Source organism: Magnolia sinica, chromosome 16, assembly GCF_029962835.1.
Source record: "Magnolia sinica isolate HGM2019 chromosome 16, MsV1, whole genome shotgun sequence".
In the NCBI taxonomy this organism is placed as follows: domain Eukaryota; kingdom Viridiplantae; phylum Streptophyta; class Magnoliopsida; order Magnoliales; family Magnoliaceae; genus Magnolia; species Magnolia sinica.
This window is the reverse complement of record NC_080588.1, coordinates 16,234,550-16,306,638: the sequence shown is the minus strand read 5'-3', so window position 1 is coordinate 16,306,638 and position 72,089 is coordinate 16,234,550. Positions and strand designations below refer to the sequence as shown.

Here is a 72,089-nt window from a genome sequence, read left to right as displayed (position 1 = left end):
GCACACATGATCAGAGGTTATCTACAAGGGAAAAATAAAGATCTGACTACAAGAGAAGGGTCTCCACCACTATAAGCCCTTCAAAATCAATCACAACCATACATCATGCATATATCACAAGTACATCTTAGATCTTAAACATGCATGGGTCTAGAATCAAAATCTAAGGTGGAGATGCCACCCCCACCAGGGATCTAGGGTCTAGATGACTCATTCATGCCATTATATTAAGAAAACTACCATAATAGGCCCCATAGAGAATGGCCCCATGCATGGATCATGCATGCACATGGTGGGCCGTTGGCCACACCCATGGGATTATGTAGGATCCCCACCATTGATTGGTGGGTCCTACACCTCCCTCATGATAGAAAGAAGAAGATCTTAGCAAGAAAATCAAAATTTCTATTCTAGGAGAGCACCCACCTCTTGGATCTTCAAGCATTTACCATCACCATGTACCTCAATCTTCAAGGGTCATGAATCTATGCCTAAGATGGGATTATAATGGTGAGATGGAGGGGAAATAAAGAAGAGAAGGGACTGGAATGGAGGGAAGATGGGCTAGACATCCAAGGCTAGCAAGGAAAGAAAGAAGAGAAAATGAAAGAGAAGGGAGAGAGAAAAGTAGTTGTAGAGGAGTCATGATTGCCATGTAAGAAGTTGGGAAGAAAAAATGATAGATTTTCTTATTTAGAGAAGCAATGATGGGTTTTGGGGAAGAAAACTCATCATGAGTTGCTAAGCTCTAGGTAAGCTAGGTGTAGGTGGTATAAGCTAGGGTAGCTTGTAGGGTGTAGGTAGTGGGAAAACATGCAATAGAGTGGGCCACCTTGGGAAACATGCACACCACCCTAGGTGGGCCCCACAATTATACTAGATGGTCCATCATGGTGCATGGCCCATATCTCATAATCTAGAACTCGGATGAATGCATGAGACATGGCGTTGGAACCGTTGCGACGGTGCGGTCGCATGGCATAGGTCTCCCGTCGAAACGGGTCGGGTCTATATGACCGAACTCAAAGGGCATCGCAAATGAAATCCACAGGTCACGGGTCACTGGAATTTGACCGGTAGGACCGCAGGACCTAAGGGAATAGAATGGATACCAGGATGAGGGTCTAACAGCTCTCCCCACCAACAAAGAAATTTCATCCTCGAAATTTACCAAATCTAGGACAAAATGAAAATGCAAAAATACCATCATCATATATAACAATTATCAATAGAGAAGGTAATACATACAATCATATAGTCAATCAAGCATCAAAAAAATGGGGATAACGCTCCCTGATCTCAGCCTCGCATTCCTAAGACGCCTTAGCCTCTAAATGATGACCCCACTACACCTTCAATAGGGGAATGGCCTTGGTCCTGAGAACCTCCTCCTTCCGATCAAGGATACGAATTGACTGCTCGATATAGGAAGATCCTCGCGGACCTCAAGGGGCTGCCAATCAATCACTGGAATGATGTTTGACCCACACTTCCTCAACATAGATACATGGAACACATCGTGGATCCTGGACAACTCTAAAGGTAAGGCAAGCCTGTAGGCCACAATGCCCACGTGATTGGTATTCTCAAAAGGTCCAATGAATCTCGGGGCAGGCTTGCCCTTCGCTCGAAATCGAACCACGCCCTTCATAGGCGAGACCTTAAGATATACCATCTCCTCAACTGTAAACTCAAGGGGTCGACACCGACAGTCAGCAAAACTCTTCTACCGGCTCTGATCTATGCGCATCCTCTACCTGATAATATCCACAATCTCTGATGTTTGTTGCACAAGCTCGGGACCTAAGAGACGATGCACTCCAACCTCGGTCCAACAACTAGGAGATCTGTATGGTCTACCATAGAGTGCCTCAAAAAGAGTCATGCCTATAGTCGCCTGATAACTGTTATTGTATGCAAACTCGACAAGGCGTAAATGCTCATCTCAACTGCCCACGAAATCAATCACATGGACTTTGAGCATATCCTTAAGGATCTGGTTTGAGAATGTTATCTTACCTAGCTCATAGATTTGTCAAATTATGTAGTGTCGAAACCTCTTGGAATATGTATCTTATGTAGCTCAACTTTATATCATCCTTACCAACATTCAACTACAAGAACAAGAGTCTTTCCATCAAGAACTTTAAGTACAAGAATAAGAGATTCAAGTACTGCAAGTGATAGATCAAGTTTTCAAGTTTCAACTATATCAAGACAATGTGCAAGTAATCTTCTCAAGTTGAAACTCAAAAGTCACAAGGTCACTACTTCAAGCTCATCTTTGAGTATACAATGAAAAGCTTCAAGTACTTCAAGAGAAACTATCAACTAAAGGGAACGATGTTTCAATGTTCAAGTTTCACCTATAAGATATGAATGACCCTAGATTGACCTTAGGTTAGGTCATATTGATTACATTCTTATTTTGGGTCATGATATAATTTTATAGACTTTTTCTCCACTAGTCCTAGCTTATGTTCAACTAGTCCAAGTACTGGCTCGACCAGTCTAAGAATTTTCTCGACCAGTCCAAGGTTTGTTATGGATTTTCAGATTTTTTGTTGGACCTTCAACTAGTCCTAGAGACTGCTTGACCAGTCGAGTGAACAATTCTCGACCAGTCAAGCAGGCTCGACTCAAAGTTCAACAACCTTTCAAGGTTCCACTCGACCAGTCGAGTGCATGGCTCGACCGGTCGTGCAGGCCACTCGACCAGTCAAGCCAACCACTTGATAGCCGTAGATCTATCTTATTTTATCGTGCCCGAAATTTTGAATTCTTGTTGGTCCTTCGACCAGTCGAGCTGACCTCTAGGCCATTCGAGTGAACAATTTTTTCACCTATAAATAGAGCACGATTTACAAAGTTTGATAAGTCATTTAAGCAAAATCAAGATACCACTTTGAGAGATAAGTTTATGATATTCTTGAGCTATTTAGTGCTCATTTAATATTCTCTTGAATTAGCTTTTTGTATTTGATTTTGAGTTCTCTATTCTAATCTTATTTGAAGAAGGGATTGAAGTTTTTCCCCTTTCTTGGAATCAAAATCAATCAAGCTAGCCCAAAGTGATTTAATCTAAAAATAATTTAGAACCCTTTCATAAGTGAGTGTGAACATTGAACATCTACTTCGAATTGGTTCTACCGGGCTTCATCAAAGGAGAATATCCAGATAAGTATATTTACATTTTTGTAAATCTCTTTTTAGTTTTTGAGGTTGTGTCAGGAAAATCTCTGTTTGGTTAGTCTGAGGTGATCTAGAAAATCTCAGAGTGTGGGGTTTTTGAATTGTTTAAGCCCACTTAAAGACACAATTGTGAAGTTTTTAGGTGAACCTTGAAAAACCTATTTCATAGTGAAAGCCAATATCCCGAGGGAGAGGATATTGGGAGTGGAGTAGTTGTGTGGCTGTTTTTCTAAATAGTTGGTGTACACACAAGCAAACCACTATAATATCTGGTGTAGTGGTGGTTGGTTGATTGTGGCTTTGTGTGAATGTTGTAAATTCTTTTTAAGCCTTTGTGGAGAATGTTGTAATCTATTTTATGCAAGTGTGGGAATGCTGTAATAGCTTAGTTTACTTTCTTTACTATTTTTATTCTCCTTTGTATTGGTTTGGGATTTTGATACACAGACCGTTCTAAAAATCAGGTTGTCCTACCATAAGCCATTGGTTTTTGATGTAAGGTTGTCCTTATAACAACATTTGATCAACCTCTCAATACTTGTGCATTTGAGGTTGCTATTTATTTCTGCTTTGTGGGATCGATAAGTGCTATCTTTTTTTTTTCTAATTCTGCATTAAAAATTTTAATTTGGCATAGTCCTAGTCACACCCCCTCTAAGACTCTTTGCTCGCCCTTTTCATGGTTTACCCTTTCGGTCTGCCCATCCATCTGTGGATGATAAGCGATGCTGAGATGCAAAGTGGTCCCCATCGCCTGTTGGAAATTCCTCCAAAACTGAGACGTAAATCTTGGGTCTTGGTCAGATGCGATCAAAACCAGTATGTTGTGCAGTCTTACTATCTCCTCGATGAATACCTTTGCAAGTTGGTCTATAGTCCAAGAAGCACGCATCAGAATGAAATGAGCCAACTTCGTCAGACGATCAACAATAACCCAAATGGTATCGTGACCGCACTGAGTCCTCGGTAAACGTGTGATGAAATCTGTCGACACATGCTCCCACTTCCAAAGTAGGACGCTCAATGGTTACAAGGGACCAAGGGGTCTATGGTGATCGGCCTTGACATGATGGCAAGTGTCACACTCGGCCACGAAGCTAGTAATCTGGCGTTTCATCCCCAACAAAAAATACTGCCTCCTCATATTCTATACATCTTTGTGGAGCCTAGGTGGATGGTAAGTCTCGATTGGTGTGCCTCGGTCATCAGATCACGACGTAACTCTGTCATGTCCATGACACACAATCGGCCTCTGAAGCATAATCCAAGGTCGAAACCAATCTGTCAGTCTGACTACTCCATGAATACTGCCTCTACTCGGTACTCCTGAAGTGACTTGTCCATCTGCTAAGCCTCGATCACCCTAGCAACCAAAGAGGGCTGAATCGACAAGCTCGAAAGCTAAACTATGGAAGACTATAGACCGAACTCAAAGTCAAACTCTAAAACATCCTCGAGCATCTGCTACTCTCGAACCATCATCTGTGCCACCAAGCCTCGTGGCTGACGGTTGAGCGTGTCCGCCACCACGTTCGCCTTACCCGGGTGGTATTGAAGGTTGAAGTCATAATCTTTCAACAATTTCATCCATCGCCTCTGTCACATGTTCAACTCGGACTGCGAAAACAAATACTTCAAGCTCTTATGGTCTGAGAAGAGCTTGAACCTAACCCCATAAAGATATGCCTCCACACCTTCAGTGTGAAGATAATTGCTGCTAGCTCCAAATTCAGGGTGGGGAAGTTTAACTCGTGAACCTTGAGCTGGCGTGAGGCATACACCACAGGCTTCCTGTGCTACATCAAAACAACACCCAAGCTAACTCTGGCAACATTAGTAAACACAACAAAACCATCACTCCCATCAGGAAGAGTGATGACTGGAGCAGATGTAAAGCGGTCCTTCAACTCTATAAATCCCTCCTCGCATGCGTCACTCCAGACAAACTCAGCACCCTTCCGCGTCAACCGGGTTAGCGGTGCTGCAATACAGGAGAAACCCTCGATGAATCATCTATAGTATGTTGCCAGACCAAGGAAGCTACAAATCTCAGACGCATTCATGGGCTAGCCCCATTGACGTACTGCTTCAACCTTCAAGGGGTCCACAGCGACACCCTCCCTCGTTACCACGTGACCGAGGAACTTCACCTCCTCCTACCAGAACTCGCATTTCTCCAGCTTCACATATAACTGGTGGGCACGGAGGGTCTCAAGCACAATCTGTAAATGCATCACATGGTCCTCTCGGGTTCTCGAATACACCAGAATATCATCAATAAACACAACCATGAACTGATCGAGAAAGGACCGGAAGACCTCGTTCATCAGCTGCATGAACACGGTGGGTGCATTGGTCAGTCCAAACGACATGACTAAAAACTCAAAGTGACTGTAGCGCGTCCAAAATGCTGTCTTCGGAATGTCCTCCGCTCAGACCCGAATTTGATGGTTATCGGAGTGTAAGTCTATCTTGGAAAAGAACTGGGCACCCTGCAGCTAGTCGAATAAATCATCAATACGGGGAAGCGGGTATCGATTCTTGATAGTGACCTTGTTGAGCTCGCGGTAATCCACACAGAGCCTCAACGAGCCATCCTTCTTCTTCATGAACAATACCAGCGTTCCCCATGGTGAACTACTGGGATAAATAAAACTCAACTCCCAGAGCTCATCTAACTATTCCTACAGTTCCCGCAACTCCATCGGTGCCATCCGGTAGGAGGCTTTTGAGATAAGCGCGGTACCGGGCACCAAATCAATCTGGAACTCAATCTATCGACGCGGTGACAAACCCAGGATCTGCTGGAACACATCCGAGTAATCACAAACTATTGGTGGCTGCTCAATACACCCTACCACAGACTCCTCAACAATATAGGCCAATAAACTGGACAATGACTCTCCTCTGGGCTCGGCAACAAACTGGAACAGTGGCAAGCCGGGATATATGAAACGTGACTGTCCTCACTGCACAGTCCAAGATAGCATGGTACTCAGCAAGCCATTCCATATCCAGGATGACATCGAACTCCGCCATCGGAAACATAAACAAATTGGTGGGCAAGAACATATGGCCAACTAAAACTGGGAAAGAAAGTCAACGACGGCTCAAAACAATGGACTTCCCTAAGGGAGTCGAAACGGCATAAGCCTCAAACACGGACCCCAAAGGAATACTAGTCGATCGGCAGAACTCCTCGGCCACGAAGGAATGAGAAGTGCTAAAATCAAATAAAACATGAGCAACACAAGGAAAAATAAGGAGAATACCCTCGACAACTCCACCGGTAGAAGACTGCTGGTCCTGGCCCTATGCCTGCTGCGCGAAGTAAAATCTGCCTTAAGCTGGTAAAAGTAGAATGCCTGAAGTCTATGGATCCTGATTCTGCGCCTGGTGTGCAATAATATATACTCGACCCAAGGACTATGAGGGAGGTACCGGTACCCTTTGTTGCTATCTCTGTGGCTGTTGTGGAGGCCTACCTGGCTGCCTCTGCTACTGAGGAGGAGGCTTAGGAGCAGGAGCTTGATGATGCTCTTACTGCTAATACTGCTACTGCTGAGGAGGATGGGGAGGAGGCAACTGCGGTGGCCTCTGTTGCTGCAAGGGATAAGGACACTCATGCCTACGATGCCCTATCTGCCCACATCTATAACAAACACTGAAAAATGGCCTAGAGGAAGGAGTGGCTAGTTATGCTAATGATGATGCTGCTGACTACGTTGCGGACTGCCTGAACCCAGAACGACCTTTATGCCACTGATACTGGTGCTGACGGGAACTACCGAAAGGTGCCTTCCTCTTCTGGTCTCTACTAGAACTCTGATCTCTAGTCCTCTACGACAAGGCCCAGTCCTCCTCAAAAACCAATGCTCTGTGAACGACTTGATCAAACGTCGTCAAACAATGTCCCACCACACGGCTATGAAGAGTGGGACACAAGCCGCTCATAAAACAGCGAGCCCTCTGCTTCTTGTCGTCGACAAGGTAGGGGGCGAATCAAGAAAGCTCTACAAAATGGGCCTCATACTAAGACACCGTCATATCACCCTAAACTAGGGTCTCAAACTCAATCGCCCTCTGCTCCTGAACATGCTCGGTAAAGAACTTCTGGTAAAAGTGGACCACGAAATCTTACCAAGTCTAAACAAACTGAGGCCCAGCCATCCACGACACTGATGACCACCATTGACGGGCCTCACCCTATAGAAGGAAAGTAGCTAATGAGACTCTCTGATCAGCCGGACACTGCATAGTGTCGAATATCCTCTCGATCTCGGTACGCCACAAATCGACAGCAAAATGATCAGGGTCACCCCCGAACCTCGGGGGATCATGCTGCTGGAACTCACAAAATATCCCACTCGCACGCGGCAAGTCAGACTACATAGGAACCTCAGCGGTAGGCTGACGGGTCTGAAGGACAGCAGTGACGGCCTGCATCATCTACTGAAAATGCTCAACCCCAACCAAAACTGTAGGATTAGCGGGGTGGTACTAGCCTCAGGCGGAGGCACGGCTGCAGCAGAAAGAGATGGATCCTCAGAAACAGGAATAGCAGTCTCGGGTGGGGGAATAGGCGCCACAAAGGGTGGAATCACAACCTCAGGTATAGGATCGGGACTAAAGTCCACGATGGGTGGAGTAGGATGTGCTAGGGTTGACCGAGTATCATGGGTGCCTCTACCTCTCGTACCTTGACCAAGGGCACCACGTCTAGGCGGCATTGTCTACATAACAACAAGGATGATAGACACATAGGGATCCAAATCTTATAGGGTCAATGGAACAAAAGGAATGCCCTCGGGACACTACTTCTCCTAAGCTTGCAACAGATATACAATGTTATCCCAAGTCATTCTGAGATTACTTGTTATGCTCTAAAACTAACTCCCATTATGCCCCAGACTCAGTGACCGGACTCACAAGGAACCTGATAGCCAGTTCTGGCCACAACAACCTCTGTAGTACCCCATTCTTGGCTTCTATGATAGGTTCCGATCTTGGGATCCTACAAGGAGGATTTCTATATAAATCCAATTCAATCAAGCATACCCAAGATCATAACAAGTAAATCTTAGAATGTAACCATAGGAATGCATTGCAAAATCCACTAAAAATTTAAACTTTACAGGTACAAGGCTCAAAGGAAATACATAATATAGAAAGAAAGGAAGGAAAGGTCTACAACTAGGGTCCCCAGCTCTAGCTAATCCAATCCATAACTCCTCCACTACTGCGCTGAGCTAGGATCTCCTGCACGCATCAATCATGCATATATCACAAGTACATCTTAGATCTTAAACATGTATGGGTCTAGAATCAAAATCTAAGGTGGGGATGCCACCCCCACCAGGGATCTAGGGTCTAAATGACCTAATCATGCCAATATATTAAGAAAACTACCATGATGGGGCCCATAGAGAATGGCCTCATCATGGATCATGCATGCACATGGTGGGCCGTTGGCCACACCCATGGGATTAAGTAGCATCCCCACCATTGATTGGTGGGTCCTACACCTCCCTTATGATAGAAAGAAGAAGATCTAAGCAAGGAAATCAAAATTTCTATTCTAGGAGAGCATCCACCTTTTGGATCTTCAAGCATCTACCATCACCATGTACCTCAAGCTTCAAGGGTCATGAATCTATGGCCAAGATGGGATTGTAATGGTGAGATGGAGGGGAAATAAGGAAGAGAAGGGGCTGAAATGGAGGGAAGATGAGCTGGATGTGAGACTCGTATCTTAGTTCGTACCATTTCTTAGATTCCCGTGATCCTCCCTGTCGAATTTTGGTGACCCAAGACATGTATTCGGTATTTGCGCACGACCCTGAGTTGCACCCTGTCAACTTGAGTCAACTCAACCTGAGACTTATACCCTAACACCATATCGTCACTACCATTCTAACGCCGTGACTTGCCCGCCGATCCAATACCCAGGCCAAGAGATGTGGGCCCGCATTCAGTTCGAGGAAAAATGCCACGCATTTGTAAACCCAAGAGAGATTTCAAATCATGTCCCATAAATCCCATAAAATGTCAAGTACACATCACCTTATATGTTAAGTACAACCCCATCCCCAAGTAACCCTTAAAGTCAACTCTCTCTCTCTCTCTTTCTCCACCCATCATGTACACCCATCACTCACTCACCCATCACTCCCCATCACTCCATCACCCATCCCCCTCTCTCCTTACAACCCTCTCTCTCTCTCTCTCATTTCTCAAACCCATCTCCCAAGCAACCATGAGAATCGTCCAAGCTCCATGAGAGAGTTAGGTGTGGCCCACCTTCCTACCGCTTAATCTCACCAACCTAAGTCCACCTCAACTGTTAAAATCTACCCCTTGGAGCTCTAGATCGTGTTGGTGGAAGAAGGAGAGGAGATCTACGATAGGTGATCTTGGATCTACATTTTTTATTATTTTTATTTATTTATTTATGTATTTTTTATGATTTAAGGGCCCACATATGGTGGGACCCACCTTGATGTATGTTTTGTATCCAAGAGGGGCCCATAGTGGCAGGGCCCCTTCGTCATCGCCGATCTCTCTCTCTCTCTCTCTCTCTCTCTCTCTCTCTCTCCATGAATGATGGCTCAGCTATGATGTGTGTATTTTATCCATGTCATCCAACAAGTGGGCCACCTTAATCCCGATTTGGGGCCTGCATGACTAGACAGTCACACAGGCTCGGATGAAAGGGAAAATTAAATATTAACTTGATTCAAATCTGGTGACCCACTACATGGGACCACCGTGATGTATATACGCCATCCAGCACCATCTAACTTGCTGGACGGTGGGCTGGATGCTGAAAAAAATAAAAATATATATATATAGTATGTATATATTATAATATTATATTATATTATAATAATATAATATGATATAATATTATAATATATATATATATATACGGTATGTATATATACATATGTTTATGTATCTGTACGTGTGGGCCCCATATGGGACCCACCTATTTGGGATTTGATTGGCTAGTGTACGCTGGTCAGTAACCAGCCACATAGCTGCTGTATGCAGCAATTTCGGTGGGCCACCACCTTGATGATGCATTGCATCCACCATCTAGCCCTTGGACAGTGGGTCCCAACCATGATGCATGTGTATTATCAATGTCGCCCACCCATTTTCATCTGGACCATCCATCTGTTGGGTGGCCAGTAACTGGACGCTACCTCAAAGACCTCAGCAAGTTTTGTGGGTCCCGCGTGATGTATATGTTACATCCAAGCCATCCAGATGGTGGGACCCACCACTGGACTGACGTCAGTAAGTTTTGTGGGTCCCACATGTGGTATGTGTTGGATCCAAATCATCCATCCACCATAGGGCCCACGTGATGTGTTTGTTTCCTCCACACTGTCCAGACATTGCTGAACGACACTAAACAATGTTTGGATAGTGATGATTTACATGGGAAATGTTTGGATGGTGCTTATTTACATAGACAATGTTTGGATGGTGCTGATTTACATGGAAAATGTTTGGACAGTGCTGATCATCATTAGTGGGCCATGTGCTCATGGAATGATATTGTACAGTGATACACATGTTACACCCACAACTATTAAAATGATTTTTGGTGTGGTCCAAGCCCACTTAAGGCCCATCATGATGTATATTTGAGGATCATGTGATAGGGCCCACCTACCTTGTATTTGAGTTCCATGTGATAGGGCCCACCTGCCTTGTATTTAAGGCCCATATGATGGGGCCCACCTGCTTGAATCTGAGGCCCATGGGTAAGGACCATTGTGATATAATCAAGGCCTATGGGAAAGGCCCACTGTGATGTATTCGAGGCCCATGGGTGAGGCCCAATATGGTGTACATGAGGCCCGTTACATTTCATGAGGCCATGGGCCCACTATATGCTAAGCTCTATGTGGGCCACTCCTTGGGAATGTTGGTTAAATGACTACATTGATGGGCAATGATGGTTAAATAATTTCATTGTGACCTTCCCTTAGGCCTTATTAGGCCCATTCCCATCATTCTCTAAGTGGGTTGACGCTAGTCATTGGGCCCCATTTATATGATCCATCTATTCTCATTGGGCTATCTCAAGATGTTGAGCCCCCATTGGTTGTTAGTAGGATTACTTCTTTTATTTTGGAGTCCATTTAAGACTTATTTAGGGCCCCCTAGGGCATCTAGAGGATTACTTCTTTTATTTTGGAGTCCATCTAGGACTCATTTGAGCCGCCTAGGGCATCTAGCGGGCCATGCAATAGTATGGTGAAGAAACCCTTTTCGGATCCTTAAGATTGTGGGTAGGCCGCTTAGGCCCAACCTTGATATAAGGGAGAGTACATCATCATCATCATTATATAATATGCTTAATATAGCTCCATGATCCATGCCCATACGCATCATATATATGCTTGATGTGAGGAGTGATTGATCATAGCACATGCCATTAGACAAATCATTATGGGACTCCCTGATGGGGGGAGTTTCTCACATGAGCGCGCGGTATGCACAGGATTGCTGCATGAATGGATAGTGTGATTCATGCATCTCGCATTGTGTGACATGACTACTGTATGCCTTAGCGACATCAGGGCCTTAGCCTTCACAGAAATATCATGGATGGCAGGATTGGATACTAAAAATCTTATTCTATATAGGGTGTTATAAACGTTCCTGGGTGAAATTCCCTAAACCTTTATGGTACCAGGAGGTTGATTCAATGTCTAGACCAAGTGGATGCATGAACGCCAAGTGCCGATTACCAGAAGACCGCGCTTTCAACTGTATCGTGGTCGGTTGGAAGAGGGTGCGGCCTTACCTGCTCGAGAGGAGGGGGCAAAGCTAGGCTGAGTTTGACCAGCTCAAGGAATGGGTCCGCTATCGACAAGCTGAGCCCGATATTGGCAGGCGGATAGTGAGGTCTCTTCCACTAACCTTGTTGCACACGATGGGGCGACAATCTTGTTTGGAGTGTACATGACCACGGTGATATTTCAGAGTTAAGCTGTATTGATATGTGGACTCATATGAGGATTGGTATGCTTGAGTTGCATCTCGCATCGCATGGCCTTGTTATGGCTGACATCATTCATGCCTTGCATTGCATGCCCTTGGTATGGCCGACATCATTCATGCCTTGCATCGCATAGCCTTGGTATGGTCAATAGTATTCATGGATTCATTAGCATATTCCGCATTACTTTGATATTATATAATTGTATCACTACATTGCACACATGCTTTCACCACCCTCTAAGCTTTCCATAAGCTTATGCATGACCGTTATGTACAGGTGACATTGGACCGCAGCAGCGCTGAGGTAGAAGCGCATAGCAGATCATCTTGGAGCTTTTATCTATCATCATTGTATTTTCCTTTATGCACATTGTACTTACAAGTTTTTGATCATAGTGAAAATGTGATGGAGTTTTTTATTGTTGTTTGTGGGTTATGCCTTTAGTTATGCTTATTGCGAATCAAACTGATGTTAAAAATCCTCCTTGTAGGATCTCAGGATCGGAACCTGGTAAATGGGTATCAGGAGCCAAGAAGGGATTGTAATGGTGCGATGGAGGGGAAATAAGGAAGAGAATGGGTTGGAATGGAGGGAAGATGGGCTGGACGTCCAAGGCTAGCAAGGAAATAAAGAAGAGAAAATGAAAGAGAAGGGAGAGAGAAAAGTAGTTGTAGAGGAGTCATGATTGCCATGTAAGATGTTGGGAAGAAAAAAAATGATAGATTTTCTTGTTTAGAGAAGCAATGATGGATTTTGGGGAACAAAACTCATCATGAGTTACTAGGCTCCAGGTAGGCTAAGTGTAGGTGGTGTAGGCTAGGGTAGCTTATAGGGTGTAGGTAGTGGGAAAACATTCAATAGAGTGGGCCACCTTGGGGAACATGCACACCACCCTAGGTGGGCCCCACAATCATACTAGATGGTCTATCATGGTGCATGCCTCATATCTCATGATCTAGAACTCGGATGAATGCACAGACACGGTGTTGGAGCCGCAGCAACGGTGCAATCACAATGGCATAGGTCTCAAGTCAAAACGGGTCGGGTCTATATGACCGAACTCAAGGGGCAAGCAAATGAAATTCATAGGTCGCAGGTCTCCAGAATTCGACTGGTAGGACTGCAAGACCTCTTGGTGCACTCGAGGTTGTAGGGTGCAAGTTCATCGATATTGATGGTATCCTTAAAGTTTCAAAAGGTGCACTCATGGTTATAAGAGCGTAAAGGTACAGAAACCTTTACAGGTTGATCGGGAGCACTTCAACAGGTGTAGCGGCAGTGGTTGTAACGGATTTCACCTCTGCACATGTGTGGCATAATGAGCATGGCCACATGAGCGGGCAGGGCAAGAAGGTTGAGACACGTGAACAAAGATACGGGGCAGATGGAGTAGCCGCCTGTGAGAAGAATCATACTACATAGTCATAGGTTGTAGGTGAGGTACATAGATGACTCCAATATCGCATATGCTCTTCTTACAAATTAGGGAGATCTGTCAACTATTCAGATGGCTCTTGGTAAGACTGGTGCTGAGAAGTGGAAGGTGATTATAAATGATGTGATGGACTCATTGTACCAGATCGACACATGTGAGTTGGTGGAGCTTCTAGTGGGCCGGAAAGTGATTGGATGCAAGTGGATCTTTAAAAGGATACATCATAGAAATAGAGTGAGGCTGGTAGTGAAGGGTCATACTCAGAGAGAAGGGATCGACTTCTCAAAGATATTCACGCTAGCAATATAGCAATTGTCTATTAGATTCATATTGGCATTGGTTGCCCAATGCGATCTCGAGCTGGAACGGATGAAAGTGAAGACTACACTTCTGCATGGGAAATTGGAAGGGTTGTTCTTCATGAAGCAACCAAAGTGATTCAAAGTTTAAAAGGGTAGAGAACAAGGTTTGCAAGAGTCATTGCACGACCTGTTGCCTAGGCAGTGGTATAAAATTTTAATTTCTTCATTGTGAGTCAGAAATTTTCTAGGAGTGAATACGATCACTGTGTCTATTGTAAGACACTGAGTGATGGCATGTTCATCATCCTGGAATTGTATGTTGATAACATGTAGATCGCCAATCATGACATATCTGAAATCAACGTACTGAAGACTTAGCTATCAAGGACATTCAAGATGAAGGATCTGAGGGTTATAAAGAGGGTTCTCGGCATTGATATTTATAGAGATTGGAAGAGAAGAAAGCTTTCGTTATTCGGGCGGAATACCTTAAGTATGTGTTGATCAAGTATGTAATGGACCAGGCAAAGCAAGTGAGCATTCCCTATACGGTTCACTTCAAGCTTTCCTTAGGACAATGCCAAAAAAGATGAGGAAGAGCAGGATATATCTAATGAGCCTTATTCAAATATGGTTATCAGTGCATGTCATGGTCTATATTAGACCGGTTATTTCACAGGCAATTGGTATTGTTAGCAAATACCCCGGCAAGCAATATTGGGAGGTGGTAAGATGGTTACTTCAATACATTCAAGGTATAAAAGACTACGTCTTAACTTTGGAAAGAAAGGGACAAAGTTGATAGGCTATGTGCATTCAGATTATGCAGGTGGTGTGAAGTCCAGGAAGTCGACTTCAAGTTACTTGTTTGTACTAGCGGATGGAGCAACTAGTTGGATGGCGAAGCTTCAGTCTATGGTAGCTTTTTCCACGACTGAAGCTAAGTATATGGTAGTGACAGAAGCATTTAAGGAAGGTGTTTGGTTAAGAGGCATGATAAATCAGTTGGGACTTCAGCAGGAAGCCGTGCCAGTTAATTGTGACAGTGAGAGCGCTATCAATTTGGTTAAAATTTTGTTTATCACTCACAAACTAAACACATTGATGTTCATCACCACTTTATCCAATAGGTGCTTAAGGAAGGAGGCGTAACACTGGAGAAGATTCACACCAGCGTAAATCTGACAGACATGCTCATCAAGGTCATTCCTACAGAGGAGTTCAAGTTTGTGCAATTTCTCTAAGCTTGGTGATGGCATAAAACGAGGACGGAGTCAATGCAAAAAAATAAAGCAAAGGGCACAGACTTTGAAAGTTTTTGGCTATGGATTAAATCTATAGAAATTATACTACAGATTTAATCCGTAGTTAAAACCTAAGTTATCTATAGCTAAAACCTATATCCTCACCAGAAGATTATTAGATATTGATGGTGCTTAAGGGGCTCCATGGGGCCCATTGGAATATATGTGTTTGATCTAAGCCGTCCATCAATTCTGATATATAATTTCAGTGGATTAGCCCAAAAATTATGTCAATTAAAGGTATAAGTGGACCACAACATAAGAAATAATAAAAATTAAATTTCAATTGTTAATATGTTGTGTGGTCTTCTTACAACTTCGATCTGACTCATTTTTTGCGTCAACCCTTACAATAATATTTTAAGATTAATGGATGGAGTGGATAAATAACATACATCACAGTGGGCCCCACGGTCCAAAAACCCACTGTATAATGGGCCGTCCATCACGCGCCCTCTCCAAAATGAAAATCTCAATCCGCCTTTTTTCACCCGCCTGCAGCGTCCACCCTTTTCTCCCTCTCTCCATCTCCCAAGCTCCCTCACCTCTCTCTCTCTCTCTCTCTCTCTCTCTCTTGCACTCAGCCTCTCCCTCGCCCTCTCTCAATCTCCCGCTCTCCCTCACCGTCTCTCTATCTCTCACCCGTATTCCCCTCTCTCTGTTTCCCAACCCCCCCCTCTCTCTCTCTAGCATTTTCAAAATCCCCTTTCGCTGCAAGAAGAAGAAGAAGAAGAACGATTAGTCTCTCTCTCTCTCTCTCTCTCTCTCTCTCTCTCTTTGTTTCTGAAATCAGTTACATTTGGATGCACCATTGAAATCTCTGTTTCTGTATCTAATGACTTAAGTGTAGATAATAGGGCTGCAACTTAAACCCAAGTTCTGGTTGTGTTGGGTCAGGTTGTTGAAAAACACCAACCTTATTTAAATTGATGTTGGGTTTTCATTGAGTATATTCATGCATTTGGGTTGAGTATTGAGGACCTTGGATTAGGTTGTAGATATATGGCATAGAAGCCCCTTTCTACCAAAGATTGTCTCCAAAAGGTGGCACGATTTGATGGGCCCACATGAGTTTTAGATCTGCCTTATTTTAGAATCCTGTCCACTTGTATTTTTGAAAATCTGATGGACAGAGTGGATTTATCTTGGCCATCTCTATAGGCACACATAGCTTCCGACTACAAGAAATTCCTGTGGGTGGATTAGGGATTGCTCGAGTAACACCGCAGCATGTGTTTTTCTTGACTGTGGGCCCACCTTGATGTGTTTTATATCCACGCAGTTCATCAGTTTTTCTAGATCACTGTATGGGATGTTCCCAAAAATGAAATATATCCAAATTTCAGGTGGACAACCTCATAGAAAAGGCTAATGATTAATCATTAAAAACTTTCTTGCATGCCACAGGATTTAAATCGGGCTGATATTTTTGTTTGACCTTACTAACAAGAGGCAAATAAATATTAAGGTGAAGCTGGGAAGTTTTTAATGGTGGGCGATTGTTTCTTGTGCTGTGGCTCATATGAGATTTGATTTGCTTGAATTTGACATTAAATCCTTCTTATAAACGAATCTCTTTCCAAAAGGTGGCATGATTTTTATGTGGTCCAAAGCAGATCCTGCACAGTGTAGGCTTCTTAGGAGCAGATTTTTTTTTATGATAACTAGTTCAGGTATATAGACTTACAGCTAGGCTGTCAACAGGGATGCAGATTGCGTACTGAGTTACTCAGTGAGCCCACCGTTATGTCTTCTTGACTTATCATGAAGTATGTAACATACAAGGGGGACTCTTTGTGCATGCATGTACACCTTGCAGATTTTTTTTAAAGGCTTTTGCAAGCTTGAAATTTTAAATGCTCACTGGATTCCCTCCTCTGTCTTTTAATGGTGAGGATGTGAAAGCTCAGCTTTCTTAGTGTTGAGTGCATCTAGTTGTGCCCATGTATATAACTACCTTTGCAATATAAAAATGAAAAATGATAATAAAGTTAGTACATTGACCCGTCTTGCAATATATGTTTTCTCTGTTAAGAGCCATTTATACCATGTTTGTAAAAACATGTTAAAACTGAAAGTATCTTTCTTCTGAGACTTTTTATGAAATATCTCATTGTAGTGGTTTCATAGAAAACACATTGGGTAGAGCAAAATGTTAGTAGCATTATTAATTTGTTGTAAAAATACAATGATTACAAACTCCTTAATACATTGTATTTGGTTGATAATATCTGTCTGGGTTCAATCATCTGATAGTGCAGTGAGTATCTCTAGTTTTATGGTTTTACTTGTACATTCCTGTATTGATTGCTCATGCATGACAGTTATACACATTCTTTTAGGTGGAGGTTGCATGTGGGAGGATTGGAGCTGCATATTTCAGATTCAAGCATATGTTGTTGTCATACATGCAGATCAATTCTTCTATGTTTGGGTGCATGGTGATTGGATCTGAAAATTTGAGATTTTCATTCATTTATTTCATGGCTTTCAGTAAGATCTTCTTTAATTGTTAATTTATTTAATTTGAATGGAAGAAGGATTGATTATTCAATGCAAACTCAATTTATGGAGAGGTGTAGTTTTAGTCTAAAAATACTTGAGCTTTCATTTGAAAAAAAATAAAAAGAAAAAAGAAGGAATTATACTTAATTTGATGTTTCATTTCTTAGCATATAGCTCAAAGAGGACTGCATGCATAAGAGCATCTGATGATTTTTGGCCGAGAGTCCTAGCTTAAAGAGGACTGCTATTATTAGGTAACATCTATCATATGTAATGATCATTTCAAATTTGATTGAGAATCCAAATACACCTTTCTTACATATGCTTTTCCAACCACTACAACTCGGATCTCTATTCAGGCTCTGGTTTTCCCAATTTTCTCAATAAAATAGTTTGATTGAAGAGTGATTTGCTCTGTTTTTCTTGATTTTCTCTTGTTTTTATAGAAATTAGGGTTTGGAGAAGCTATCTTGAAGAAATTCCAAGCCATTGACTCACAAGTGTAGCTGGGTCACGCGCATTCAGCTCAACTCGAAGAAGCTAAAACTGTCTACATGACAGCTCCCACGTGGGCCTCATTCCTACCATCACAGTGCACCCCACCTGATGAATGGACTAACCCTTGCCTAATTGGTAATCTGGACCTAATTTGCTGAATGCTTGCTTGAATTACGGAATCACGTTGCCATTGGAAAGTTAACTTAATAAGCTAAAACTGATTGTTTTTTTATATCTTGAGTGATGTTTAACCTTTGAACTATAGCCACGCTCTTTGTTGACAAAAAATGGATAACCACTTTGATTATTGTTAGCAACAAGCCTTTTGAGGCAAATATCTATAGAATGATAAAACCATGAAGTCATTGACTTGGGTTTCATCTTGGACCCCTAACATTGTTTCACGAGAACCCTTGGCCAAGCCTACATCACAGGTGAGTGATGTATCCATCAAATTCACTTAAAATTTGCTTCCAGGAACAAATTCACATAGAGAAACCTCCATTAAGTTGTGTTTATAGGTTTTAGGTTTTCCAGAAGATGAAATCCATCCCTTCTCCTTTGTTATTTCCATTGTAACAAACATGTCCTTTGTGTATCTGTTGCAATTAATTAATAACCACTTTATCATTCTTATGTTAATTGGGCATATTTTCAGTATTACATGTGTCAATGAAAAAAGTTCTTTAAAGCTATTCTTTGGGCATATTGGTTCTCTGAAGAAAATCTTTGCTTTTAGTTTCTCTCTATATAGTTTCTTTGGGCACTACTCTTTGTACCACATCTTAGCTTAAGTTTTTTATGGTAGTTTCATTTTATGGTTTCTGTTTTTGAAGTTTTGATAACAATTCATCGGATGTGGGTCTAGATGTTGTATTTTTGACCTTTTCTTTCTAGGTTTTGTTAGGTAATTTTAGTTGTTTTAGTTGTCTTTTCTTTGTATAACTCCTTTAGGTTTTCTAGTCTTTTACCTCTTCTTTTTTCTTTAAATTTTTTTTCTTTCCTTTTGTTTTCTTCCCGTTTGTAGTCCCTTGTGTGCTTTAATAAATTTCTCATCTTTCAAGAAAAAAAAAAAAACACACACACACACACACACAAAAAGTGGATGTGTTAAATGAACTTCTAGTTAATTTTTCATATTATTTAAGATTCTTGCAACATTATATATATGAATTTATATTTGTAGACTACTTATGTATATTGTTTCCTTTCATAATCTACTTTCTCAGTCTTTTTGGGTGGTTGCTATTACTTTCTCAATCGTTGGTCCTATTGTGGGCAGAGCATAGCTGAAATTCACACTATTTATACAATCTGAAATTTTCAACTCAACTATTGAATTTGGGACACGGACCACTTTCTCTTCAACTTTCCATTTGACAATCACCAATGGGATGGTTAGGATCGTCTAGCTAGTAAGACTTTTGTAAATTAGCATACATGTATGCAGTGTGTTGGGTTGTGATAATGTTGCAAGTTGGGGGGAAAGCATATTGTAGAGATACGTTGTCTTATTTATGGACATTATGACCACTTAAGTTTTTAGTTTCTATAACTAGGCCTGTTGTTCAGTGTTCCAAACCATCAATATGATGGGCCATGCCCCATATTGGTTGCCCATGTACCAATAGCCATCCAGTTTGGAAGAGCCTAGCCAAGAATTCTTGGCCTTCATTTGTTTTTGGAACACTGCTGTATTCTTCCGGCAATATGATTGGTATTGGAAACATTTGAAAATCATGTATGCTCTCAGTGATTTTATATTAGATTTTGATTTCCTTCGAATATTCTCGTGACACGTGGTTTCTCTCTGGTACTAGTGAAGCTAAGAGAGTATCTTAGTACCATAATTACTATATTGATTTGCTAGAGCATTTGATTCAAACATGCATGATTTCTATTTTAATGATTGTCTGAGGTCATTTCATAATTACTTCCCAAAGTCATGATCCTTGATGTGTTACTGACATACATTATTTAATTTAATTAGGATCATGTAATACACGAATGGGCCTGGGCAGGTACTCCAAATGAAGGGGTTGCTTGGCTCCATTTGCAGAGACTAGCTGATACATGGCACAAGATACTGTTAATTCCAGTGACTGGAGGAGTTGTCGTTGGCATGATGCATGGATTACTTGAAATTTTCGGCCAAATAAAGCAGCCAAGGTCTTCTCAGAGGCAGAGCTTTGATCTGCTGGCTGGAGCTTCCCTAGAATAAAGGCCATACAGGCTATTGTAACATTAGGCACTGGTTGTTCTTTAGGTCCTGAGGGACCCAGTGTTGATATTGGTAAATCATGTGCAAATGGGTGTTCGGCAATGATGGAAAACAACAACGAAAGGAGGATAGCTCTCGTGGCAGCTGTTGCAGCTACTGGAATTTCTTTAGGTTTAGTGTTTCTCTCAATTTTTTGCTCTGCAGATGTGAATAGTTGGTCTAGTTGAATGACTGACCATGTCTTTGTCAAAAGTTTCTTTAAAACCCACCACTCTACATGTTTGAATTTTGGGCTTGTTTGGCTAGAATGCAATCTGGGGAATACAACAAGGTTGTATCAACAAGACATTCACACCTATTTGGGAAGCAGTAAATGCTGCAGCAAGTTGTTTGCATTTTCTTTCCCCTCAACAAGAGAGTACAACTTTTCTTTGTCTTTTTCTTTTCAAAAAGTCGAATGGAGGAAAAATAGTTTGTCTCTAATATCTATGGGTTGTCACCAAAAACCTTTCCTGATTGACTATCTTTCACTGCCCTTAATCCAAAAGCTAGGCCTAGAACTAATATTGAAACCAACACAAATTTTAAAATTCTACTCCATCTCATTTTAGATCAATTTACTGTTCACATACAATTGCCAAACAACATCGAAGTTAAATTGTGAATCCTTTGTTATCAGTTTCAAATCAAATAGTAGGATTTGATTCACTATCAATTTTATTAACACGCCTTCCTCATCAGTTCATTTGGGGGAGTTTTGTAAGCACCCGTAGAGTAGCTACGACACTACGTGGCATTAGCAAATAACATAAATCCGTTAACTTTAAGATCTTCAACCTCATCAGTTCATTTGGGGGATTGGTAAACAAGATCTTTAAACTCATGCAATGGAGTTCATGAGGTGAAGGATATATTTTGATACAGGCTTTCTTATAGGATTATCTTCTCGATTTCCTCTATGCCATTGGTTTTGATTAGTAAGTGTCAAAATTAATTTAATGAAAATGTGAAGCTATCTTTATCTTTCAAATGCATCTCAACAATCGACATTACTATATGCATGGATATTTGAACTATCTGCTTATTTGCCTTGATATCAAGAGTTTTACCGTAATAGAAAAAGTTATTGGCTATTGTTTATTGGAACTCTTTTATGCTCATAATCGTGTTTTAGTGGTGGAACACTTGGATTGCATTTGGCCTTATGTTTTTAGTGTTGAGCTATCTAATGTTGGTTCATGTTCCCAAATACAATGTTTAATCCATTATTTCCTACTGTTTTTATGTCATTTCAGTTGCAAGACTGGAATAACAAACGACAGTTTATAGCCCCAATGATTTTCATGCACAAGAAGCAGTGGATGATTTTTTTTGTCTCTTTGGTACTAATTTCTTACATGAGAAGATGAACATGATGTTTGAAGTAGATGTTACCACAAAATATAGTGGGCCTTTTACAATGAGAATCTCTTTGGTACTAATTTTTGTCTCTTTGTTTCCTATTGTTTCCTACTGTTTTTATTAACGACAACATGAAGAATCTCAAAACCCTGTAAGTTACTTCCTCCGGGCCTTTTACAACGCATGAGATTCATGAATTTCATCTCTCATCAATGTTGACCATGCATTCTTAGGTGAAAAAAAAAATCCAATTTCAAAATATTTCAATTTTTATGGGGATGATTGGATCTAATGTTTGACAATCCAATTGTTGTGAAGTTGTCCATGGAATGTGAACCTATAATGATTTCAGTTATGATATACTTGTATGCTTTTAGAAATTCCCCAATAATGGCAGATGGCCGGAGAAATTCCAAGCGGGCCCTTAAGGCATGCAACATGTCTCAATTTGATTTGATGCTTCCAAAATAACCGATACTTTAGGAAACTAATATGATAGTTGAAAAGCTAAAAACAAAAAAGAAAATAAAACCTGTATAACTATCCAACCAAGCCTTCTTTGTCACATTATATTATTACTTTATTTCCTACATGAGTCCCATCCATCCCTTTGCCAAAAAAAAGAAAAAAGAAAAAAGAGAAGAAAAAGTCCTACTTATTTCCAGCAGGAGTCCTAACCATTGTCAAAAACAAAAACAAGTCCTACCAAGTACTAACATAACTGACACTTCAGAGATCCCAAATAGAAGCAGGCAAGCTCAGTTCATGTATATCATTGACCTGAAAGCTCCCAACTTCAGCTCCTTGATGGTCTTCTATACCATGCATGTCCACCAATGTGTTCCAGTTAAAAGATTGCTGATCGAGATCCACAATCTCCGCCACCAGCCTATCGTTCTTCTGTGAAGATTCTGTTGGCAACAAGTCGATCCATTCTCTTCTTTCAGTAGACCCAACTGCTGAAGAAATTTTGTTACATCGATCTAAGGCCTCTCATCCTAACCTGGCAATAATCGATATTCAGGTGAAAACTCCACCTCTTCATCTTTTATTACTGGATTTTCTGAATAGGCTTTTGCATCCGCATTCGAAAATTGGGATTTTCGCTCATGGGTAGGAGGTCGGTTCTAGCTACTACTATTCTTTAGTTCTTGGAGCTTTTGATGAATGACATGAAATGAGAAAGGCCCACCAGAATTTGTTGAGTGAGTTGGCAAAGATAGCTTGTGCAGGTGGAAAATTAAATAGCTCCCTTGTCATTGCAACAATCAAGGGCTTGAGCTTTGTTTTAGAGAAAATTTAAGTTTGCTTTGTTGCTTCTCTAAAGTACTTCTGTCAACATGAAGGAGTAGGAGACAAAATGTAGTTTCTTCATTGAAATTAAATTTACATGCACAACTTTATTTGGCAGGAGCTGAAGCGAGAAATTAGCAAAGCACGCATACGGATGATCAAACCGTTCATCAAGGGTCCAGCTTGGGTAACTATCCTTTTTATTTATTCCGATCTATATATTTAATTTGTTCTTTATATTCTTTGAATTTGTAGCTATGGTTTGACCAAGTGTGGTCTAAGGCAACTCTAAGCATTTAAAGGAGTGCAAGTGATCCAAGGTTGGAGTACATACAGTGTCGCTAGGCATGGTATTAACAGATTTGCTTCTAAGGTAACTTTGCTGACATTTCCAAATGCCCTAATGCCTGTAGCGTTCCTTCTGAAAATTAATGTATTTTGGATGAGTTCTAAATGATAAAACACAAGTTGAACTTAAGTTAGTGATTCATTCATTCAATTACAATCATTCATTATTGAATGAATGATTGTAATTGAATGAATGAATGATTATGCAGGTGGTAATTGAATGAATGAATGATTACAATTTTTTTTTTTTAATGTAGGAGATAGCTACGGATATTGATCGTAGCCCATAATTTGACAACCGTAGCTGTAGCTGTGAGTACTTTTAGCTACCAAAATATTCGTTGCGGATTATATCTGTAGCTATTGTAATATATGGCTATGGATTTAATCTGTAGCCATAGGTTTTAGACCAATTGGCTCGGCACCTACGAACGACGGTCATGCTACGGACAAAAACCGTAGCCATATGTCTATGGCTACGGATTAAATCTGTAGCCTTTGCCCAATTTTCTGATAGTGAGTATGCACGAGAAGCATTATTGAAGCTATGATGCGATGCAGAGATAAGAGAAGAGGTCAAGAAGTTACATATTTGAAGATTGAAGACATGGTAGAGATCGTTGTTAACAGATGTCTTAAATATCAGGAAATTCAACTAGCCCGACAAAGTTTGGGTGAAAGTCCAGCAACAATGTATTTTGGAACTTCTGAGAAATTTGACTAGTTGGAGGACAGGTTCGACTACTTGAAGTGCCCTTCGACTAGTCCGAGCTCTGGTTCGATTAGTTGGAGGTTACGCTGATTGTGCGTGAACTGCATAAATTTGAGGCGATTTCTGAATTATTTCAAGTCAGTGCGAAAGTAGGGTTTCCTAATCTATAAATAGGAGTTCCTAGGGCCATTATAAAACATGCTAAGGCATCTTAAAGTATTCCAAAGGGTTTCTAGAATGGATTCTTGGGTTTCAAAGGGTGTAGCAAAGGGTGATATTCGAGGTTGTTCGAATCCAGTAAATCCTTTCTCTTTGTAATTTATGCTTTCATAGTGAATTTTTTGTTGCTTTGTGCCATGGTTTTTTCTCGAAAGGGTTTTCCACATTAAATTTATGTGTTCTCTTTGTGTTTTCTTGGTGCCTTTAGATTGCAATCATAGATTCATCTCTGTGTGATTCCGCCATTTATCCCAACAGAAATAGGTTTATACATATATGGTTATAGTTTTGAAATTTAAATATAGACAATAATGATAAGTTGAGATAACGATCCTTGCTACCTATGATTATTCTTTAACTCATGCCCTTAAGATCATCTCCATCATTTGATCTGGGTCAATCTCTATCGTTTGATCTTCATACGGTCCACAATCAAACCGTTCAAAGGCCTAGATTTTCGAGGATCATATATGGATTGTCATCTTTGATCATGAAAGATTGATATGGTGACCATGTGAATCCCACACAAGGAGTCCTCTTGTCAAGTAACCCTTACATTATCATAGTTTTTTATAGAGATTTTCTCTTACTATTTAATTATATAATGAAATTTTTGTTAGGGGACCACGGAAGCATACAAAGATGAATCAAGTGTAGTAATTCAATCGCACCAATCAAGCACGACACAAACACATGCACCAATTTTAACATGGAAAACCCTTTTGGGAAAAAACCATGGTACAAAGCGACAGATAATCACTATGAAAGTAGAAATTACAAGAGTTTAGAGAATACTCGAGCCTCAAATCACCCCAAGCTACAACCTTGAAACCCTATGAATGAATTGAAAAGGCTTTGAGATACACCCCAATTCCTATCACACCCCTATATATAGCCTTAGGAAGAATCACAATTGAAATTGGAAACAAATCCCACGATACGCAACTATGCGTAACTTTGCGTATATGTTCGATGACACCTTTAATGGGACTTCAATGGCATCGCTAGATCATTGATGGCATCGAACCTACTTCAATGGCATCGAACTAACACCAAAACATTAAAGAGACAAAACATAGGAATTCAAATTTTCTCGATTGCACTTCAATAGGTCTCGTTGGTAGCGAACTTAAGTTTCGATGGCATCGAGACTAATCTCGATGACATCGAATAGGCACCCAAATAGTCCAACAACCAACTAGAGAATTTTCAAATTTCTTCGATGGGATCGAACAACTATTTAATGACATCGAACAGTACTCATTGCAACTGGTCTGTCGATGGCATCGACAGACCCTATTGCTGAATTAATTTAAGACATCCAACAACAATCCACCATGTCTTCAATCTTCAATCATGTAGCTTCTTATCATCTTCTCTTATCTTTGCCTTGTATCATTACTTCTCATGCACACTCCGTCCTCCTTTTATGCTTTTTCCAAGACTAGAGAAGCTGTACAAAACTTTAACTTCTCTAAGAGAACCACCTTAGTGTGCATGTCCGCCGGATTCACACTAGTGTGAATCTTCTTTAGAGTTATGCCTCCTTCCTCAAGCACCTGTTGGATAAAATGGTGATGAACACCAATGTGTTTAATACATGAGTGATAAACAAATTTTTTAGCCAAATTGATAACAATTTCACTGTCACAATTTACCGACACGTCCTCCTGCAAAAGTCTCAACTGATTTATCATCCCCCTTAATCAAACACCTTCCTTGGCCTCTATCACTGCCATATACTCTGCTTCGATTGTGGAAAGAGTCACCACAAGTTGAAGCTTTGACATTCAACTGATCACTCCACTTGCTAGTACAAACGAGTGCATTAAAGTCAACTTTCTAGAATCCACACTACCTGCATAATCAGAATCCACATATCCGACTAACTAGTCCCTAATTTCTCAAAAGATAAGACATAGTCCTGCGTACCTTAAATGTATCAAAGTAGTCATTTCACTGCTTTCCAACTATTGCTTTCCAGGGTTAAAAATATACCCACTAACAACACCAACTGCATGTGAAATATCCAGTATAGTACAGACCATGGCATACATCAAATTGGCCACTGCATTTGAATCAAGCACATGAAACATATTTTACTTTTCCTTATCTGTTTTAGGGTATTGTTCTGAGAAAAGCTTGAAGCAAGTCACATGGGGAACACTAACCGGCTTTGCATTATCTATCCCATACTTCACCAATACATTCTCAAGGTAATCCTTCTGAGATAACCAAAGCCTGCTCCTTTTCCTTTCCCTATGAATATCAATGTCAAGAACCTTCCTTGTAGCTCCCAAATCTTTCATCTCGAATGTCATTAATAACTGAGTCTTTAGTACATTGATTTTAGACATGTTATGACTAGCGTTTAACATGTCATCAACATACAATACTAGGATGATGAATTATCCATCACTCAATGTCTTGAAATAGACACGGTGATCATACTCACTCCTAATAAACTTATAACTCAACATGAAAGAATCAAAATTTTTATACCACTACCTAGGCAACTGTTTCAGGCCATACAATGACTTCTTCAACCTATAAACCTTGTTCTCTGCTTATTTTATTTCGAAGCCTTCTAGTTGCTTCATATAGATTTGCTCTTTCAATTCTCCATACAGGAATGCAGTCTTTACATCCATTTGTTCCAGCTCAAGATCATCTTGGACAACCAGCGCTAACACGAATCTAATATATACTTACTTTACAACAGATGCAAATATTTCAGTGAAGTCGACACATTCTCTCTGAGCATATCCCTTCGCTACCAACTTTGCCTTGTACATATCTTATTTCTTCTTGAAGATCCAATTACACTTGATCACTTTTTGGCTTACCAGAAGCTTTACCAGCTTCCACATCTCGTTCTTGTAGAAGTAGTCTATCTCATCATCCATTGTCACTTTTCGATTTTCGGCATCAAGCTCTTCAAGAGCCTCCTAAAGAGGAAATGATTCATTCTCATCTCTAATGAGAGCATATGCGATATTTGAGTCATCACTGTAACTCGTCGGTAACCTACAATCCTACAGTAGATTCCTTCTCACAGGTGGGTGCTCAACCTACTCTTGTACCTCTGTCTAGTGTTTGTCTCAGCCCAAGTATCACCAGTGTCGACCTGAACATCCACAACCAACCTTACGGAATAAGGACCCTTCATCAAATTTGACGTCACGGCTAATGATGATTTTCCATGTGACCTGATCATATAGCCTGTAGCCTTTCACACCACCACCATAGCCAATAAAGATGTACTTTTTGGCTCTTTGATTTATATTATCTCTCTCAACTGATGGTATATGAGAGTAAGCTTCACAACCAAACACATATAATCCTAAGTAGTCTACCTTCTAACCACTCATACTTCCTCTGGAATCTTTCAATCAATCGCTGTAGAAGGGGACCAATTCACCAAATAGCAAGCCGTATTAACGGCCTCAGTACATAGGTCATTGCTCAACACAGCATTACTAATCATGCATCAGGCCCTCTCCAAGAAAGCCTTATTCATCTACTCAACCACACCATTTTGCTCTGGTGTGTGGCACACTATGTTGTGCATCATGATCCATTCATCCTTACAATAATGATTAAATTTACCACCATTATCTGTCCTTAGAATTTCATCTTTCGCCTTGACTGTTTTTCCATCATCGCTTTCCATTGCTTAAAATTGGTGAAAACATCAGATTTATTTTCATGAAATAGACCCATACTTTCCTGGAGTAGTTATCAATGAATATGACAAACCATGACAACCCTCCAACAAAAACCACAGACAATGGCCCCCATACGTTAGAATGCACGTAATTAAGCACACCCTTACATACATTTTTTTTTCATATTTAAAAGATAACCTAAATTTTTTACTTATATACAATGCTCGTATATATTTAAATTAAAACTTTTAAAACTTAGAATTAAACAATGATTGAAAAGTACCTTCATGCCCCGCTCGCTCATGTGGCATAAATGTACATGCCATATATGTGCAGACGTGGAATCCACTACAGCCGTTACAGCTCCACCTGTTGAAGTGCTCCCGATCAACCTATAAAGATTTTCGTTCCTTTGTGCTTTCATAACTATGAATGCCCCTTTCAAAACCTTAAGGACAACATTTAAACCGGTGAATCTGCACCCAATCGCCTCGGGTGCACCAAGACATATCATACACTTCTTCAAATTAGGAACGTGCCTCACATCAGTCAAAGTACAATCCATCCCATCAAACAACTTGATGCACACTGTACCAACACTAGCCCGTAACATTACAAGCATTATCATTGCTCATAAATACCTGGCCACCATCGCACTCTCTAAAACTAGTGAACCAACTTCGATAAGGACTCATGTGATATGAAGCCCTAATGTCCAAAATCCACTTATCCCTATGATCACCATATAAGTGTCCGATCATAGACACTGACAACACATTACTCCTGCTTGCACCTTTATTAGATGTGGCAGTGTTAGCCTCCCTGGCCTATGAATTTTATTTCTTCGTCTTAGAATTTGTACAATCCTTCTTCATGTGCCTTATCATCCCATAGTTCCAGCACTTCAAGTTATATTTTTCCTTGCCCTTGGATTTGGATCTCTATCGAGAAGATCCAATGTCTCACTCAGAATTCTACCCCCTTGCAAACAATGCATTGGTAGAGGCCCCTATGTTATCGTTTTTCTTTCTCACTACTTTTCCTTAAAGGGCCGAAATAACAAAATCAACACTAAGAGACATTTTACCAGTGCAAAAGGTGTCTTTGAGAGACTTATACAAAGCTGGGAGAGAATTCAACAAAATACATGTTTAATCTTCATCCCCAACCGTTTCCTCCACATCCAGCAATTTGCAAGTCATCTTATTAAACTTGTTAATGCGGGCTTCAACATCTCCTCCATTTGCCATCTTAAGATTGAACAACTGCAACTTCAAGTATAGGCGATTTTCAAGGGATTTCTACGCATAGATATCATCTAACTTCGTCCATAGACTCATCGCAGTTTTCTCTCTCATGACATTATAGAGAACCTTATCAGTTAGGCACAATTGAATGGAGGTTCTCGATTTTTTTATCCACTTTGTTTCATTCATTGTCATTCATAGATTCTGGTCTCTTCTCAAGGACCATGTCTAATCCTTGTTGAACTAATACGCCAATCATCTTGACCTTTCATAATTCAAAGTTATTTTTTCTATAGTATTTCTCAACATCGAACTTAGGATCGACAACCATTGATACTTACTTTTGGATTCAAGCTTGCGCCCCAATGTTCGCTCTGATGCCACTTGTTGGGGAACCGTGGAAGCACACAAAGATGAATCAAGTGTACTAATCCAATCGCACCAGTCAATCATAATGCAAACATACCGATTTTAACGTGGAAAAATCCTTCCGGGAAAAAACCACAGCACAAAGCGACAATAATCACTATAAAAACATAAATTATAAGAGTTTAAAGAATACTCGAGCCTCGAATCACCCTAAGCTACACCCTTGAAACCCTAGGAATGAATTGGAAAAGATCTGTGATACACCCCAATCCTGATTACTCCCCTATATATAGCCTTAGGAAGAATCACAATCAAAATCAGAAACAGATCCTGTAGATACATAACTCTGCGTATACGTTCAATGGCACCTTTGATGAGACTTCAATGGCATTGACAGATCGTCAATGGCATCAAACCTACTTTGATGGCATTGAGCTAACACCAAAATAGTCCAGAGACAAAACATGAAAATTTGAATTTTCTTGATTGCACTTCGATTGGTCTATGGCATTGAACAAGTACCCAAATAGTACAACAACCAACTAGAGAAATTCTAAATTTGTTCGATGGGATTGAGCAGCTATTCGATGACATCGAACAATGCTCGATGACATTAACTGGTCTGTCGATGGCATCGACAGACCCTGTTGCTGAATTGATTTAAGACATCCAACAACAATTTTCACATAGTATTTTCATCACTTTTCTTGCAGCCCACTTTTAGAGGGCAATAAGAATGTTGAAGTGATTTGAAATTGTTCAAGTTTGAAAGCTTATTAAGTAGTTATTCCAATAAGCCTGAGATGATGTAATTTAGACATAGCATAGGCAAGTTGTGACTAATTATTTAAGGATGTATGTATGATTGACTGAATTAAATGATGCATTTGTCATATTCAATATTTTATTTAAATAGATTGAATTAGAGTTTTATTTTTTATTTTTTATTTTGCTAGAATTAGATTTTAGGATGTAGTATCAAGGTTCTAAATTTAGTAGGGTTAAGAGTTAGCATAACTATTCTTTTCATGTTTTAAATAGTTGGTAATTTGAATAAATAAACTTATATTTTCTCTTTAAGAAAAGAAAGAATAAAAGATGAATTCTCTCTTTAGATCAAATCTTCATTTTAGTTGATCACGGATCACTCATCTTTGGACAATTCTATTCTTCCATGCTTAAGTTGTCAGCCAAATAGTGGAGAATCGCAAGAGTCTAATCGAGGAAAGAAATAGAAAATGTTGTGCTGCTACTGGCATAGAGGAGATGTTGAGAAATCACAAATATTTTTCTTTTATGTGTAAATTAATGAGATTAACAATACAAAATATTTAGTGGATGAAAAACACTTTTAACACAACAAGAAAATCATCAAACATGTAGGATGTAAAAGACACCAAGATTTTTTACATGAAAACCCCAACGATGTTACTACAAGAAAGAGGGTTTTTAGCGATGAAATACATTTTCGTCGCTAAAAGTCACTTTTAGTGACGAAATAAATTTCGTCGCTACAAGTGTACTTTTAGTGATGAAACTTTTAGTGATGAAAACTTTCGCAGCTAAAAATCATGGATGAGACTTTTAGTGACGAAAATTTTCATTGCTAAAGGTTAAAAACAACTTTTCAAATAAATCAAATAGATTACTTTTAGCTACGAACATTTTTGTAGCTAAAAATCGTGTATGAGACTTTTAGCGAGAAATATTTTCATCGCCAAAGGCTGCAAACAAATTTTCAAAAAATTTGAGTGGATTACTTTTAGCAACAAAAATTTCCGTAGCTAAAAAGCGTAGATGAGACTTTTCGTTACAAAAATTTTCATCACCAAAGACTGCAAACAATTTTTCAAAAAAATCGAATGGATTACTTTTAGCTACGAAATTTTTCGTAGTTAAAAATCATGGAACAGACTTTTAACAACGAAAATTTTCATCGCCAAAGACTGCAAACAAAATTTCAAAAAAAATGAATGGATTACTTTTAGCTACGAAAATTTTCGTAGCTAAAAAATCATGAAACAGACTTTTAGTGACGAAAATTTTCATCGCCAAATGCTTCAAACAATTTTTCAAAAAATTCAAATGGATTACTTTTAGCTATGAAAATTTTCGTACCTAAAAATCATGGAACCGACTTTTAGCGATGAAAAGTTTCGTCACCAAAGGCTTCAAACAATTTTTCAAAAAATTCGAACGGATGATTTTTAGCGACAAAAATTGTCGTCGCCAAAGGCTTCAAACAATTTTTTTAAAAACTCGAATGGATTACTTTTAGGTACGAAAATTTTTGTAGCTAAAAATCATGGAACAGACTTGTAGCGATGAAAATTTTCATCGCCAAAGGCTTCAAACAATTTTTCAAAAAACTCGAATGGATTACTTTTAGGTACGAAAATTTTCGTAGCTAAAAATCATGAAACAGACTTATAGCGACGAAAATTTTCGTCGCCAAAGGCTTCAAACAATTTTTTTAAAAATTCGAATGGATTACTTTAGCTGCGAAAAGTTTCGTAGCTGAAAATCATGAAATAAACATTTAGCAACGAAAATGTTTGTCGCCAAAAGCTACAAACAATTTTTTTAAAAATTCGAATGGCTTACTTTTACATATAAAAATTTTTGTAGCTAAAAAGAGTGGTTGAGACTTTTAGCAATGAAAATGTTCGTCGCTAAAGGCTGCAAACAATTCTTCGAAAAATTCGAATGTATTACTTTTAGCTACGAAAATTTTCGTCGCTAAAAATCATGGAATAAACTTTTAGCGATGAAACTTTTTGTCGCTAAAATCTTTAAACACTTTTAAAAAATCGAAAAGATTACTTTTAGCTACGAAACTTTTCGTAGCTAAAAATCTTGGATGTGACTTTTAGCGACGAAAAGTTTCGTTGCTAAAGGCTGCCATTATCCGAAAGGGTTACTTTTAGCTACGAAAATATTCGTAGCTAAAAAATGCGGATAAGACTTTTAGCGACGAAAATATTCATCATTAAAAAACGTTAATGAGACTTCTACCTACGAAATATTTCGTAGGTAAAAGTCTCTTTTTTAAAAAAATATTCCATCTCAAATTTCTTGATATACACCTGTTAGAATATAATTCATCATATTCTTCCTGATATACACCTGTTATATAATATATTTCATCATCTTCACATTCACATTCACATTCATCTAAACCCAAACTACGTAAATTCATCCAAACATAAACTACATTCATCCAAACATAGACTACATCCATCCAAACACAAACAATCTTATGAGAAAAACAAATGAAAATAAAAACAACCTTAACCTAAACCTAAACCTATAACCTAGACTTATAGGTTTAGGTTATAGGTTTAGGTTTAGATTAAGGTTAAGTTATAGGTTATAAGTTTAGGTTATAGGTTATGGGTTATACATTATAGGTTATAGGTTAAGGTTTAGGTTATAGGTTTTGGTTTAGTTTAAGGTTATAGGTTTAAGTTTAGGTATAGGTTATAGTTTTAGGTTTAGGTTTAGGTTTATGTTTAGGTTTAGGTTATAGGTTATAGCTTATAGCTTTAGGGAATTGAGAATAAGTTAAGGTTTAGGTTTAAGAAATCAGGTTCTAGTTCGGGTTCAGAATCCAGTTTAGGTTTCGGTTTTCAAGTTTAAGTTTAGGTTTAGGTTAGGGAGTTGAGATTAGGATTAGGTGTAGGTTTAGGTTTAGGGATTTGAGATTATATTTAGGTTAGGTTTAGGTTTAAGTTATAAGTGTAGGTTATAGGTTTAAGTTTAGGTTTAAGTTAGGTTATAGGTTAAGTTTTAGGAAATTGAGAATAGGTTAAGGTTTAGGTTTAGGAAATCGGGTTCGGGTTCAGGTTCGGGTTTAAGTTTGGGGTTTCAAGTTTAGGTTTAGGTTAAGGAGTTGAGATTAGGATTAGGTGTAGGTGTAGGTGTAGGTTTAGGGATTTGAGAATACATTTAGGTTTTAGGTTTAGATTATAGGTTTAGGTTTAGGTTATAAGTGTCGGTTATAGGTTTATGTTTAAGTTAGTTTATAGGTTATAGCTTTAGGGAATTGAGAATAGGTTAAGGTCTAGGTTTAGAAAATCGAGTTTGGGTTCGAGATTGGGTTTAGGTTTGGGTTTTCAAGTTTAGGTTTAGGTTTAGGTTTGAGATTAAGATTAGGTGTAGGTTTAGGTTTGGGGATTTAAGAATACATTTAGGTTTTAGGTTTAGGTTTAAGTTTGGGTTTAGGTTTAGGTTTTAGGTTTAGGTTAAGGTTATAGGTTTAGGTTAGGTTTAGGTTATAGGTTATAGCTTTAGGGAATTGAGAATAGGTTAAGGTTTAGGTTTAGGTTTAGGAAATTGGGTTCGAGTTCGGGATCGGGTTTAGGTTTGGGAGTTGAGATTAGGATTAGGTGTAGGTTTAGGTTTAGGGATTTGAGAATACATTTAGGTTTTAGGTTTAGGTTTTGGTTTAGGTTTTAGGTTTAGGTTTTGGTTTTAGGTTTCGGTTAAGGTTATAAGTTTAGGTTATTGGGTTATAAGTTATAGGTTAAGGTTTAGGTTAAAGTTATAGGTTTTGGTTTAGGTTTAGGTTTAGGTTATAGGTTTAGGTTAGGTTTAGGTTTAGGTTATAGGTTATAGGTTATAGGTTATAGGTTTAGGGAATTGAGAATAGGTTAAGGTTTAGGTTTAGGAAATCGGGTTCGGGTTTGGGTTTAGGTTTGGGTTTTAAAGTTTATGTTTAGGCTAAGGAGTTGAGATTAGGATTAGGTGTAGGTTTAGGTTTAGGGATTTGAGAATACATTTAGGTTTTTAGTTTAGGTTTAGGTTATAGGTTTAGGTTTAGGTTATAGGTTTAGGTTTAGGTTAAGGTTAAGGTTAAGGTTAAGGTTAAGGTTAGGTTATAGGTTATAAGTTTAGGTTATAGGTTTAGGTTTAGGTTATAGGTTTTGGTTATAGGTTTAGGGAATTGAGAATAAGTTAAGTTTTAGGTTTAGGAAATTGGGTTCGGGTTTGGGTTTAGGTTTGGGTTTTGAAGTTTATGTTTAGACTAAGGAGTTGAGATTAGGATTAGGTGTAGGTTTAGATTTAGGGATTTGAGAATACATTTAGGTTTTAGGTTTAGGTTTAGGTTTTAGTTTATAGGTTTAGGTTTAGGTTTTAGGTTTAGGTTAGGTTATAGGTTATAAGTTTAGGTTATAGGTTTAGGTTTATGTTATAGGTTTTGGTTAAGGTTTAGGTTTAGGTTATAGGTTATAGGTTATAGGTTTAGGGAATTGAGAATAGGTTAAGGTTTAGGTTTAGGAAATCAAGTTCGAGTTCGGGTTTAGGTTTGGGTTTTGAAGTTTATGTTTAGGCTAAGGAGTTGAGATTAGGATTAGGTGTAGGTTTAGGTTTAGGGATTTGAGTATACATTTAGGTTTTAGGTTTAGGTTTAAGTTTTAGTTTATAGGTTATAAGTGTCGGTTATAGGTTTAAGTTTAAGTTAGGATATAGGTTAAGGTTTAGGTTTAGGAAATTGGGTTCGCGACCGAGTTTAGGTTTGGGGTTTCAAGTCTAGGTTTAGGTTAAGGAGTTGAGATTAGGATTAGGTGTAGGTTTAGGTTTAGGGATTTGAGAATACATTTAGGTTTTAGGTTATAAGTGTAGGTTACAGGTTTAGGTTTAAGTTAGGTTATAGGTTAAGGTTTAGGGAATTGAGAATAGGTTAAGGTTTAAGTTTAAGGATTTGAGAATACATTTAGGTTTTAGGTTTAGGTTTAGGTTTAGGTTTAGGTTATAGGTTTAGGTTATAGATAAACTGAGTGAGGGAAAGGTTAGGTTTAGGTTATAGGTTTTGGGATTTGAGAATAGGTTTAGGTTATAAGTATAGGTTTAGGTTGGGTTATAGGTTAAGGTTTAGGGATTTGAGTTTAGATTAAGGTTTAGGTTTAGGTTAAGGTTGTAAGTTTACGTTAAGGTTATAAGTAGAGGTTACAAGTTAAGGTTAAGGTCTAGGTTTAGGTTATAAGTATAAGTTTTGAGATTTGAGAATAGGTTTAGTTTAAGGTTATATGTATAGGTTTAGGTTATAAGTATAAGTTTTGGGATTTGAGAATAGGTTTAGTTTAAGGTTATATGTATAGGTTTAGGTTATAGGTTGAGGTTTAGGTTTAGGTTATAGGTATAGATTTAGGTTATAGGTTATAAGTATAGGTTATAAGTTAAGGTTAAGGTCTAGTTTAAGGTTATAAGTATAGGTTAAGTATAGGTTATAAGTTTAGGTTATAGGTTAAGGTTTTGGGATTTGAGAATAGGTTTAGGTTAAGGTTATAAGTATGGATTATAGGTTAAGGTTTAGGTTTAGAAAATCGGGTTCGGGTTCCGGATCGGGTTTAGGTTTGGGTTTAGGTTTTAAGTTATAGGTTATAGGTTTAGGTTTAGGTTTATGTTATAAGTATAGGTTTTGGGATTTGAGAATAGATTTAGGTTATACGTATAGGTTTAGGTTAAGGATATAAGTATAGGTTATAGGTTACAAGTATAGGTTATAGGTTAAGGTTAAGGTCAAGGTCTAGGCTTAGGTTATACGTATTGGTTTTAGGATTTGAGAATAGGTTTAGGTTAAGGTTATAAGTCTAGGTTTAGGTTATAGGTTAAGGTTTAGGTTTAGGTCTATGTTATAAGAATAGGTCTAGGTTTAGGTTTATGTTATAAGTATAGGTTGTAAGTTTAGGTTAAGGTTGTAAGTAAAGGTTATAGGTTAAGGTTAAGGTTTAGGGTTAGGGTTAGGTTATAGGTTATAGCTTTAGGAAATTGATAATGGGTTTAGGTTATAGGTTTAGGTTAAGGGTGTGGTACCTACAAATTCATACATAAACACAGCCTGTCCAAATGGCCAGGCCCCTCCAATGCTGTCCATAGGAAATGGACAGCTTTATCATGGTCATAATAGCAGTTCCCACCTTCCAGGGACCCCCGCTCATCCGGATAGCTCCGACGCACATCTGGGTCTGCTCCATTAATTTCGAGCAAATACATAAACACGACCTGTCCAAATGGTAGGGCCCCTCCAATGCTGTCCATATGAAATGGACAACTTTATCATGGTCATAACATCAGTTCCCACCTTCCAAGGACCCCCGCTCATCTGGATAGCACCGATGCACATCCGGGTCTGCTCCTTTAATTTCGAGATCATTTTAGTAATTTATAAAAAAAAATTACAGGGATATAAATCTTAGGTGGACCACACCACCAGGAAAAATAATGATTGGATATCCACTATTAAAATCCTCCGGAGGCCTAATGTACTGTTTATTTGACATCCAATCTGTTGATTAGGTCATAAATACTTAGATGAAGGGAAAAATAAATATCAGCTTGATTCAAAACTTTTATAGCCCCCAAAACATTTTTAATGGTCAATGTTCATTAAACATTGTTTCCTGTAATGTGGTCCAATTGAGATTGAGATATAAATCATTTTTTCCTTCCATACTATAAAATGATCTATAAAAATAGATGGATGGAATGGATGAAACACATACATCATAGTGGGGCCCACAGAGCACCGACCACTATGAAATGGCTGGTGGCAGGGGGAGTAGCCAATCCGTTTCCTAAAAATGGAAGCGGTTTGCATACTGAGTAACTCAGTACGCAGTAAACTCTGTGGGGCCCACTGTCATTCATGCATTGTATCAACTCCATACATTGTCTTTATCATATAATTTTAGGGCTTTAAACCAAAAATTAATCATATCCAAGGTTTAAGTGGACCACACCACCTCAAATAGTGTGAATTGAAGTCTACCATTGAAAATTTCTTGAGGGCCCATAGAAGTTTTAGATCAAGATGATATTTGTGTTTTCCATTCATCCATGTCTGCGTGATCTTATGAACAGTTTGGATGACAAATAAACATCACTGGGGACCTTAGAAATGTTTCAGTGGTGGAAATCAATACTTTCACTGTTTCCTTTGGTATGCTATACTTGAGCTTTTGATATACTTTAGTTTTGGGCTCAACCCCTGAAATGATCTGGAAAAACGTATGGACTGTGGATAAACCACATAAATTTAAAGTGGGCCCCACAGAGTTTACTCAATACGATAAGAGCGTACTGAGTAACTCAATACGCAATCCGATTTCCCTAAAAATGCCCGCCCCTCCCATCCCAAAACCCATATCTCCTGCCCGCCTCTCCCAAAACCCAAATCCCTCAAACCTCTCTCGCACGCCTGCCCCTCTCCCAAACCCTCTCTCTCTCTCTCTCTCTCTCTCTCTCTCTCTCTCTCTCTCTCGCGCGCGCGCGCGCCCAACACCTCTATCTCTCGTTAGGGTTTTGAAATTCCCCTTTCATCGCAAACCCACCTTAGATCTGTGATAGAGACTTGGAGAGCACTCGAAAGAAGAAGAAGAAGAAGAAGAATAAGAAGGAGAGGAAATCATAGTGGAAAGACATCTCTAGCTCCAATCCGACAACGGTTAGTCTCTCTCTCTCTCTCTCAAGTACGATTTTTGAATTTGGGGATTTAGATATTTGTATATGTTTCCTAGTTGTATGTGACAAATCTATCCTGAGGTCGGTGATCATGAATACTTTTATCCCCTTCTCACGCACAAACCATTACAAGGGAATTTGGGGAAATATATAAAACTGATTCATGCATCCATCTGGTGTGCCTCTTGATGTTAGGGCTCCAGGAAATATATAATCCTGATCCATAACTCATGTGGGCCACAACACCAAAAACCATGGTGTGTTTATCATGGTGTGTTTATCTTTCAACAAGATGAAGGGATGCTCCAAAAATCAGCCACACCACACGTAACTTAGTTTTTGAGTTACACTGTGACCAGTGGCGTGGCCCACCTGAGTTTTTAGATATGCCTAATTTTTGAGAAATACAATGACATGATGTGGAATACTACTTTAGTTATTGGAACTAATTCATGGTTTAAGTACATGTTATCATTATCAATTGGCTGGAATAAAATCCCATTTCAATATTAGCATAACAGTAATAGAGAAATGCATAGGATATGCTGGGAACCAGCATTTCAATCCTACCCTCCCCTGATGTGACAGTGTGGCATTTTTGTACAAGATTTGGCTCATTCATCAGGTTGGCCCCACCTTGTAGGCAAGCTTTCCTAAAAAAGCATAGTAGAGAAATGCAATGGCTACTCTTGAAATTAGGATGTTAAATCCTACTCTTCCTATACATGCTAACACTACAAGCATGTGCATCAGGTGGGCCCACCTTGTAACTGTCATGGGACCAAAAATAGGCCGATTGGTCATCAAGTAGGACAACCAAAGTATTTTATGGTTAAAACAAACCAACGTACCACATTCAATATCCACATGTGATTCAACTAGCCAGATTCATGGATGAAGGCACATGAACAATCGGCCCACCTAATAAATGGCCTAAATCTTACAGACATGCCACAATGGCTGTGAAGGGAGTAGGACATGATATTCATGTTTTTTGTCTTACGAGGAGAGTAAAAGTACCTAGGCTTTTTTTCAGATCAACAATTACAATCCTATATCTCGTAATGGTCCCACTGTCACCGCAACGGCTGTTACCTAACCTTTTTTTAATACCTTGATTGAAATTGTGTGCTATTTGAAAATTTGTTGCATGGATCTTATCCTTTCTCAAATGACTGCAATTTTCATATTTTTAAAAGAAGTTTTGGATTATCATTACGAAGATGTTCTATTCTTTTAGTCCATTCTTAATGCAATGAATGCCAATGCATTTTGGTCCTGTTTGTTTGATGTATGGTTTCTCCAAAATGTCATGGACCAAGATGGACGCCCTTTTTAATTCTACTTCCTATTGTCTTTCTCTCAAAACAAAACTGATATGGCCATCCTATCTAATCTGATTTGATCTGCACCCTACATGAAAACATGTTGTTTTTTAGTTCATGTATTTTGATGGTTCCTGATGCCATGATGTAATGAGACTAATTTTAGTTCATGCAAACAGGCCCCCTTTTAGATCTGTTTCTCTTTCTGAATAGATTTCCATTCAAACAGGCTCTTCTTCTAATAGTTTCCCTTCATATGCCCCTCAAAATGAAATAGATCAGGCTATTCTATATAATTTCATCGGTTAGGCAGTGTCCTCCTATGCAAACCTGCCCATTTGTAGTTCATGTATTATGATGGTTGCTAAAGCTGACAGTAGCATTATACATGAGGACTTTCTCATCTTCTAGAGCTTTTCTTTCACGTAATAGTTTGTTAGAAAGGTTTGTTTACTTAGCATTGTATTTCTATTCTCAGTATGAAGATAAAATGTGTATTTCTATCGTTGCAAACCTTAATGAGCTTGTATATTACATTTTTTTATCTTGACTTATTATTGTGATTAGTTAGTTTATAGTTGTGACTTGTAATTTATAGATTTGTAAGTTAGATAATTAGTTACTCATTTGAGGATTTATATGAGGCCATACATAGATATGGTATATTTTTAGTGGCATAGAAATTGCTCAAATTATCCCATTTTGAACAGTTCAAGGTTAGATAGATAGTATGCTTTCATATAATCTATTTAAATGTTCATACTTGATCCGCGGTCCATCTCCTCATTTCTCTCTGGATATGTTTCTTTTGTTCTGTATCTAATGCCAAATATCCTTACATCATTTTAGATATTTGGCATCTGAATGTAACGTAAGATCAACTTATTTGCAGAGGTATGGGGAGATGCTGCTGAATTTTCGGCGTGGACGTTTAAATGGGAATATAAAAGTATTACAATTTATCCAACCTTGGATGAGTAACTAATTTAGGATTTAATTATATTATCTTAGAATTGATGGAGCAGACCTGGATGTGCGTTGGAGCTATTCGGATGTTGATATATTTGCTCGAAATTAATAGAGTAAACCCGGATGTGCGTCGGAGCTATCCGGATGAGCAGGTTCCCTGGAAGGTGGGAACCGCTGTTATGACCATGATGAAGTTGTCCATTTCCTATGGACAACATTAGAGGGGCCTAGCCATTTGGACGGGCCATGTTTATGTATTTACTCGAAATGAATGGAGCAGACCTGGATGTGCGTCGGAGCTATCCGGATGAGCGGGGGTCTCTAGAAGGTGGGAACCGCTGTTATGACCATGGTGAAGCTATCCATTTTTTATGGACAACATTGGAGGGGCCAGACCATTTGGACAGACCATATTTATGTATTTGCTCGAAATTAATGGAGCAGACCCGAATGTGCGCCGGAGCTATCCGGATGAGCGGGTTCCCTGGAAGGTGGGAACTGCTGTTATGACATGATGAAGCTATCCATTTCCTATAGACAGAATTAGAAGGGCCTAGCCATTTGGACAGGCCGTGTTTATATCTTGTTTATATCTGTATTTGCAGGCACCACGCCCTTAACCTAAACTATACCCTAAACCTATAACCTATAACCTAAACCTATACTTATAACCTAAACCTAGACCTTAACTCTCAAAACCTATACTTATAACCTTAACCTTAACCTAAACCTAAACCTTAACCTAAACTCAAATCCTAAACCTTAACCTATAACCCAACCTAAACCTATACTTATAACCTAAACCTATTCTCAAATCCCAAAACCCAAAACCTAAACCTAAACCTTAACCTAAACTTATAACCTAAAACCTAAACCAAAACCTATAACCTAAACCCAATCCCAAACCCGAACCTAAACCCGAATCCCTAAACCTACATTTAGAACCTAAACCTAAATCTATAACCTAAACCTAAACCTATACTTATAACCTAAACCTAAACCTTAACCTAAACTCAAATCCCTAAACCTTAACATATAACCCAACCTTAACCTATACGTATAACCTAAACCTATTCTCAAATCCCAAAACTTGTACTTATAACCTAAATCTAAACCTTAACCTAAACTCAAATCCTTAAACCTTAACTTATAACCCAACCTAAACCTATACTTATAACCTAAACCTATTCTCAAATCCCAAAACCTATACTTATAACCTTAACCTAAACTCAAATCCCTAAACATTAACCTATAAGCTAACCTAAACCCATTCTCAAATCCCAAAACATATACTTATAACCTAAATCTAAACTTTAACCAAAACTCAAATCCTTAAACCTTAACCTATAACCCAACCTAAACCTATACTTATAACCTAAACCTATTCTCAAATCCCAAAACCTATACTTATAACCTAACCTTAACCTTAACCTAAACTCAAATCCCTAAACCTTAACCTATAACCCAACCTAAACCTATTCTCAAATCCCAAAACCTATACTTATAACCTAAACCTTAACCTTAACCTAAACCTTAACCTATAACCCAACCTAAACCTATACTTATAACCTAAACATATTCTCAAATCCCAAAACCTATACTTATAACCTTACCCTAAACCTAAACCTTAACCTAAACTCAAATCCCTAAACCTTAACCTATAACCCAACCTAAACTTATACTGATAACCTAAACCTATTCTCAAATCCCAAAACCCAAAACCTAAACCTAAACCTTAACATGAACCTATAACTTATAACCTAAACCAAAACCTATAAACTAAACCCGAACCTGAACTCGAATCCCTAAACCTACACTTAGAACCTAAACCTAAATCTATAATCTAAACCTAAACCTATACTTATAACCTAAACCTAAACCTTAACCTAAACTCAAATCCCCAAACCTTAACCTATAACCTAACCTAAGCCTATACGTATAACCTAAACCTATTCTAAAATCCCAAAACCTATACTTATAACCTAAACCTATTCTAAAATCCCAAAACCTATACTTATAACCTAAATCTAAACCTTAACCTAAACTCAAATCCCTAAACCTTAACCTATAACCCAACCTAAACCTATACTTATAACCTAAACCTATTCTCAAATCCTAAAACCTATACTTATAACCTAAACCTAAACCTTAACCTAAACTCAAATCCCTAAACCTTAACCTATAACCTAACTTAAACCTATACTTATAACCCAAACCTATTCTCAAATCCCAGAACATATACCGATAACCTAAATCTAAACCTTAACCAAAACTTAAAACCCTAAACCTTAACCTATAACCCAACTTAAACCTATACTTATAACTTAAACCTATTCTCAAATCCCAAAACCTATACTTATAACCTAAACCTAAACCTTAACCTAAACTCAAATCCCTAAACCTTAACCTATAACCCAACCTAAAGCTATACTTATAACCTAAACCTATTCTCAAATCCCAAAACCTATACTTATAACCTAAACCTTAACCTAAACCTTAACCTAACCTTAAATCCCTAAACCTTAACCTATAACCCAACCTAAACCTATACTTATAACCTAAACATATTCTCAAATCCCAAAACCTATACTTATAACCTTAACCTAAACCTAAACCTTAACCTAAACTCAAATCCCTAAACCATAATCTATAACCCAACCTAAACCTATACTTATAACCTAAACCTATTCTCAAATCCCAAAACCCAAAACCTAAACCTAAACCTTAACCTGAACCTATAACTTATAACCTAAACTAAAACCTATAACCTAAACTCGATCCCAAACCCGAACCTGAACCCAAATCCCTAAACCTACACTTAGAACCCAAACCTAAATCTATAATCTAAACCTAAACCTAAACCTTAACCTAAACTCAAATTCCTAAACCTTAACCTATAACCCAACCTAAACCTATACGTATAACCTAAACCTTAACCTTAACCTAAACGTATACTTACAACCTTAACCTAAACTTATAACCTTAACCTAAACTTATAATGTAAACCTTAACCTATAACCTAAACTTATAACCTAAACCTAAACCTATTCTCAAATCTTAAAGCTATTTCCGTAAACTGACTGTAGTCTTTTTATTGTAGACATGTATAAGAGTTGGATGAGAGCTAAGAACAGGTTTGGCCCAGAGTATAAACAAGGGGTTCAAGAGTTCATGAAATTTACACAAGATCGGGCAGATTCAAGCAATAGGATTAGGTGTCCATGTTGAAAATGCAAGAACATGATATATAAGACTTTAGACAAAGTAGAGGATGATTTGTTCATACTTGGGATTAACCAAGGTTACACTTGGTGGATTTATCATGGTGAAGATATGACCCATTGAGTTGAGTCCACTGAAGTCCTTACAGATCCAATTGTGCCGGATGACGAGGATGAAGATGTTGACGAAATGCAAGATATCATAGGGGATGTGTTCAGGGGAACAACTGCGGATATTGATTTTGCAGCAACAAGTAGTAGCCAAGATATTCCTCTAATGGGTGACGTCGAATCAGAAAAGTTTAGTAGGTTGTTGAGGGATGCGCAATGTCCACTTTATCCGGGGTGTGAGAACTTCTCCAAGTTAAATTTTCTTACAAAGTTACTTCATTTGAAGACAATAAATCATTGGAGTAAAAAATCGTTTGACATGTTGCTTGAGTTGTTGAAAGAAGCATTACCGGACAGTGAGACATTGCCTAAGTTTCATTACGAGACAAAATCCTTGATGCGAGACCTGGGCCTTGATTATGAACTCATACATGCATGTATAAATGATTGTTTATTATATCGGAAAGAGCATGATAAGGTTGAAGAGTGTCAAGAATGTGGAGAGTCTATGTGAAAGCATGACAAAGCCAAGGGTAAGAAAATCCCCCAAAAGGTGTTAAGGTACTTCCCATTGAAACCCAGACTGCAAAGATTGTTTATGTCTAGTAAGACGGCTGAAGATATGAGGTGGCACAAGGAGAAACGCGTTTATGATGTAGTACATTGAGGCACCCTGTGGACTCTGAAGCCTGGCAAAATTTTGACAAGCAACATGACTGGTTTGCAGAGGATTCTCACAATGTTCGACTGGGTCTTACAAGTAATGGTTTTAATCCATTTGGTAATATGAGTAGCTCATAAAGTATGTGGCCAGTGGCACTTATGCCCTACAATTTACCTCCTTGGTTGTGTATGAAGGAGTCATTTTTCATGATGTCATTGCTTATTCTTGGACCTAGGTCACCTGGGAATGACATTGATGTGTATTTGCGACCGTTAGTGGATGAGTTAAACGAGTTGTGGATTCAAGGTATATAAACGTATGACACATTTGCAGGACAGACATTTCGATTGCATGCAGCGGTCTTGTAAACAATAAATGACTTTCCCGCGTATGAAAATTTGTCTGGGTGGAGCACGAAGGGCAAGTTGGCTTGTCCTACATATGGTATTGAGACTTGTTCATTGTCATTGAAGCATGGTAGAAAAATGTGTTATATGGGCCATGGTCGCTTCCTTCTGAGCGATCATAGTTGACACAGGAAGACGATGATCTTTGATGGCAAACAAGATCACAAGCCACCCCCGAAAGAGCTATCTGGAGAAGATATGATGTAACAACTGAGTAACATTGGAGAAGTTAAATTTGATAAGGTATCGCACTTGAAGAAGAGGAAACGTACAGTATTGGACTATAACCGAAGGAAGAAGAGCATCTTTTTTGAGTTGCCTTATTGGAGTGATCTGAAATTGTAACACAACTTAGATGTCATGCATATTGAGAAAAATATATGTGACAATGTCTTCAGAACATTGATGAACATAGAGAAGAAAATAAAAGATAGCTTCAAGGCTCGATTGGATCTACAAGAAATGGGTTTAAGGAAAGAGTTGCATGTGCAACCACATGAAAATTTGTATACTATACTAGCAGCCTGCTACACGTTGACAAAACTAGAGAGAAAGCGTTTATGTGAATGATTGAGATCAGTGAAGTTTTTCGATGGGTATGCGTCAAACATATCTCGGTGCGTAAACGTTACAGACTGTAAGGTAACAGGAATGAAAAATCATGATTGTCACGTCCTTCTACAACGCCTACTGCCGATTACGATTTGTGGATTCCTAAGTAAGGATATCAGTGTGGTGCTAATTGAGTTGGGGATATTCTTTAAGGATTTGTGTTTGAAATCGTTGAATGTAAATGTTATGAAACGACTGGAGAGGGACATTGCCATAATCCTTTGCAAACTTGAAAGAATATTTTCACCTGTGTTTTTCGATGTCATGGTACACCTAGCGATTCATTTACCGCACGAGGCGAAACTTGTAGGCCCAGTACAATATCGTTGGATGTATCCGATCGAAAGGTGGTAGAACCTATTAAAATTTTTATTTATTCCATAAAATACATATATCCATGTTTTCATATGTATAACATAGTGGTTTTGTGTATAAATACCTTCACACACTCAAACGATTTGCGAGGAATAAGGCATGACCTGAGGGGTCGATAATTAAAGCGTACATTGATAATGAGTGTCTTGCATTTTGCTCCATGTATCTTCGTGGTATAAAGACTAGATTCAACCGAGAAGATCGGAATGCCAATGAAGGGTAGGAGCATGAACAAGGACTCGTATTTATATTTGCACATAACGTTCGTCCTTTAGGATCCCCGACGTTTCAGGATATGGACTATGGGAATCTAGCAAAGGCGTGGTGGTATGTGTTACATAATTATAAAGAAATGGAGTCATACTTGGAGTAAGTCTTCCCTCAATTATTATTTTCTCTACATACGATGATCTTAATGTTTCTTACTGACGACGTGTCTTTTATGTGTAGCGAACACATAGACGAGATGAAGTCCAAATTCTTCAAAAATTATGATCGAATGCATCAAGATCAGTTTGCAGAATGGTTCGCCGAACATGTAAGATTTCACATTGTATCTCACCACACTTAGTATATTCGTTGTATTGCACATTATTTCAACCTATGAAAATCCCTAAACAATTATATTCTGTACATGATAATAAATGAAGACGTTGCGTATGAGCAACTCTTCGGATGCGTCTGATGCATTATACTCACTGGCATGTGGCCCTGATAGATGTGTATCTAGATATACAGGTTATATTATAAACAGGATTCGGTTCCACACTGAAGAACGTGAGAAGTACAGGACCACACAAAATAGTGGGGTGGTTGTGAAGGGAACAAATGAGGAGGATGAAATTGACTTTTATAGCATTTTGACAGATATTATTGAGCTAAGTTATTGTATGAGAATGCAGGTATACTTATTTAAATGTGATTGGTGGGACATTGGAAATAAGAAGTTGGGAATACAGACTGACAACTACTTTACGAGCGTAAATTTATCTTAGAAGTAGTTTAAGGACGACCCATTTGTCCTCACCAGGCAAGCCAAATAAGTATTTCACCTCACTGACACCAAGTTAGGCAGCTCTTGGCACGTGGTGCAGAAAATAAAGCCTAGGAACGTATTTGACGTTCCCGTACCAGAAGTTGAAGATAGCGAGGACGGGGAAAATGACACATCTAGGGTTGAACAAGCATATCAAGAAGACATGCCATCTAGGGATACAGGGACTGATTCAAGTGTTGATATTGATGTGGTGCAATTAGACAGAGATGATGTGCCACCTAATCATGTTGATGCCTCAATAATATGTGATATTGTTAGAGATGATAGCGGTTTCATTGATGACGACGTTGCGGATAATGAGGGAGAAATATCCCTAAGCGATAGTGATGCAGACGACGATTATTAAATGTATACATAATTTACATGTCATTTTTCAATTCGAATAATTTATGTATTCCATGTATACGTGAAAATTACAAGTCATGATTAAATCCTTTTATTGACTTGTTTATAATCCGCATTTGCAGTTGAGTCAATTTCTGATCATGTCCTCCTCAAACCAGAGCATAGCAGAAGCACGCAACATACTTCATTAGCTGTTGCAGATGGACGTTTTGGTCCTATCTTCTTCTTGTAGGGTCATAGAGATACCCGGCCTGGTCGATGAGTGTAGAGTGAAATATATCGACGACGACTCAGAGGAAAGATTATGCCATCTCAAAGAAATTTCAGGGTTAATGGAGATATATAAAAGCAGGAAACGAGATATGAAAGATATGACTCTGTCACTTGCACATCTGAATGGAGTCCCGAGAGACAAGATTTCTCCTATTGTGACTGGCATGTTGGCTGTAAATATGTTGAGTGCTTCACACGAAATGACATATGCTTTTGAAGCATACGGATAGCTTACGCAGGGAGTACTTTGGATAGTTTACCTCAAAGTTGTTTCGTATTATGATGAAATATGTGTATTTAATATAGAATGATGATGTGTAATAGAATTTTCAATGGTTATAGATTAAAGTTTACAGTTTTATTATATTCTGCTTGCATTATAGTCTAATGGTCTAATCATATTTTAATCATCTCTCTAAGCATAAGCACAAATGCATTGTACCGTCAACACTACTTGTATAATGTTTTAGTATATTCCGCTTGTATTGACATTGTTTAAATTTATAAGTTCGTAGCTCGCACATATTCAGTGATGGCACCAGGTGGGAGAGTATGTTGTTCGTGCACTGGATCTACCCCTTCTACCCGTGATGCGACGGAGCCAGCATCGCCATCACATGTTGCATCGCAGGCGTCTGATCCATCAGTCGTGTATACACCGGGCACTGCATGTAAGTCTAGACATATATTTCTTTTAATGATTTCTGTTTATATTTAGACTTACATATTTCTTTTGCAACAGCGTCGTCGACCTGCCGACGAGGACGTGGACCCACGCGTGGGTTACTTTTAGAGCGACTTACTCATGAGGGTAGGGTGATGGTAAAGTTCCTACAGGACTGCATTAGACCTGTTTGGAACAGTGCCATGTTGTTTACGTCGGAGGTCGGTGTCTTATGCCGATTTCTGATCCCCCCACCACCCCCCTTAGGGAGACGTAACAGATGATGTGCAGCAGCTCATCCGTCAGTGCCTTCAGGTAAATTTTAGTAAATTAAAATTTATTTTATAAAAGTTTAAATTATTTTCTTAATAAGTTTATTACCTTAATCTATTATTTACGAAACTGCAGGATAAATTTGACTTGAATTTGAGTGTTCCGCACATCTCCCATGCCGTCGACGACATGATGAAGGAGCGGTTCAATGATTACTGCAGTAAGTTACACCAGCAGTACAAGCGGTGCGTGAGCCACGAGGAGGCTGTACAATCCGCACCGCTGCACATGACCGATGAGGACTGGCGGATACTCTGGGATAGGCTTTCATCTAATTCTTTTCAAGTAATATTAACATATTTACGATATCTTAATGTAATAATTAAATTCGCAATTAATAACAATGTATTATGGATAATGTGTTCAGAAGGGGAACAAAATAAATTCTGACAACAGTGGAAAGTTAGAAGTGAACTACGTAGCTGGTTCAAATTCATTTGTACGACTTCGTCACAACATGGTAAGAAAGTACTAGTAATTATTATATTTATATATTCTTTCCATACATTTATATTAACTCTATTGTCCTTTCGATTACACAGCGAGATTCCATCACTGGCCAAGAGCCCAGACCAGTAGACTTCTACAAAGGAACTCACTGTCGGCAGGCGACAGGATCTTGGGTACATCCTAGAGCTAGCGAGATTTGGGTAAAAATTCTTATATTGTAAAATTTAATTGCATTAAATTATAATAATGTCATCTATTATGAAAATTTATATGTTTTCATTACAGGAGGAGATGAACACCTTACGCAGTCAGCCCACTCCCGATGGTACTCAGCGAAGTGAGCCAGAGATCCTGAGTCAGGTGCTTGGCACCCGTTCTGGATATGTGCGTGGGTTTGGCCATGGTGCGAAGCTCATGGCACCCACTAGAGCTGCCTCCAGCCGATCCATCGTCGTTGGCGACAGTGCCGTACACCGAGCTGATACTGCAGAGAGAGAGGTTCAGCAGCTACGGGTTGTCGTCGATGATATCAAATATTAGCTGGATAGGCAGAGGGAGGAGCAGGAGAGGAAGATGATGGATCAACTGGCGAGGCAGAGGAAGGAGCAGGAGAGGAGGATGGAAGAGGAGCTGGCAAGGCAGAGGGAGGAGCAGGAGAGGAGGTTGGAGGATCAGCAGACGAGACAGAGGAGGATGGAGGAGGAGCTGGTGAGGCAGAGGGAGAAGCAGAAGGGGAGGATGGAAGAACAGCTAGCGAGGCAGAGGGAGGAGCACGAGAGGAGGATAGAGGAGATACGGGTGAAGCATGAGCGATGGATGACGGAGATGTTTCAGGTTTTGCTGCACGCTTACCCACCGATGCCCCACCACCTCTGCCTTCATCTTTGTGATTTTTTGTATATTTATTTATGATGTTAAGTTTATATGTATTTATGTGTAAATGAATGTGATGCGAATAAGATTGTTTGTATTTGGATGAATGTAGTTTATGTTTGGGTTTGGGTTTAGATGGATATAAATGAGAATATGATGAAATATATTATATATCAGGTGTATATCAGGATGAATATGATGAAATATATTGTTAACAGGTGTATATCAGGAATTTTGTGAGCTGCATATAAAAATAAAATTTTTTTTTAAAAAAGTGACTTTTAGCACGAAAATTTTCGTAGCTAAAAGTTTTGTAATTTATTTTTAGCAGCGAAAATTTTCGTTGCTAAAAGTCTTGTAAAGTTTTTTAGCGATGACAATTTTTGTAGCTAAAAGTGGAACAAATTTTTTGGCAGCGAATATTTTTGCTGCTAAAAGCTGTGTAAAGTTTTTTAGCGACGAAAATTTTCGTCACTAAAAGTGGAAAGAAATTTTTGGCAGAAAAAATTTCGCTGCTAAAAGTTTTGGAAAATTTTTTTAGCGAAGAAAATGTTCATCGCCAAAAGTGGAACGATTGTTTTGGTAGCGAAAATTTTTGCTACTAAAAGTTTTGTGCAGTTTTTTAGTAACGAAAATTTTCGTCGCTAAAAGTGGAACGGTTTTTTTTGCAGCGAAAATTTTCGCTGCTGAAAGTCTTGTACAATTTTTTTAGCGACAAAAATTTTCGTCGCTAAAAGTGAAACGATTTTTTTCAAAAATTTTCGCTGCTGAAAGTATTGTACAATTGTTTTAGCGATGAAAATTTTCGTCGCTAAAAGTGGAACGATTTTTTTAGCAGCGAAGTCTTGTATAGTTTTTTTAGCGACAAAAATTTTCGTCGCTAAAAAGCTTGCATTTAGCAACAATTCGAATTTTTCGCTGATAAAACCCTTCTACATCGGTTTTTTAGCAATGAATTTAGCGACGAAAATTTTCGTCGCTAAAAGTTTTTAGCTACGAAAATTTGACTTTTAGCGACAAAAATTTTGGTCATTAAAAGTGGGATTTCTTGTAGTGTGTGAAAGGAAAACCATGGGACCTAATCTAGCACCAATCCACTATAATGGAAATAATAAAAGGATAATCATCAAGAGACGTCTCTTATATATCTAAACTACTTCACCTTAAGGTGGATTGTAGGGTAACATGAATAAAAAAGAATTTATCACCAACTAAGGATTATAGAAAATAGTGCACACAACCTTTGAAGAAGACAATCAAAGAAACCAACTTTCACGAACTAGGATGCGAAAATTTCAGCAATAGAAAGCTCTTGTTCGCATTCTCCCTTCTTTTTTCTCTTTTTCTTCAAGAAAGAAAAACTCCTTTGTTGTATTAATGCTAGAATTCTCTCTAAAAAAATTCTTTTTTATCTTATTTTATTTTGCGCTTAGCTAAAAAACCAAAATACCCTCGTAAACATATGGAAATAAAATTAATTACTTAAGCCTACACACGTAAGTCCCGCCTTCACATGAGAAGGGACCCCATCAGGAGAATCGTCAAAGACTGGCTTTGTTGACAGCTGTAGACTGTAGGTGCTTGGCCCACTGTGCGGCAGGTGTGGAAATTCGCCAGCCTTATTGCAGCTGGTTCGGCAGAGCCGACTTACATCTTGTAGATATGGGACTCAGTTGCAAGTTCCGGCTACCGGCTGGGTTAGTTGGTTGATTTTGGCCGGTTCAGATTTAAGTTGGATTTATTTGCCCTGATTTGTGCCGGTATTTTGTTATCTGGGTTGTTCTTTTCCTTTGTTTTTCTTTCATGTTGTATAGAGGGATATATGATAGGTGAGGCCTGTCGTTTTTTTTTTTTACAAAGCCATTGTGTACATCCTCTCTTGGAAAGAAACAGGTTATAGGTGGTGTGGTCCCACGTTTCAAAAAAGAAGTTGTAAGCCAGATTTCGGGTCATCGCCCACAGCAGGCCATGCCATATGGATTTGTCGCGTCTCTGTCTTCTTTGTTGCATCAGGCCCCACTTGTACATGCTGAAGGTTCCATTATTATTCCTACCACCTGTAAAGGCCCTCAAAACACTCTCATGCTTGAAATATGTACAAAATAACATAAACACTTGCAAGCTTGATATTTGTACACAGGTACATTACATACATGAGGTTGACATAGAGAAGATATGAGAGACGTAACATTCAAGATGGGGGAATGATCATCTCCTACAATGGCTGTATGATACAGCCCAACTTTTAGTTTTCCATTTTTACACTTCTAGAATTTATATATCTTCCAAGGCAGATCTGCTTGAGAATGTGTTATTTTCTTTTAAACAGTTGGGTAAGAGGCCTGCATGGCAATGCCACACAAACCTTCCTTAGCCTCAACATCCCTTTGCATCCTTATGTAGCCATCTTCACCCCACCCAGTGCCCCATGAGTTCTTCACTAGCCAGTAATTGGTCCCATCATCGGCGGTCCCATAACCGACGGCTGTAACACCATGGTTGAGATCAGTACCACATTCTCCCGTAAAGACGCCGCTTGAGTAGAATTGGAATGCGAACCCGCCAGCATCAATGGCAACGGAAACTGGTTGGTTGGTCACAGCCTTCAGTAGTGCTTTCTCACTGTTCGCCGGCACATCTTCATGACCGTTAATCTGGGCCGCATGAATCGATGATTTCTTTGGGTTGCAAGTGCCATCAGTTCCTTCATAGGGATAGTTAACATCCGTCGTAAGGCCATGGTTGTGTTGAATGAATAGGAAGGCATCATCCATGAGACCACCCCCACACCCTTGATCCACACCTTTGATGTCACAGTCCACCAGCTCTTGCTCGGATAGAGAAAGGAGCCTCCCTGTACTGAGCTGTGTAATTCCTTCCATAGCTGCTACTGCTGAGAATGCCCAACAACATCCTATTTGACCCATTTCGAAGGAAGTTAGAAAGCACTATGTTAGAGAAAGGATGACGTAGGACATGACACCACCAATAAATTCCTAGCATGGTTGGACCAAAAGAAGGCGGACCTTAAATTTATCATAACTTTTGACCTGGGCATCCTTACGGGCACATAATCTATCAATCTTTGTTGAAACGGGTCATCTGAGGTGAACCAATCCACAAAGTGGGTTGCGTTTATCCGTTTCATCAGAAAATGCGTACTTTCAGCTCAAAAACGAAATTTTAAGAAAAAATTATTATTTTTAATAATTGTGTTTTTTAATATTTTTTTATTTTTAGAGTTTTAGATTTTTCTTTTTTTTTAGAAATAACTTATAATTATGATAGTACTCTTCTAGCAAAAGCTTATTTGGAATTTTTATATTTAGAAATTAGGCTTTAGAAAAGTTTTATTAGAATTAGGATTTTTTTTTAGAGTTAAAATTTTGCTATTTTTTGTAATTACAAATTTTGGATTTTTTTTTTTTTTTTTTTTTTTTTACATTAATAGTATAACAGGGACACACACATTAGACAATTATGAGAAGTCCAAAGAAGCTCCATGGATTCGGAGCACTTACCCCCCTAGGAAGACGCATCAAATGAGCACATATGGCCCTATTTTAGCTTAGGACATCTAATTCAAACAAATGGTGGTCCCATCGATAGTTTAAAACTCCAAAAACTCAGACGGTTTGATTCCCCTTTCCATTCCTTCCTATTTTTATTAAAAATCTCTTTAACAAGGCAAGTGACTGGGCCCAAAGGAGCCGAGTGGATCACTAGTTTTAGAACTATGGCCTCATCATAAAGATCACTAGAGCAGAACAAGGAACTTTAACGGTCTCTAAGACTCTCGAGATTTGAATAGAAGATCTTTCTGTTCTGATACCATGTCAAACAACAATTTTCTCTAAGAGTTCGAGTTGTTAGAAGATGATGTATTAATGTCTATAAAGGGATTTTAACGGGCCCATTATTTATGATTGGTCCAGCCCACCTTTTAATGTGCATCATTTGTCATACACGTGTGGCCCATTGATGCAAAGGACCCTTATGTGGGTGACCAGCTCACACTTGGATAACAATCCTATCATTCCGAAAGTTATAGATCACATGGCTATAATTTGCTTACCACATTGGCCTTGGTCCTTGATGGGGGTGACCGCTCCTTTCTTTCTCCAGTCCATGCTAACAGGCGCCAAAGTTACATTCTCGTACATGAAGGACGTCTCCTTTGTTGCCTTCATTTGAGATGGCCTAAACCCGTTCCGAGAGGCTATGAATTCTTCATTCTTTAAATCAGCGAATTCATTGATGCTTAGCTTGTATGATTTTTCCCCAGCATTGTTGAAAGTTTCTATCTGTTGGACGTTGTCCTTGAATATCTTGAAACGTACCTCCTTCTCCATTGCATCCATGTAAATACGCCCGTGGTGGGCCATCCATACCTCGTGCCTCTCAGACATTGATGATGTCTCATGGAGAGTGCGTGACAAGGCATGAGTGGCCCATGAGATCAAGATGAAGAAAGCTACCATTGTACATTTGCAGGTTGAAGCCATAGTATTAATTAGAATTTGGGGTCGATGTAATGATGTGATTATGGAAATGGGTGTACACATTCCTTCTATTGTAACCTCAATTTATAAACATTGAGAGAGAGAGAGAGAGAGAGAGAGAGAGAGAGAGAGAGAGAGAGATTTGCCATAGCTGCCGTGACAAAGTGTATTGATTTGAATTGAGAAAGTGACTTGTTTTAATATAAGAGGTTGACTACAATACATCATGGCTAATTGTTATAGAGTACATCGCGGGGTATCACAAATATACGAAATCATCTTTCAATTAGTCAAACCGTTTATATGATCACCAAAGAAAATCCTTAGATTGGAATGTTCCAAACTTTTTACCATTCCACACTTTATTTTTGAATATGAATGGTCTCATTCAATTTTGCATATCAAAGGGTTAAAGTATTTCAAAAGTAGAATGTTATTATTATTATTATTGTATATCCCCATCCAAGGAATGTCCCATCGTATCAATGCTACGTTTGGGTCATTGGAAAGGATGCGGTTTGGCTAGTGACCCAGCACCAGCCAACTAGCTGATGTCATAGCTCTATAGGCCCCATCATAATGTATTTGTTTTATCCATGCCCTACATCCATTTTTCCAGCTCATTTTAAGCATGAAACCAGATCCAAATCTCAGGTTGACCACACCATTGGAAAATATAATTGATTGAACATCCACCATTATACACTTCCTAGGGTCTACTGTAATGTTTATTTGCCATCCAACTACATAAGATCACGCGGACCTGAATGGAGGGAAAACGCAAATATCACTTAATCCAATCCCCGTCCATTTTACCATCTTATTTCAAGGCATAAGCTAAAAAATGAGGTAAATCGAATTCTTAGGTGGATCACACCACAGGGAATAGCGGGGATGGAACGTCAGGAGTGAAAAACTTACAAGGCTACAAAAGTTTTGAATCAATCTGATATTCATGTTCTCCCTTCATCCAAGTTCATATGATCTCATGAATAGATTGGATGTCAATTAAATATTATAGTAACCCCTACGAGGTTTTTATTGGTAGACATTCAATCAATACTATTTTCTTATAGTGTGGTCCACCCAAGATTTGGATCTGCCTCATTTTTTGTATCATACCCTAAAATAAGCTCGAAAAATGGATCGTTAGCATGGATAAAACACGAACATCATGGTGGGGTCTACCGAGCTGTGACATCAGCTAGCTGGCTGGTGTTTGGGGTCACCATCGTAACCGCGTCCGGTGTTGGGACGCAGATTGCATCCTACCCCCGCCCAGACGGTAATCCGTCCAGGCAGGGCTCTGTTGGGCCCACCATGATGTAAGTGTTTCATCCACTCTGTTAATCACTTTTATCAAATCATTTTAAGATGCTATCCTAAAAATGAAGCAGGTATATAGTTTTAGTGGACACACTAAAGGATGCTGTAGTAATAATGACACCCACCGTTGAAACTTTTCTAAGGGCCACCGTGATGTTTTTTTACCATCCAACATATTAATAAGGTCATGTAGACGTGAATGAAGTGAAAAAACAAATATCAGCTTTATCCAAAACTTCTCCAGCTCCCAAGAAGTTTTTAATGGTGGAAATAAATCCCCACTTTGTATATGGTCCACTTAAGCCCTGTACTTGCCTCATTTTTTTGTTCATACCTTAAAATGATCTGAGAAAAATGATGAACGGTGTGGATGAAACACTTATATCATGGTGGGCCCCACAAAGCCCTGCCCCGATGGATTACCATGCTGGCGGGGGTAGGACGCAATCCGCGTCCCCGGTGTTGGGACCCAGTCCAAAGGCCAAAGTCCCAATCAAATCCAAATGCAAAACGTATGGAAGTATCTCTTTCAAGCATCGTAATACAATTACCTCATATTTGGGTTTCGTTAACGCAACGTTCTCAAATATTCTATTCTTATACATGAAGGAATCATGTTCTTGACCAAACAAACATGCATAACATCCTAACGCTCCAGTTTATACACGTGGGACCATGGTAACTGATTGTTACCGTTGATTTGATTGCTGCTATTGTCGATTGATAATTTCTCCTCTCTCAATAGAATAGTGAAAACCCCTTTGATTGGTGGTCCTCAATTTGATGATTAAGGAGTGAGATATGCCCCTAGTATCCAAATTTAAAGAGGCCGGATCCTCACAAAGCTTTGGGTTATGCTTAACATTGAAAGCAATGTGTTGGGCCCACCCCAATCGCCTCCACACACACCCCTTTTATTTTAAATGATTTTTTCATTGGAATTTAAATTCATTAATCTAGATCATCCATCATGTGGGCCCCTCCCTAGACTTCACACCCCTCAAAAATTTTCACTTCATGTGTAGTCGATCGCTACACAATCAGGTTTGTGACCGTGGCTGCCTAGGTCACGTTTTTTCAAGCCATGCATCAGATAATGTACACTATGAAGCCGGTCTGTAACAAAATGATCCACTCATCAGCTAAACCCCATTTGTATGAGAAATTGGATAGTTAGATTAAAAATAAAATCCGACACTCCAGATTCAGTGTACAAGTATTGAGTTCACCTTTGTAGATTCAGTGTACAAGTATTGAATTCACCTTTGTAGATTCATTGTACAAGTATCGAGTTCACCTTTGTTTGATTTGATTTATATTTAAGTGTCGGGTCAAATTCGAATACATAATCTTTATAATTTTAAGAATTTGTTACTGTTATCAATAATTATTTAAAAATAATATAAGTATTTGTGTGACGAAGGATTGCTCTGAAGTGTTTGAAATTTTTTTAAAATTTTAATCTAATATTGGTATACAGTTTAACACCAACATCAAACGCATTGGGTCTGATAATGTACTCGAGTATCTTTCCTCCTTCCTATAGCTCTTAACACTTCCATGAGCAATACTATAAAACATTCTGTTCTTATACTCCACAAACAACAAAATGGGATTGCCGAAAGAAAGAGCAAGCACTTGCTGAAAGTGCAGAGGTCCCTTCTTACTCGTATGCATATTCCTAAATGCTCTTGGAGCTTTGCCATAGTCACAACATGTTATTGTATTAATCGGATGTCTTCCTCCATTTTTGAAGGAAAAATCCTTTATAAAAATATGAAATAAAAATTCTTTCGGCTTTGCCATTTTCTCTACTTGGATATTTTGTTGCATTGCATTTGTCCATGCTACATCCTAGTCTCAATAAACTTGATGCATGTACCATCAAATGTGCTTTCTTGGGTACTCTCACACTAAAAAGGATAACAAATGCTTCGGTTCATCAAGCAGTCGAGTAATCATTAGTGTGGATGTCGCTTTTGAACAACAAGCCATTCTTCTTACCTCCTCCCAGTCAGAGGGAATTTTCATAGTCAGATTGCTCAGGCATGCCTCATCTTCCTGTGGCTCCCCAATTGAGACCTTCACACATCATCTAGACAAGTTGGTGTCACCTCCAAGGCCCACTCCAACGGTCGATCTCTAATTCACTATAACCACTAAGTCCCTTGGAAGAGGTTCCTGTAAGTCTGCCACCATCTCATATCCAAATATTTCAATTGATCTTCAAAAATGTTTTCACTCTTGTATTCTTCACCCAATCTCCTATTTTGTTTCGTACTTTCTCCTACTTCCATCGTCCCATACATTTACAATGTCCCTATATATCAAAGGTGGTTGTTCCCAATTCACAACGTGAGACATTGGCTCATACTATGTAGCAAAAAGCTATAAAAGAGGAAATTATTACTGTGCACTGTAGTCGCACTTAAAAACTAGCCCCTTGTTCTCATGGTAAACACTTAGTTGTGTTGAAAATCGGATGCCTCTAATCTGTACCGAAATAGGGTCCATCGACCGGTTGACGGTTTGGTCAACTGGTCGAGGGATATAAAAAATATTCAATTTTTTTTTTTTATAGCAAAACTCTTTGAATTGTTTTTGGAGTTTTCGACGGTCGAAAACTCTAGTCAACCTGACCGATCGATGCATCTTGACCAGTCAAATCAACATGTTGACAGATTGTGCAGTTTTGTGCATTTTTGCGTGGTTTGTTTCTATTTCCGTTTTACATTATATATATGGGTGTAATTAATTAGGATTAAGGTTAAGGCTAGGCATGTTTAAGGGTTTTGAGAGGATCTCGAAGAGAGAAAAAGCTAGGGTTTTTCTCTTAGAGCTTTGAATCGGTAACATTTCATCTCTTGTAACTCTATTATTCATAGTGCATTATCACTTTGTACCGTGGTTTTTCCCACAAGGGTTTTTCAAGAAAATTTAGAGTATACTCTATTGAATTTCTTGTGCGATTGTGATTATTTTGTTTGATTCCTCATTGTCTTTCCACGAGTCCCAACAAATAATATCAAAGAAAACATTGGGAAGGAGATCAAATCTAAAAATAAGGTATCCATGGCATCTATCATGAAGTTTGATGTAGAGAAGTATTCCGAAAAAAACAATGTTGAACTATGGAAGGTGAAGATGAAAGGCCATCTAGTTCAAAAGAATTAGAAGACACTCCATGGAAAGCGACCGGAAACTTTGAAAGAAGAAGAGTGTAACAAGTTATGTCAAAAGGCTAATATCTCAATTCAGTTGTGTCTAACGGATGAGGTCCTTTATAGTTGTTCGATCTAAAGATGACTGAGGGGGCTGACATTGAGTGTAAGACCCAACCCAAGTGCGCGTGTGTGTGTGTGTGAGTGTGCATTTCGTTTCTCTTGTTCTCGAGGTCTTACCGGTCGAATTCTGATGACCTGCGACCTTCAGATTGTGTTTGTGGTCATCCTTGAGTCCGGTCATGTAGACCTGACTCGGATCGACCCGAGACCTATGTCATGTTGTTCGCATTATCGCCGCGGTTCGAATGTCATGTCTCGTGCGTCCATCCGATGTGTAGATCATAAGTTGTATGCATTTCATCATTTTAACCCTTTGATCATGATTGTGTGGCCCACCTAAAGTGGTGTACACGTTTCTTAATGTGGCCCACTCCATCTACACATTTTCCAACCAACACCACCTAAACCTACATCTCTTACACCACCCATACTACTAACACCACCGACACCACTCAAACCTACCCTACCCTAGCAACATTGTTTGTATCACTATAGGGTATGATGGTTTTCTCTAACCTAGGTGGAGAGAGAAATGATGACTCTCCTACAACTCTCTCTCCCTCTCTCTCTCTTCTCATTCTCTCTATCTCTCCCTCTCCTCTCCCTCTTGCAAGCTTCCAACACTCCAGCCCCCTTCTCATCCATTTCCCCTCAATCCATCCATCAAAATCACATCTCACCCCTTCAATCTTGCTTGCTTGGAGCCTTAAAAGCCTAGAGCTGGAGTTTTGATGGAGATCTTTGAGGTGGGTGCTTTTTCTTGGCTTCATCTCTCCTTCTTCTTCTTCTCTTTCTTCCTTTCTCTTTTGCTACATGCATGGAAGCATGTAGGGCCCACCAATCTATGGTGGAGGCCCTATATAGTTCCTAGGATGAAGGCCAAGGGCCTAAATCCTTCACATTCCATTCCATGGAGGGCCATTTTCTATGGACCCACCATGATGATCTCCTCTTATTTCTTTCATCTCATGGGCCACCTAAGCCTTTGCAAGTATGTAAGGAAGGGATCCCTACCATCCAATAACTTATTTTGATGTATCTTGGCTTACATGTAAGTATATGATATAGTGATGGTATGGATTTGTGTGTGGGTGGTCCATTAGTGGCGGGACCTCCCACCTATGGCCCATCTTGCTCCTTCCCTCCCCTCCTTTTCCTTATCTTCTTCTGTATATTCTCTGATGATGTGTGGCCCACCAAAGTAGGTCAGCAACATCCCAGGCCCCTAGCAAGATGGGACGTCCAAGCCCACCTTGATTGGACGTCTAGGCCCAATCATGCATGCATGGTTTGATGGCCTCCAAAATGGATTTTCATGGAGGTTTGAGAGCTCTGATGGGTTTAGAATTTTGTGAACCTATCAAGGTGGACCCCACATGAGGAATTAGGGATATGGACCCCTTGATTTATTTGCATGGGATGAAATATGGACAGCCTATGTTGCTGTCCAGATTTCAGGCCCAGTTTGAGCATATGTTTTGAGCTACTGTTTAGACTTATTTACAGGCCTTTTTATCCTAAATTTCTTTAGGAATTTTGTAGTGAGTGGAACCCACTTTGATGTGGTATGGGGCCCACACTGTACCTCCCATGTTTGAGGCCCATGGGTTGGGCCAAATATGACTAACTATCGAGAAATTTCTAGACAGTTCAGCAATACAGTATGGCGGAAAACACTATATTCATCTAACTTTCTAGAAGAAGTGGGCCACCCCAGTGGACCCCACTTGTTGTCCAGATGTAGGGCCACTTTTTTCCCTAATGTTTCAAGGGTTCGGGTGGGTCCAGGCCCACTCCATGTGGTCCCAAACATAGGGACTGTAATAATTCCAGCAACATTTCACCCGGGACAGATTGTAATTCTTTAATTAAAATACTTGTGGGTATCCAAAAATCATGAAAATTTACAAAAGGGTGGCCCACCCATGGTAGGACCCACCTACAAATGTTTGGGGCCAATGGACCCTTGTGCACACCGTGGCAGGGGCTGGACCAGCCCATCACGTTGGGACGTCCAGATCAGACAGATGTTTCTGGACAAATTGTTTTCTTTAAATTAATTAAAATACTTCTATTTATCCAAAATTTGATAAATTTTTTGGAGGTGTGGCCCACCCATGGAAGGACCACCCTGTAAAATTTTTGGGCCATCAGGCCCTTGTACCGACCGTGGTGCGGCCTGGGACGCCCAGGCTGGGGTGACCAGCCTTGGCTGGCTGACTAGGCCACTTCATGAGCCCACCTTAATGTATTTTATATCCCACCAGTCATCCATGTGGGGTCCATAGGGGCAGTGATCATCCTCCCTCTGTAGTTTTCCATTTTTGGGACCCATTAGATGAGTTTTTAGGCCAAATACCCAGGCCCATATGGCTGCCTACACATGGGACGCCCAGCCCATTGGGCTGCTGCTGGACATCCAATCCAGCAGCATGGCCCATCTGATTTATGTGTTTCATCTACTCCCTTCAGTTGGTGGACCCCCCTGTGATATGTACGGGTCACCAGGAACTAAAATAAACATATAATTTAATTAATTTTTTTAAATTCCAATAATGCCAGATTGTGGGTGGGCTGGAATTCCAGCAATAGGCCCATGGTTGCTGCCCATAAATGGATGTTTTGGGGCAGCATGGTCCACCAAATTTGGGGATATTGTTACACATATCTTGCCCCATTTTAATTAGATTTTTAGGCTTAATTAGTGCATATTTAAAGGCCTATTCCAATTGGATTCTTATTGGACTAGTCTTCTAATTAATTGTTGGGCCTTATAGCCTTGGTTGGGCTGGAACTTCTGATATGCCCATTGGACCCTTGGCGCCTATATTTATCATGTCATTGTGATGGGTTTAATGGGTCAAATACTAAAGTAGTTGGGCCCTTGCTTGCCCACTAAAATAAATCCATGCTTGGGCCAAGATGTGAGGCCCAACTTTCTTGTGTTAACTATAAGGAATAATGGGTTGCCCATTAGGCCCACCACAATGAGTGGACCCATGACCTTTATGGTTGGGCCCAAACTTTGCTTGAGGGCCCACCATGTTGCCTATGCATTGGGCTTAGTGTATGGCCCACTAGGCCATGGATTGCTTGGGCCTTAGACTTTACCTTTATGCATAGCGGGCTGCCTTTTGGGGCCTAGTTGAGGTTCGATGTCCTCCTTGGTAGCCCTAAGGTAGGCCCAGAAGGTTCCTATAGGTGGCTGAAGGTCCACCTGGGCCCTTGATTAGGACCGCTTCTTCCTTGGGTTTATTACTCTCTTAACTTGTGGGTCATCCCAAGGTATTGGGCCCCCACTAGAGGACTTCACTTCTCTCCTTAGAGTACCCGTCTAGGTATCTAGACCTTGTCCCTCCTTAAGAAGGAGGAATATATATTCTACAGGTAGCACAATTACTTCATTGTGACCCATATGCATCATTTGTGTGAACTGATTGCATTGTGTGGTGGACATAGAGGGATGGAGTTTCTCCCCTTATACAATTGATTGCCTGAAGCTTGTGCATGATCTGTATTGTGACTCATGCATTGGCAACATATTTCATGATGATACCTCCCTTGCTTCACCAGGGCCTTGCCTCTACAGGGACGTTCATGGATAGCCGTATGTGTGGACATCGGAAATATTACTTGACCATACTGGGTGCATAGGATGTCCATGGGTGAAATTCCTAAAACTTTCATGGTACCAATGATCTGCCCGAATGCCGTGACCGAGTGGAAACTATGAGCGCATGAGGGCCTTATACCGTTAGGCTGCGACTCCCACTGTCATGTAGTCGGTTGGTTAAGGGTATGGCCTTACTCACCTGATGTAAGAAGGCATTGCTAGGCTGAGTCTGACCAGCTCATAAATGGGTCCGCTACTGTCAGGCCTTGCAAGTGATTGGTTGTCCACAGGCGGCTAGTAAGGTCTCTTACGCTCGTTTGACTGTGCAGGGTCTGTAGAGCAGCAGTCATCCAGCAGTGTAATGGACCCTAGTGATTTTCTTATGATTGGAAATGTACTTATTATGTGGATTGAAGATGAGCACTGACATCACTTTGCATCGCATTCGCATCGGTTGTATAAGCCCCCTTTATGCATCGCCTTGGTAAGGCGCTTGGTACTCATTGCATCGTATTCATGATAAGCCTTAGTAAGGCTGGTGATATTGTCATTGAGCATGTTTCTCTTCCTATACCTCCTACTATTCTTCTGTGTATCATTGTTATACACTTTCATCACCCTTTAAGCTTCTATAAGCTTATGCACGATTGATGCATGCAGGAGATCCTAGGCAGGCGTCGTAGCGGCAGAGCTTGGATTAGAGCTGAACTTGAGGACCCCAATCTTGCAGACTTTTCTCTCTTTCTTCTATTATCTTATGTATGTCCTTTTGGAGCTTATCAAAGCTTGTAAAAGTTCAAATTCTTAGTGGATTTTATGATGTGTGCCTTTGTTATTCTCATATATACTTGCTGGATCTTAGGTATGTTTGTATTAGAATTGATTATACTGTTATGAAAATCCTCCTTGTAGGATCCCAGGATTGGAACCTGCCTTAGGAGCCGAGAATGGGGTACTATGAAGGCTGTTGCGGCTAGAATCGGCTATCGGGTTCCTTGTGAGTACGGTTACCAAGTCTGGGGTGTGACAGGAGTTGGTATCAAAGCATATCAAGTAATTCTAGAATAACTCGGGATAACATCACATGTCTACTGAAAGCGTAGGATGGAGTAGTGTCCTGAGATATTTCTTTTCACTCCATATTGAGCCTGTAATTGTCTTGATTCCTTGCGTCATCATTATTTTGTATACGATGCCGCCTAGATGTGGCACCCGAGATACTCGTTCTACTCGAACGCATCCCGCTCCCATCATAAAGGATCTGATTTCTAAGGTCCCGATTCAGCCTGTTTCTCCTGTAGCGCCTATTCCTCCAGTTGCTCCAGTTTCCCCACCAGTTCCCCCTCCTCAGCCTGTTGTTCTAGTTACAGAGGCTCCTGCTTCTCCAGCCGCACCCATACCTCCGCCCGAGGCGAGTGTCGCTCCTATTTTCTTGACAGTACCAGTAGGTGTCAAGCATTTTCAACAACTGATGCAACTTGTTGCTACCTCGCTGCAGACCCATCAGCTTGCTACCGTCGAGGTTCCTAGGTATTCTGACTTACTGCATACGAGCGCGATATCTTGAGAGTTCTGGTAGCATGATCCCCCGAGGTTTAGTGGTAACCCTGACCCTTTGGCCGCTGAGGCATGGTACACTGAGATCGCGAGGATTTTCGACACTATGCAGTGTCTAGCTGATCAGAGGGTATCCCTTACAACTTATCTTCTTTAGGGTGAGGCTCGTCATTGGTGGTCGTCCGTATCCAGGATGGCTAGGGCAGATTTCGTTTGGACTTGGGAGGAATTCGTAGTCCGTTTCGACCAGAAATTCTTTCCCGAGCATGTTCAGATTCAGAGGACGATCGAGTTTGAGACCCTAGTTCAGGGTGATATGTCAGTATCTCAATATGAGGCTCGTTTCTTGGCCTTGTCTAAATTTGCTTCTCATATCACCAGTGATGAGAAGATGAGGGCTTGTCGTTTTATGACTGGCTTGTGTCCTACCCTTCATAGCCATGTGGTAGGGCATTGTTTGGAGACGTTCAACGAGGTCGTTCATCGGGCACTGCTTTATGAGGAGGACTGGGCTATGACCCAGAGATCGAGAGAGCAGAGTTCCAGTGAAGACCGGAAGAGGAGAGAACCAACCGATAGTTCCATGCAGCACCTTCAGTAGAGACGAAGGGGCAAATCAGGGTTTCGGCAACATGCGGCTTAGTTAGCAGCTCCATCATCATCAGCAGCACAGCTAGCTGCCCCATCTTTTGACCTATTTTCTAGTATTTTCTTCAGTTGTGGACAGGTCGAGCATCGGAGGCGTCAGTGCCCTCTCCCCATTCAACAGCAAAGGCTACCGCAGTTGCCTCCGCGTCCTCCTCAGTAGTAGCAGCAGTAGAGAGAGTAGCTTCCAGCCCTCGCTCCTAGGGCTCCTCCTCAGTAGCAAAGGTAGCTAGGTAGACCTCCCAAGTAGAGACAGCAGCAGCAACAGAGGGGATATCCATATGTCTAGTCCCTGGGTCAAGTGTGTATTGCAGCCCAGCAGGCATAAACTCCGGATCCTCAGTCTTTTGGTTTACTCTCCTTACCAGCTCAGGACCTGCAGTCATCGACCGATGGAGTCGTCGAGGGTATTCTTCTTGTTTATGTTGCTTATGTTTTATTTAATTCTGGTGCCTCTCATTCTTTTGTGGTCAAGTAGTTTTGCCGATCGACTGGTATTCTATCGGAATCCGTGTCTGAGGCCTTGGCAGTTTTGACTCCCATGGGGAAGTCCATTGTGTTGACCCATCGCTACCCTTCTTACTCGGTGTTAGTAAACAAGATTTTCCTTCTTGCCAATTTGTTCATGATGCCGATGACAGACTTTGATGTTATTCTAAGTATGGACTGGCTTGCAGAGTATTATGTCATCTTAAACTGTGCCGCGAGGAAAGTTACGTTTCACATTCCAGGCTTACCAGTATTCCAGTTTGTCGTCGAGCCCAGAGGAGAGCCGTTATCTAATTTCTTGTCTTCTGTCGTTGAGGATTCTATGGCAGGGTGTATTGAGTAGCTGCCAGTTGTTTGTGAGTACTCAAAAGTGTTTTAGGAGATCCCACGTTTATCACCACGTCGGCAAGTGGAATTTCAAATTGATTTGGTGCCCGGTACCGCACCTATCTCAAAGGCCCCCTACCTAATGGAACCGTTGGAGTTGAGGGAACTGTAGGAGCAGTTGGATGAGCTCTGGGAGTTAGGCTTCATTCGTCCCAGCATTTCGCCTTGGGGATCCCTGGTATTGTTTGTGAAGAAGAATGTGGCTCGTTACGACTCTGTGGAGATTATCATGAGCTCAACAGAGTTACCATCAAGAACCGATACCCGATTTCCCGTATTGTTGATCTGTTCAACCAGTTGCAGGGTGCACAGTATTTTTTCAAGATAGACTTGCTTTCCGATTACTATCAGATTCGAGTCTGAGAGGAGGACATTCCGAAGATGGCTTTCCAGACACGCTATGGTCACTTCGAGTTCTTAGTCATGTCGTTCGCACGGACCAATGCGCCCGCCGTATTCATGCAACTAATAAACGAAGTCTTTCGGCCGTTCCTCGATCAGTTCATGGTGGTATTCATTGATGATATTCTTGTTTATTCGAGGACCCGGGAGGACCATGTTGAACAATTAGAGATTGTGCTGGAAACCCTCCGTGCCCACCAACTATATGCGAAGCTGGATAAGTGCAATTTTTAGTAGGAGGAGGTGAAGTTCCTCGGTCACGTGGTGACGAGGGAGGGTGTCGGTGTGGACCCCTCGAAGGTTGATGCAGTACATTAGTGGGTCCAGCCCATGAACGCGTCTGAGATCCGTAACTTTCTTGGTCTAATGGGATATTACCGATGATTTATTGAGGGTTTCTCCCATATTGCAGCACCGCTGACCCAGTTGACGCGGAAGGGCATCGAGTTCGTCTGGAGTGACGCCTGCGATGAGGCATTTACGGAGTTGAAGGACTGCCTCACGTTCACTCCTGTTCTCACTCTTCCTGATGGGAGTAAGGATTTTGTTGTTTTTACCGATGCCTTTAGAGTTGGCTTGAGTGTTGTCCTGATGCAGCACAGGAAGCTAGTGGTGTATGCCTCATGCCAGCTCAAGGTCCACGAGCTGAACTACCCCCACCATGATCTAGAGCTTGCAGCGGTTGTCTTCGCACTGAAGGTGTGGAGGCATTATCTTTATGAGGTTCGGTTCGAGCTCTTCTCGGATTATAAGAGCTTGAAGTATCTATTTTCGCAGTTTGAGTTGAACTTACGTCAGAGGCGATGGATGGAGCTATTGAAGGACTATGATTTCGACCTTCAGTACCACCCGGGTAAGGTGAACATGGTGGCAGACACGCTCAGCCATCAGCCACGAGGCCTGGTGGCTCGGATGATGGTGCGAGAGTGGCAGATGCTCGAGGATGTTTTAGAGTATGACTTTGAGTTTGGTCTGCATTCTTCCATTGTTCATCTTTCGAACTTGTCGATTCAACCCTCTTTGGTGACTAGGGTAATCGAGGCTCAACAGACGGACGAGTCACTTCAGGACTATCGAGCAGAGGCCGCATCCGTGGAGCAATCAAACTGGCAGATTGGTTCTGATGGTAGATTACGCTTTATAGGCCAATTTTGTGTCCCAGACGTGCCAGAGTTGCTTCGTGATCAGATGATCGAGGCACACCGACCGAGACTTACTATTCACCCGAGCTCCATAAAGATGTATCATGATAAGAGGAGGCAGCATTTTTGACAAGGGATGAAATACCGGATTGCTAGTTTTGTGGACGAGTGTGACATATGACAGCGTGTCAAGGACGATCACCAGATACTCCCTTGTCCCTTGCAGTCGTTGAACGTTCCAGAGTGGAAGTGGGAGCACGTATCGATGGACTTCATCATAGGTTTACCAAGGACTCAGCGCGGTCACGATATCATTTGGGTTATCGTCGATCGTCTGACGAAGTCGGCTCATTTCATTCCAGTACGTGCCTCCGGGTCCATGGACCGGTTTGCAAAGGTGTTCATTGAGGAGATAGTGAGACTACGCGACATTCCAGTTTCGATCGTTTTGGACAGAGACTCCAAGTTTATGTCTTAGTTTTGGAGAAATTTTCAACAGGCGATAGGGGCTACTTTGCGTCTCAACACCACTTATCATCCGTAAATGGATGGGCAGACCAAAAGGTTAACCAGATCCTTGAAGATATGCTCAGAGATTGTGTGATCGACTTTGCGGGTAGTTAGGATAAACATTTGCGCCTCACCGAGTTCGCATACAACAACAGTTATCAGGCGACTATCGACATGGCTCCTTTTGAGGCACTTTATGGTGGACCATGCAGATCTCCTAATTGTTGGACCGAGAAGCGTCGTCTCTTAGGTCTCGAGCTTGTGCAACAGACGTTGGAGGTTATTGATGTTATCAGGCAGAGGATGCGCATAATTCGGAGCCAGCAGAAGAGTTTTGCTGATCGTCAGCGTCGATCCCTCGAGTTCACAGTCAGGGACATGGTATATCTCAAGGTCTCGCCTATGAAAGACGTGGTTCATTTTGGTGTAAAGGGCAAGTTTTCTCTGAGATTCATTGGACCTTTTGAGATTACCGAGCACGTGGGCGTTGTGGCTTATAGGCTTGCCTTACCTCATAAGTTGTCCACGATCCACGATGTATTCCATGTTTCTAGGTTACGAAAATGTGGGTCAGACATTATTCCTGTGATTGATTGACAGCCACTCTAGGTCCGTGAGTATGCTTCCTACATCGATCAACCGATTCGTATTCTTGATCGGAAGGAGCAGGTCCTCAGGACCAAGGTCATTCCCTTAGTGAAGGTGTAATGGGGTCATCATTCAGAGGCCAAGGAGTCTTGGGAATGCGAGACTGAGATTAAAGAGTGTTATCCTCATTTGTTTGATGATTGATTGATGTATGATTGTTTTTATTGTCTTCTCTTTGATGATTGCTATATGATGGTGGTATTTTACCTTTCATTTTATCTTGAGATTGGTCAATTTCGAGGATAAAATTTCTTTGTAGGTGGGGAGGATTGTAAGACCCGACCCGAGTGCATGTGTGTGAGTGTGCATTTCGTTTCTCTTATTCCCGCAGTCCTACCGGTCGAATATCGGCGACCCGCGACCCTCGGATTGTATTTGCGGTCATCCTTGAGTCCGGTCACGTAGACCCGACTTGGATCAACCCAAGACTTATGCCATCTTGTTCGCATCGTCGCCACGGTTTCGATGTCACGTCCCGTGCATCAATCTGATGTGTAGATCATAAGTTATAAGCATTTCATTATTTTAGCCCTTTAATCATGATTGTGTTGCCCACCTAGAGTGGTGTACAGGTTTCCCAAGGTGGCCCACTCCATCTACACGTTTTTCAACCAACACCACCTAAACCTACATCTCTTACACCACCCACACTACCAACATGACCCACACCACCCAAACCTACCCTACCTCAGTAACATTTTTTGTATCACCATAGGGTATGATGGTTTTCTCTAACCTAGGTGGAGAGAGCAATGATGACTCTCCTACAACTCTCTCTCCCTCTCTCTTTCTTCTCATTCTCTCTATATCTCCGTCTCCTCTCCCTCTTGCACGCTTCCAACACTCCAGCCCCCTTCTCCTCCATTTTCCCTCACTCCATCCATCAAAATCATATCTCACCCCTTCAATCTTACTTGCTTGGAGCCTTAAAAGCCCAGAGTTGGAGTTTTGGTGGAGATCTTTGAGGTGGGTGCTTTTTCTTGGCTTCATCTCTCCTTCTTCTTCTTCCCTTTATTCCTTTCTCTTTTGCTACATGCATGGAAGCATGTAGGGCCCACCAATCCATGGTGGAGGGCCTATTTGGTTCCTAGGATGAAGGCCAAGGGCCTAAATCCTTCACAATCCATTCCACGGAGGGTCATTTTCTATGGACCCACCATGATGATCTCTTCTTATTTCTTGCATCTCATGGGCCACCTAGGCCTTTGCGTACATATAGGGAAGGGATCCATACTATCCAGCAACTTATTTTGATGTATCTTGGCTTGCATGTAAGTGTATGATATAGTGATGGTGTGGATTTGTGTGTGGGTGGTCCATTAGTGGCGGGACTTCCCACCTATGGCTGATCTTGCTCCTTCTCTCCCTCCCTCTTCCTTATCTTCTTCTGTACATTCTCTGATAATGTGTGGCCCACCAAAGTATGTCAACAACATCCTAGGCCCCTAGCAAGATGGGACGTCTAAGCCCACCTTAATTGGACGTCCAGGCCTAATCATGCATGCATGGTTTGGATGGCCTCTAAAATAAATTTTCAAGGAGGCTTGAAAGCTCTAATGGGTCTGGAATTTTTTAAACCTATCACGGTGGACCCTACATGAGGAATCAGGGCTATGGACCCCTTGATTTATTTGCATGGACTGAAATATGGACAGCCTATATTGCTGTCCAGACTTCAGGCCCAGTTGGAGGATGTGTTTTGAGCTACTGTTTAGACCTATTTGTTGGCCTTTTTATCCCAAATTTCTTCAACGGTTTTGTAGTGAGTGGAACCCACTTTGATGTGGTATGGGACCCACACCCTACTTCCATGTTTGAGGCCCATGGGTTGGGCTAAAGATGGCTAACTGTCTAGAAATTTCTGGATAGCTCAGCAATACAATATGACGGAAAACACTATATTCATCTGGCTTTCTGGAAGAAGTGAGCCACCCCAGTGGACCTCACTTGTTGTCCAGATGTAGGGCCACCTTTTCTCGTAATTTTCTAAGGATTTGGGTCGGTCCAGGCCCACTTCATGTGGTCCCAAACATAGGAACATTTATAATTCCAGCAACATTTCACCCGAGACAGATTGTAATTCTGAATTTAATTAAAATAATTTTGGGTATCAAAAAATCATGTAAATTTACAGAGGGCTGTCCCACCCATGTTAGGACCCACTTACAAATTTTTGGGGCCAACGGACCCCTATGTATACTGTGGCAAGGGCTGGACCAACCCACCACGTTGGGACGTTCAGATCAGACAGATTTTTCTGGAAAGATTGTTTTCTTTAAATTAATTAAAATAGTTTTAGCTATCCAAAAATCATTAAATTTTTTGGAGTGTGGCTCCCCCATGGAAGGACCACCCTGTAAAATTTTAGGGCCATCCGGCCCCTGTACTGACCGTGGTGCGGCCTAAAGTGGCCTACCAGGCTGGGACGCCTAGGCTGGGGCGTCCAGTCTTGGCTGGCCGACCAGGCCACTTCGTGGGCCCTCCTGAATGTATTTTATATCCCACCATTCATTCATGTGGGGTCCATAGGGGCAGTGATCATCCTCCCTCTGTAGTTTTCCATTTTTGGGGCCCATTGGATGAGTTTTTAGGCCAAATACCCAGGCCCATATGGCTGCCTACACATGGGACGCCCAGCCCATTGGGCTGCTGCTGGACGTCCAATCCAGCAGCATGGCCCATCTGATTTATATGTTTCATCTACTCCCTTCATCTGGTGGACCCCCCTGTGATATGTACGGGTCACCAGGAACTAAAATAAACATATAATTTAATTAATTTTTTTGAATTTTCCGCAATGCCAAATTGTGGGTGGGCTGGAATTCCAACAATAGGCCCATGGTTGCTGCCCATAAATGGATGTTTTGGGGCAGCATGGTCCACCAAATTTGGGGATATTGTTACACATATCTTGCCCCACTTTAATTAGATTTTTGGGCTTATGTAGTGCATATTTAAAGGCCCATTCCAATTGGATTCTTATTGAACTAGTCTTTTAATTAATTGTTGGGCCTTATAGCCTTGGTTGGGCTGGAACTTCTGATATGCCCATTGGACCCTTGGGGCCTATATTTATCATGTCATTTTGATGGGTTTAATGGGCCAAATACTCAAGTAGTTGGGTCTTGCTTGCCCACTAAAATAATCTCATGCTTAGGTTGAGATGTGAGGCCCAACTTGTGTTAACTATAAGGATTACCCATATGTTAGAATAATGGGCTGCCCATTAAGCCCACCACAATGAGTGGACCCATGACTTTTATGGTTGGGCCCAAACTTTGTTTGAAGGCCCACCATGTTGCCTATACATTGGGCTTAGTGTATGGCCCACTAGGCCGTGGATTGCTTGGGCCTTAGACTTTACTTTTATACGTAGCGGGCTGCCTTTTAGGACCCAGTTGAGGTTGGATGTCCTCCTTGGTGGCCCTAAGGTAGGCCCACAGGGTTTATATAGGTGGATGAAGGTCCACCTTGGGCCCTTAATTAGGACCGCTTCTTCCTTGGGTTTATTACTCTCTTAGCTTGTGGGTCATCCTAAAGTATTCGGCCCCCACTAGAGGACTTCACTTCTCCTTAAAGTACTCGTCTAAGTATCTAGACCTTGTCCCTCCTTGAGAAGGAGGAATATATATTTTACAGGTAACACACTTACTATATTGTGACCCATATGCATCATTTGTGTGAATTGATTGTATTGTGTGGTGGT

General features: G+C 40.2%; 2 protein-coding genes across 2 annotated transcripts; one reads left to right on the top strand and one right to left on the bottom strand.

Annotated features, from left to right (window-relative positions):
- The first annotated feature begins 47,887 nt into the window (after window positions 1-47,887).
- LOC131228769 (uncharacterized) lies at window positions 47,888-48,506 on the top strand. The gene is made up of 2 exons (XM_058224636.1): window positions 47,888-48,229; window positions 48,301-48,506. The coding sequence occupies exons 1-2, from the start codon at window positions 48,091-48,093 to the stop codon at window positions 48,504-48,506; spliced, it is 345 nt and encodes a 114-aa protein (XP_058080619.1). The 5' UTR covers window positions 47,888-48,090.
- Window positions 48,507-51,867: 3,361 nt separating this feature from the next.
- Window positions 51,868-54,408, bottom strand: LOC131229325 (senescence-specific cysteine protease SAG39-like). Its single transcript, XM_058225255.1, has 2 exons — window positions 53,954-54,408; window positions 51,868-52,792 (listed from the first exon to the last, which is right to left on the bottom strand). Exons 1-2 carry the CDS (start codon window positions 54,381-54,383, stop codon window positions 52,200-52,202), a joined length of 1,023 nt encoding a protein of 340 aa, XP_058081238.1. The 5' UTR covers window positions 54,384-54,408; the 3' UTR covers window positions 51,868-52,199.
- Window positions 54,409-72,089: the final 17,681 nt, after the last annotated feature.

Coding starts and splice junctions, on each gene's coding strand:
- LOC131229325 (XM_058225255.1), bottom strand. CDS start 54,383: ATGGCTTCAACCTGCAAATGTACAATGGTAGCTTTCTTCATCTTGATC. Junction 52,793..53,953: donor CAAGGACCAAGGCCAATGTG/GTAAGCAAATTA, acceptor TGGGTCAAATAG/GATGTTGTTGGGCATTCTCA.
- LOC131228769 (XM_058224636.1), top strand. CDS start 48,091: ATGGCACCAGGTGGGAGAGTATGTTGTTCGTGCACTGGATCTACCCCT. Junction 48,230..48,300: donor GTATACACCGGGCACTGCAT/GTAAGTCTAGAC, acceptor CTTTTGCAACAG/CGTCGTCGACCTGCCGACGA.